Source organism: Corythoichthys intestinalis, chromosome 17 (genome assembly GCF_030265065.1).
Source record: "Corythoichthys intestinalis isolate RoL2023-P3 chromosome 17, ASM3026506v1, whole genome shotgun sequence".
Taxonomy (NCBI): Eukaryota; Metazoa; Chordata; class Actinopteri; order Syngnathiformes; family Syngnathidae; genus Corythoichthys; species Corythoichthys intestinalis.
Window position 1 is genome coordinate 45,688,474 of NC_080411.1, and position 72,089 is coordinate 45,760,562.

Here is a 72,089-nt window from a genome sequence, read left to right on the forward strand (position 1 = left end):
TGCATTGCCGCTTATGGGGGGTGATGCCATTGACGTCCATGGACGTCCAAACTTCCCAATCGTTTCCAAAGGCATTTCTTCATATTTGTTCATTCTATTGATGCCAATGTACTTGGATTCCATTGACGCTTATGTAAGTTGATACCATTGACGTCCATGGACGTCCAAAATTTTTCCCATTCATTTTCTATGGGAATTTTTTTTTTTTTCCCCAAATCAACAGAAAATGACTAGATATCATTAGGACGTGTCCCCCAAATGTCCCCGATTGCATTGCCGCTTATGGAGGGTGATGCCATTGACGTTCATGGACGTCCAAACTTCCCATTCATTTCCAATGGCATTTCTTCATGTTTTTTCATTTTATTGATGCCAATGTACTTGGATTCCATTGACGCTTATGTAAGTTGATACCATTGACGTCCATGGACGTCCAAAATTTTTCCCATTCATTTTCTATGGGAATTTTTTTTTTTTTTCCCAAATCAACAGAAAATGACTAGATATCATTAGGACGTGTCCCCCAAACTTCCCCGATTCCATTAACAATTATGAAAGGTGCCGCCATTGACGTCCATGGACGTCCAATTCTCCAATTCATTTCTAACGGCTTTTACTTTGTTTTTTGCCAATGACTGGCATTATCATCCATTCTATTGATACACCTGAGTGGGGCTAAGATCTGTATCTCCACAGAGGAAAGACCAAGGTGTGTAATTTCTCCCGAAATTGCAGTTTCTAGTTATTCATCTTATTCTCCGCGTTTTTTCGGCGCGCCGCACAGCCCGAACCGCTGCACCGATCGGCACCGTTCGGATATCGAAACGTCCGGAATTTTTGCGCGACGATGGCTTTTTTAAAAAGGGCCCCGAAAAATTTTCCGTTTTCCCGCAAACGGCAATTTTCCAGATTTTTTTTTTTTTTTCAAAATGTATCTAGTCCTACAATTTTTGACCAAATCACATAATTTGGGTATCAAAAATTCCGGGACGGTGAGGGGCATAAAAGTTGTATACAGAATTTGGAAAAAATTTACGGTTCCCCGGAAATTTGCCAAAAACTCTCCCATTCATTTCTAATGGGAAAAGTTCCCATTCACTTACAATGGGATTTCAATGGAATTTACATTGCATTGATGCCATTGACGGCCATGCATGTCGAATCTATTGATGCCAATGTACTTGGATTCAATTGACTATATGGATGTCGATGCCATTGACGGCCATGGACGTCCAAAAATTTTCCCATTCATTTTCAATGGGGAAAAAACTACATTTCCCCAAATCAACAGAAAATGACCAGATATCAATAGGACGTGTCCCCCAAACGTCCCCAACTCCATTGACGCTTATGGGGAGTGCTGCCATTGACGTCCATGGACGTCCAAAAATTTTCCCATTCATTTTCAATGGGAATTTTTTTTTTTTCCCCAAATCAACAGAAAAGGACTAGATATCATTAGGACGTGTCCCCCAAATGTCCCCGATTGCATTGCCGCTTATGAAGGGTGATTCCATTGACGTCCATGGACGTCCAAACTTCCCATTCATTTCCAATGGCATTTCTTCATGTTTGTTCATTCTATTGATGCCAATGTACTTGGATTCCATTGACGGTTATGTAAGATGATACCATTGACGTCCATGGATGTCCAAAATTTTTCCCATTCATTTTCAATGGGAACATTTTTTTTTTCCCCCAAATCAACAGAAAATGACTAGATATCAATAGGACGTGTCCCCCAAATGTCCCCGATTGCATTCCCGCTTATGGAGGGTGATGCCATTGACGTTCATGGACGTCCAAACTTCCCATTAAATCCCAATGGCATTTCTTCATGTTTGTTCATTCTATTGATGCCAATGTACTTGGATTCCATTGACGCTTATGTAAGTTGATACCATTGACGTCCATGGACGTCCAAAAATTTTCCCATTCATTTTCAATGGGAATTTTTTTCCCCCCCCAAATCAACAGAAAATGACTAGATATCAATAGGACGTGTCCCCCAAATGTCCCCGATTGCATTGCCTCTTATGGAGGGTGATGCCATTGACGTTCATGGACGTCCAAACTTCCCATTCATTTCCAATGGCATTTCTTCATGTTAGTTCATTCTATTGATGCCAATGTACTTGGATTCCATTGACGCTTATGTAAATTGATACCATTGACGTCCATGGACGTCCAAAAATTTTCCCATTCATTTTCAATGGGAATTTTTTTTTTTTCCCCAAATCAACAGAAAATGACTAGATATCATTAGGACGTGTCCCCCAAATGTCCCCGATTGCATTCCCGCTTATGGAGGGTGATGCCATTGACATTCATTGACGTCCAAACTTCCCATTAAATCCCAATGGCATTTCTTCATGTTTGTTCATTCTATTGATGCCAATGTACTTGGATTCCATTGACGCTTATGTAAGTTGATACCACTGACGTCCATGGACGTCCAAAAATTTTCCCATTCATTTTCAATGGGAATTTTTTTTTTTTCCCCAAATCAACAGAAAATGACTAGATATCATTAGGACGTGTCCCCCAAATGTCCCCGATTGCATTCCCGCTTATGGAGGGTGATGCCATTGACGTCCAGGGACGTCCAAACTTCCCATTAAATCCCAATGGCATTTCTTCATGTTTGTTCATTCTATTGATGCCAATGTACTTGGATTCCATTGACGCTTATGTAAGTTGATACCATTGACGTCCATGGACTTTCAAAAATTTTCCCATTCACTTTCAATGGGAATTTTTTTTTTCCCCCAAATCAACAGAAAATGACTAGATATCAATAGGACGTGTCCCCCAAATGTCCCCGATTGCTAGCCTCTTATGGCGGGTGATGCCATTGACGTCCACGGACGTCCAAACTTCCCATTCATTTCCAATGGCATTTCTTCATGTTTGTTCATTCTATTGATGCCAATGTACTTGGTATCCATTGACGCTTATGTAAGTTTATACCATTGACGTCCATGGACGTCCAAAATTTTTCCCATTCATTTTCAATGGGAATTTTTTTTTTTTCCCCAAATCAACAAAAAATGACCAGATATCAATAGGACCTGTCCCCCAAATGTCCCCGATTGCATTGCTGCTTATGGAGGGTGATGCCATTGACGTCCAGGGACGTCCAAACTTCCCATTCATTTTCAATGGCATTTCTTCATGTTTGTTCATTCTTTTGATGCCAATGTACTTGGATTCCATTGACGCTTATGTAAGTTGATACCATTGACGTCCATGGACGTCCAAAATTTTTCCCATTCATTTTCAATGGGAAATTTTTTTTTTCCCCATATCAACAGAAAATGACTAGATATCATTAGGACGTGTCCCCCAAATGTCCCCGATTGCATTGCCGCTTATGGGGGGGTGATGCCATTGACGTCCATGGACGTCCAAACTTCCCATTCATTTCCAAAGGCATTTCTTCATGTTTGTTCATTCTATTGATGCCAATGTACTTGGATTCCATTGACGCTTATGGGGGGTGCTGCCATTGACGTCCATGGACGTCCAAAATTTTACCCATTCATTTTCAATGGGAAATTTTTTTTTTTCCCCAAATCAACAGAAAATGACTAGATATCAATAGGACCTGTCCCCCAAATGTCCCCGATTGCATTGCTGCTTATGGAGGGTGATGCCATTGAAGTCCATGGACGTCCAAACTTCCCATTAATTTCCAATGGCATTTCTTCATGTTTGTTCATTCTTTTGATGCCAATGTACTTGGATTCCATTGACGCTTATGTAAGTTGATACCATTGACGTCCATGGACGTCCAAAATTTTTCCCATTCATTTTCAATGGGAATTTTTTTTTTTTTTCCCCCAATCAACAGAAAATGACTAGATATCAATAGGACGTTTCCCCCAAATGTGCCCGATTGCATTGCTGCTTATGGAGGGTGATGCCATTGACGTCCACGGACGTCCAAACTTCCCATTAATTTCCAATGGCATTTCTTCATGTTTGTTCATTCTATTGATGCCAATGTACTTGGATTCCATTGACGCTTATGTAAGTTGATACCATTGACGTCCATGGACGTCCAAAAATTTTCCCATTCATTTTCAATGGGAATTTTTTTTTTTTCCCCAAATCAACAGAAAAGGACTAGATATCATTAGGACGTGTCCCCCAAATGTCCCCGATTGCATTGCCGCTTATGAAGGGTGATTCCATTGACGTCCATGGACGTCCAAACTTCCCATTCATTTCCAATGGCATTTCTTCATGTTTGTTCATTCTATTGATGCCAATGTACTTGGATTCCATTGACGGTTATGTAAGATGATACCATTGACGTCCATGGATGTCCAAAATTTTTCCCATTCATTTTCAATGGGAACATTTTTTTTTTCCCCCAAATCAACAGAAAATGACTAGATATCAATAGGACGTGTCCCCCAAATGTCCCCGATTGCATTCCCGCTTATGGAGGGTGATGCCATTGACGTTCATGGACGTCCAAACTTCCCATTCATTTCCAATGGCATTTCTTCATGTTTGTTCATTTTATTGATGCCAATGTACTTGGATTCCATTGACGCTTATGTAAGTTGATACCATTGACGTCCATGGACGTCCAAAAATTTTCCCATTCATTTTCAATGGGAATTTTTTTTCCCCCCCAAATCAACAGAAAATGACTAGATATCAATAGGACGTGTCCCCCAAATGTCCCCGATTGCATTGCCTCTTATGGAGGGTGATGCCATTGACGTTCATGGACGTCCAAACTTCCCATTCATTTCCAATGGCATTTCTTCATGTTAGTTCATTCTATTGATGCCAATGTACTTGGATTCCATTGACGCTTATGTAAATTGATACCATTGACGTCCATGGACGTCCAAAAATTTTCCCATTCATTTTCAATGGGAATTTTTTTTTTTTCCCCAAATCAACAGAAAATGACTAGATATCATTAGGACGTGTCCCCCAAATGTCCCCGATTGCATTCCCGCTTATGGAGGGTGATGCCATTGACATTCATTGACGTCCAAACTTCCCATTAAATCTCAATGGCATTTCTTCATGTTTGTTCATTCTATTGATGCCAATGTACTTGGATTCCATTGACGCTTATGTAAGTTGATACCACTGACGTCCATGGACGTCCAAAAATTTTCCCATTCATTTTCAATGGGAATTTTTTTTTTTTCCCCAAATCAACAGAAAATGACTAGATATCATTAGGACGTGTCCCCCAAATGTGCCCGATTGCATTGCTGCTTATGGAGGGTGATGCCATTGACGTCCACGGACGTCCAAACTTCCCATTAATTTCCAATGGCATTTCTTCATGTTTGTTCATTCTATTGATGCCAATGTACTTGGATTCCATTGACGCTTATGTAAGTTGCTACCATTGACGTACATGGACGTCCAAAATTTTTCCCATTCATTTTCAATGGGAAATTTTTTTTTCCCCAAATCAACAGAAAATGACTAGATATAATTAGGACGTGTCCCCCAAATGTCCCCGATTGCATTGCCGCTTATGGGGGGTGATGCCATTGACGTCCATGGACGTCCAAACTTCCCATTCATTTCCAAAGGCATTTCTTCATGTTTGTTCATTCTATTGATGCCAATGTACTTGGATTCCATTGACGCTTATGTAAGTTGATACCATTGACGTCCATGGACGTCCAAAATTTTTCCCATTCATTTTCAATGGGATTTTTTTTTTTCTCCCAAATCAACAGAAAATGACTAGATATCATTAGGACGTGTCCCCCAAATGTCCCCGATTGCATTGCCGCTTATGGAGGGTGATGCCATTGACGTTCATGGACGTCCAATTCTCCCATTCATTTCTAACGGCTTTTACTTTGTTTTTTGCCAATGACTGGCATTATGATCCATTCTATTGATAGACCTGAGTGGGGCTAAGATCTGTATCTCCACAGAGGAAAGACCAAGGTGTGTAATTTCTCCCGAAATTGCAGTTTCTAGTTATTATTATTATTCAATAATTCTCCGCGTTTTTTTGAGCCAACGCACAGCCCAAACCGTAGCACCGATCGGCACCGTTGAAGTATCGGCACGACCGGATTTTTCGCGTGACGATGGGAATTTTTCAAACCGCCACGAAAAATTTTCCGTTCGCCCGTAAACGGCAATTTTCCGAAAAATAAAAAAAGTTTCAAAATGTATCTAGTCCTACAATTTTTGACCAAATCACATAATTTGGGCATCAAAAATTCCGGGACGGTGAGGGGCATAAAAGTTGTATACAGAATTTGGCAAAAATTTACGGTTCCCCGGAAATTTGCCAAAAACTTTCCTATTCATTTTGAATGGAAAAAAAACGCGCGCTTCACAGCCCGAACCGTTAGACCGATCGGCACCGTTCAAGTATCGGCACGACCGGAATTTTCGCGTGACACAGGAAACTTTACAAATGGCCCCGAAAATTTTTCCGTTCGTCCGTAAACGGCAATTTTCCGTGAAAAAAAAAAAAGTTTCAAAATGTATCTAGTCCTACAATTTTTGATCAAATCAAATAATTTGGGCATCAAAAATTCCGGGACGGTGAGGGGCATAAAAGTTGTATACAGAATTTGGAAAAAAATTACGCTTCCTCGGAAATTTGCCAAAAACTATCCCATTCATTTCGAATGGGAAAAGTCCCATTCACTTCCAATGGGATTTCCAATGGAATTTACATTGCATTGATGCCATTGACGGCCATGCATGTCGAATCTACTGATGCCAATGTACTTGGATTCAACTGACTATATAGATGTCGATGCCATTGACTGCCATGGACGTCCAAAATTTTTCCCATTCATTTTCAATGGGGAAAAAACTAAATTACCCCAAATCAACAGAAAATGACCAGATATCAATAGGACGTGTCCCCCAAACTTCCCCAATTCCATTGACGCTTATGAAGGGTGCCGCCATTGACTTACATGGACGTCCAAAATTTTTCCCATTCATTTTCAATGGGGAAAAAACTAAATTTCTCCAAATCAACAGAAAATGACCAGATATCAATAGGACGTATATCCCAAACGTCCCCAATTCCATTGACGCTTATGGGGGGTGCTGCCATTGACGTACATGGACGTCCAAAATTTTACCCATTCATTTTCAATGGGAAATTTTTTTTTTTCCCCAAATCAACAGAAAATGACTAGATATCAATAGGACCTGTCCCCCAAATGTCCCCGATTGCATTGCTACTTATGGAGGGTGATGCCATTGACGTCCAGGGACGTCCAAACTTCCCATTCATATCCAATGGCATTTCTTCATGTTTGTTCATTCTTTTGATGCCAATGTACTTGGATTCCATTGACGGTTATGTAAGTTGATACCATTGACGTCCATGGACGTCCAAAATTTTTCCCATTCATTTTCAATGGGAATTTTTTTTTTTTCCCCAAATCAACAGAAAATGACTAGATATCATTAGGACGTGTCCCCCAAATGTCCCCGATTGCATTACCGCTTATGGGGGCAGATGCCATTGACGTCCATGGACGTCCAAACTTCCCAATCATTTCCAAAGCCATTTCTTCATGTTTGTTCATTATATTGATGCCAATGTACTTGGATTCCATTGACGCTTATGTAAGTTGATACCATTGACGTCCATGGACGTCCAAAATTTTTCCCATTCATTTTCAATGGGATTTTTTTTTTTTTTTCCCAAATCAACAGAAAATGACTAGATATCATTAGGACGTTTCCCCCAAATGTCCCCGATTGCATTGCCGCTTATGGAGGGTGATGCCATTGACGTTCATGGACGTCTAAACTTCCCATTCATTTCCAATGGCATTTCTTCATGTTTGTTCATTTTATTGATGCCAATGTACTTGGATTCCATTGACGCTTATGTAAGTTGATACCATTGACGTCCATGGACGTCCAAAATTTTTCCCATTCATTTTCAATGGGAAATTTTTTTTTTTCCCCAAATCAACAGAAAATGACTAGATATCAATAGGACCTGTCCCCCAAATGTCCCCGATTGCATTGCTACTTATGGAGGGTGATGCCATTGACGTCCAGGGACGTCCAAACTTCCCATTCATTTCCAATGGCATTTCTTCATGTTTGTTCATTCTTTTGATGCCAATGTACTTGGATTCCATTGACGGTTATGTAAGTTGATACCATTGACGTCCATGGACGTCCAAAATTTTTCCCATTCATTTTCAATGGGAATTTTTTTTTTTTCCCCAAATCAACAGAAAATGACTAGATATCATTAGGACGTGTCCCCCAAATGTCCCCGATTGCATTACCGCTTATGGGGGGTGATGCCATTGACGTCCATGGACGTCCAAACTTCCCAATCATTTCCAAAGCCATTTCTTCATGTTTGTTCATTTTATTGATGCCAATGTACTTGGATTCCATTGACGCTTATGTAAGTTGATACCATTGACGTCCATGGACGTCCAAAATTTTTCCCATTCATTTTCAATGGGATTTTTTTTTTTTTTTCCCAAATCACCAGAAAATGACTAGATATCATTAGGACGTTTCCCCCAAATGTCCCCGATTGCATTGCCGCTTATGGAGGGTGATGCCATTGACGTTCATGGACGTCTAAACTTCCCATTCATTTCCAATGGCATTTCTTCATGTTTGTTCATTTTATTGATGCCAATGTACTTGGATTCCATTGACGCTTATGTAAGTTGATACCATTGACGTCCATGGACGTCCAAAATTTTTCCCATTCATTTTCAATGGGAATTTTTTTTTTTTCCCCAAATCAACAGAAAATGACTAGATATCATTAGGACGTGTCCCCCAAACTTCCCCGATTCCATTAACAATTATGAAAGGTGCCGCCATTGACGTCCATGGACGTCCAATTCTCCCATTCATATCTAACGGCTTTTACTTTGTTTTTTGCCAATGACTGGCATTATGATCCATTCTATTGATAGACCTGAGTGGGGCTAAGATCTGTGTCTCCACAGAGGAAAGACCAAGGTGTGTAATTTCTCCCGAAATTGCAGTTTCTAGTTTATTACCTTGGTCTTTCCAAGGGAAAGAACAAGGTTATGTTGTTGTACAACTTTATTGTACTTTTTATTATTATTATTATTACCTTGGTCTTTCTGAAGGAAAGAACAAGGTTATGTTGTTGTACAACTTTATTGTACTTTTTTTTATTATTATTATAGGTCAATAATTGTTGACGTTTTTTTCGGCGCGCCGCACAGCCCGAACCGTACCTCCGATCGGTACCGTTCAAGTATCGGCACGACCGGAATTTTCGCGCGACGATGGGAATTTTTCAAACGGCCCCGAAAAATTTTCCGTTCGCCCGTAAACGGCAATTTTCCGAAAAAAAAAAAAAGTTTCAAAATGTATCTAGTCCTACAATTTTTGACCAAATCACATAATTTGGGCATCAAAAATTCCGGGACGGTGAGGGGCATAAAAGTTGTATACAGAATTTGGCAAAAATTTACGGTTCCCCGGAAATTTGCCAAAAACTTTCCTATTCATTTTGAATGGAAAAAAAACGCGCGCTTCACAGCCCGAACCGTTAGACCGATCGGCACCGTTCAAGTATCGGCACGACCGGAATTTTCGCGTGACACAGTAAACTTTACAAATGGCCCCGAAAATTTTTCCGTTCGTCCGTAAACGGAAATTTTCCGTGAAAAAAAAAAAAGTTTCAAAATGTATCTAGTCCTACAATTTTTGACCAAATCACATAATTTGGGCATCAAAAATTCCGGGACGGTGAGGGGCATAAAAGTTGTATACAGAATTTGGAAAAAATTTACGGTTCCCCGGATATTTGCCAAAAACTATCCCATTCATTTCTAATGGGAAAAGTCCCATTCACTTTCAATGGGATTTCCAATGGAATTTACATTGCATTGATGCCATTGACGGCCATGCATGTCGAATCTACTGATGCCAATGTACTTGGATTCAATTGATTATATGGATGTCGATGCCATTGACTGCCATGGACGTCCAAAATTTTTCCCATTCATTTTCAATGGGGAAAAAACAAAATTACCCCAAATCAACAGAAAATGACCAGATATCAATAGGACGTGTCCTCCAAACTTCCCCAATTCCATTGACGCTTATGAAGGGTGCCGCCATTGACTTAAATGGACGTCCAAAATTTTTCCCATTCATTTTCAATGGGGAAAAAACTACATTTCTCCAAATCAACAGAAAATGACCAGATATCAATAGGACGTATACCCCAAACGTCCCCAACTCCATTGATGCTTATGGGGGGTGCTGCCATTGACGTCCATGGACGTCCAAAATTTTACCCATTCATTTTCAATGGGAAATTTTTTTTTTTCCCCAAATCAACAGAAAATGACTAGATATCAATAGGACGTGTCCCCCAAATGTCCCCAATTGCATTGCTGCTTCTGGAGGGTGATGCCATTGACGTCCAGGGACGTCCAAACTTCCCATTAATTTCCAAAGGCATTTCTTCATGTTTGTTCATTCTATTGATGCCTATGTACTTGGATTCCATTGACGCTTATGTAAGTTGATACCATTGACGTCCATGGACGTCCAAAATTTTTCCCATTCATTTTCAATGGGAATTTTTTTTTTTTTCCCCAAATCAACAGAAAATGACTAGATATCATTAGGACGTGTCCCCCAAATGTCCCCGATTGCATTGCCGCTTATGGAGGGTGATGCCATTGACGTTCATGGACGTCCAAACTTCCCATTAAATCCCAATGGCATTTCTTCATGTTTGTTCATTCTATTGATGCCAATGTACTTGGATTCCATTGACGCTTATGTAAGTTGATACCATTGACGTCCATGGACGTCCAAAATTTTTCCCATTCATTTTCAATGGGAATTTTTTTTTTTTCCCAAATCAACAGAAAATGACTAGATATCATTAGGACGTGTCCCCCAAATGTCCCCGATTGCATTGCCGCTTATGGAGGGTGATGCCATTGACGTTCATGGACGTCCAAACTTCCCATTCATTTCCAATGGCATTTCTTCATGTTTGTTCATTCTATTGATGCCAATGTACTTGGATTCCATTGACGCTTATGTAAATTGATACCATTGACGTCCATGGACGTCCAAAATTTTTCCCATTCATTTTCAATGGGAATTTTTTTTTTTCCCCAAATCAACAGAAAATGACTAGATATCATTAGGACTTGTCCCCCAAATGTCCCCGATTGCATTGCCGCTTATGGAGGGTGATGCCATTGACGTTCATGGACGTCCAAACTTCCCATTCATTTCCAATGGCATTTCTTCATGTTTGTTCATTTTATTGATGCCAATGTACTTGGATTCCATTGACGCTTATGTAAGTTGATACCATTGACGTCCATGGACGTCCAAAATTTTTCCCATTCATTTTCAATGGGAAATTTTTTTTTTCCCCAAATCAACAGAAAATGACTAGATATCAATAGGACGTGTCCCCCAAACTTCCCCAATTCCATTAACAATTATGGAGGGTGCTGCCATTGACGGACATGGACGTCCAATTCTCCCAATCTTTTCTAATGCCTTTAACTTTGTTTAGTGCCAATGACTGGCATTATGGTCCATTCTATTGATAGACCTGAGTGGGGCTAAGATTTGTATCTCCACAGAGGAAAGACCAAGGTGTGTAATTTCTCCCGAAATTGCAGTTTCTAGTTATTATTATTATTCAATAATTGTCGACGTTTTTTTCGGCGCGCCGTGCAGCCCGAACCGTACCTCCGATCGGTACCGTTCAAGTATCGGCACGACCGGAATTTTCGCGCGACGATGGGAATTTTTCAAACGGCCCCGAAAAATTTTCCGTTCGCCCGTAAACGGCAATTTTCCGGAAAAAAAAAAAAGTTTAAAAATGTATCTAGTCCTACAATTTTTGACCAAATCGCATAATTTGGGCATCAAAAATTCCGGGACATTGAGGGGCATAAAAGTTGTATACAGAATTTGGCAAAAATTTACGGTTCCCCGGAAATTTGCCAAAAACTTTCCTATTCATTTTGAATGGAAAAAAACCGCGCGCTTCACAGCCCGAACCGTGAGACCGATCGGCACCGTTCAAGTATCGGCACGACCGGAATTTTCGCGTGACACAGGAAACTTTACAAATGTCCCCGAAATTTTTTCCGTTCGTCCGTAAACGGCAATTTTCCGTAAAAAAAAAAAAAGTTTCAAAATGTATCTAGTCCTACAATTTTTGACCAAATCACATAATTTGGGCATCTAAAATTCCGGGACGGTGAGGGGCATAAAAGTTGTATACAGAATTTGGAAAAAAATTACGCTCCCTCGGAAATTTGCCAAAAACTATCCCATTCATTTCGAATGGGAAAAGTTCCCATTCACTTCCAATGGGATTTCCAATGGAATTTTTTACATTGCATTGATGCCATTGACGGCCATGCATGTCGAATCTACTGATGCCAATGTACTTGGATTCAATTGACTATATGGATGTCGATGCCATTGACGGCCATGGACGTCCAAAATTTTTCCCATTCATTTTCAATGGGGAAAAAACAAAATTTCCCCAAATCAACAGAAAATGACCAGATATCAATAGGACGTGTCCCCCAAACTTCCCCAATTCCATTGACGCTTATGAAGGGTGCCGCCATTGACTTCCATGGACGTCCAAAATTTTTCCCATTCATTTTCAATGGGGAAAAAACTAAATTTCTCCAAATCAACAGAAAATGACCAGATATCAATAGGACGTATATCCCAAACGTCCCCAATTCCATTGACGCTTATGGGGGGTGCTGCCATTGACGTCCATGGACGTCCAAAATTTTACCCATTCATTTTCAATGGGAAATTTTTTTTTTTCCCCAAATCAACAGAAAATGACTAGATATCAATAGGACCTGTCCCCCAAATGTCCCCGATTGCATTGCTGCTTATGGAGGGTGATGCCATTGACGTCCACGGACGTCCAAACTTCCCATTAATTTCCAATGGCATTTCTTCATGTTTGTTCATTCTTTTGATGCCAATGTACTTGGATTCCATTGACGCTTATGGGGGGTGCTGCCATTGACGTCCATGGACGTCCAAAATTTTACCCATTCATTTTCAATGGGAAATTTTTTTTTTCCCCAAATCAACAGAAAATGACTAGATATCAATAGGACGTGTCACCCAAATGTCCCCAATCGCATTGCTGCTTATGGAGGGTGATGCCATTGACGTCCAGGGACGTCCAAACTTCCCATTTATACCAATGGCATTTCTTCATGTTTGTTCATTCTATTGATGCCAATGTACTTAGATTCCATTGACGCTTATGTAAGTTGATACCATTGACGTCCATAGACGTCCAAAATTTTCCCCATTCATTTTCAATTGGAAATTTTTTTTTTTCCCCAAATCAACAGAAAATGACTAGATATCATTAGGACGTGTCCCCCAAATGTCCCCGATTGCATTGCCGCTTATGGGGGGTGATGCCATTGACGTCCATGGACGTCCAAACTTCCCATTCATTTCCAAAGGCATTTCTTCATGTTTGTTCATTCTATTGATGCCAATGTACTTGGATTCCATTGACGCTTATGTAAGTTGATACCATTGACGTCCATGGACGTCCAAAATTTTTCCCATTCATTTTCAATGGGATTTTTTTTTTTTTCCCCAAATCAACAGAAAATGACTAGATATCATTAGGACGTGTCCCCCAAATGTCCCCGATTGCATTGCCGCTTATGGAGGGTGATGCCATTGACGTTCATGGACGTCCAAACTTCCCATTCATTTCCAATGGCATTTCTTCATGTTTGTTCATTTTATTGATGCCAATGTACTTGGATTCCATTGACGCTTATGTAAGTTGATACCATTGACGTCCATGGACGTCCAAAAATTTTCTCATTCATTTTCAATGGGAAATTTTTTTTTTTTTCCCAAATCAACAGAAAATGACTAGATATCATTAGGACGTGTCCCCCAAACTTCCCCGATTCCATTAACAATTATGAAAGGTACCGCCATTGACGTCCATGGACGTCCAATTCTCCCATTCATTTCTAATGGCTTTTACTTTGTTTTGTGCCAATGACTGGCATTATGATCCATTCTATTGATAGACCTGAGTGGGGCTAAGATCTGTATCTCCACAGAGGAAAGACCAAGGTTTGTAATTTCTCCCGAAATTGCAGTTTCTAGTTACCTTGGTCTTTCCAAGGGAAAGAACAAGGTTATGTTGTTGTACAACTTTATTGTACTTCTTTATTTATTACCTTGGTCTTTCCAAGGGAAAGAACAAGGTTATGTTGTTGTACAACTTTATTGTACTTTTTATTATTACCTTGGTCTTTCTGAAAGAAAGAACAAGGTATTGTTATTGTGCAACTTTATTATTATTATTACCTGGGTCTTTCCTATGGAAAGTCCAGGTAGTGCTGTTCTGCAACTTTATTCGTCTTATTACCTTGGTCTTTCCAAGGGAAAGAACAAGGTTATGTTGTTGTACAACTTTATTGTACTTCTTTATTTTTTATTTATTACCTTGGTCTTTCTGAAAGAAAGAACAAGGTATTGTTATTGTGCAACTTTATTATTTATTATTATTATTATTATTCAATAATTCTCCGCGTTTTTTTGAGCCAACGCACAGCCCAAACCGTAGCACCGATCGGCACCGTTGAAGTATCGGCACGACCGGATTTTTCGCGTGACGATGGGAATTTTTCAAACCGCCACGAAAAATTTTCCGTTCGCCCGTAAACGGCAATTTTCCGAAAAATAAAAAAAGTTTCAAAATGTATCTAGTCCTACAATTTTTGACCAAATCACATAATTTGGGCATCAAAAATTCCGGGACGGTGAGGGGCATAAAAGTTGTATACAGAATTTGGCAAAAATTTACGGTTCCCCGGAAATTTGCCAAAAACTTTCCTATTCATTTTGAATGGAAAAAAAACGCGCGCTTCACAGCCCGAACCGTTAGACCGATCGGCACCGTTCAAGTATCGGCACGACCGGAATTTTTGCGTGACACAGGAAACTTTACAAATGGCCCCGAAAATTTTTCAATTCGTCCGTAAACGGCAATTTTCCGTGAAAAAAAAAAAAGTTTCAAAATGTATCTAGTCCTACAATTTTTGACCAAATCACATAATTTGGGCATCAAAAATTCCGGGACGGTGAGGGGCATAAAAGTTGTATACAGAATTTGGAAAAAAATTACGCTTCCTCGGAAATTTGCCAAAAACTATCCCATTCATTTCGAATGGGAAAAGTCCCATTCACTTCCAATGGGATTTCCAATGGAATTTACATTGCATTGATGCCATTGACGGCCATGCATGTCAAATCTACTGATGCCAATGTACTTGGATTCAATTGATTATATGGATGTCGATGCCATTGACTGCCATGGACGTCCAAAATTTTTCCCATTCATTTTCAATGGGGAAAAAACAAAATTACCCCAAATCAACAGAAAATGACCAGATATCAATAGGACGTGTCCCCCAAACTTCCCCAATTCCATTGACGCTTATGAACAGTGCCGCCATTGACTTACATGGACGTCCAAAATTTTTCCCATTCATTTTCAATGGGGAAAAAACTACATTTCTCCAAATCAACAGAAAATGACCAGATATCAATAGGACGTATACCCCAAACGTCCCCAACTCCATTGACGCTTATGGGGGGTGCTGCCATTGACGTCCATGGACGTCCAAAATTTTACCCATTCATTTTCAATGGGAAATTTTTTTTTTTCCCCAAATCAACAGAAAATGACTAGATATCAATAGGACGTGTCCCCCAAATGTCCCCAATTGCATTGCTGCTTATGGAGGGTGATGCCATTGACATCCAGGGACGTCCAAACTTCCCATTAAATCCCAATGCCATTTCTTCATGTTTGTTCATTCTATTGATGCCAATGTACTTGGATTCCATTGACGCTTATGTAAATTGATACCATTGACGTCCATGGACGTCCAAAATTTTTCCCATTCATTTTCAATGGGAATTTTTTTTTTTTCCCCAAATCAACAGAAAATGACTAGATATCATTAGGACGTGTCCCCCAAATGTCCCCGATTGCATTGCCGCTTATGGAGGGTGATGCCATTGACGTTCATGGACGTCCAAACTTCCCATTAAATTCCAATGGCATTTCTTCATGTTTGTTCATTCTATTGATGCCAATGTACTTGGATTCCATTGACGCTTATGTAAGTTGATACCATTGACGTCCATGGACGTCCAAAATTTTACCCATTCATTTTCAATGGGAATTTTTTTTTTTTTCCCCAAATCAACAGAAAATGACTAGATATCAATAGGACCTGTCCCCCAAATGTCCCCGATTGCATTGCTGCTTATGGAGGGTGATGCCATTGACGTCCACGGACGTCCAAACTTCCCATTAATTTCCAATGGCATTTCTTCATGTTTGTTCATTCTTTTGATGCCAATGTACTTGGATTCCATTGACGCTTATGTAAGTTGATACCATTGACGTCCATGGACGTCCAAAATTTTTCCCATTCATTTTCAATGGGAATTTTTTTTTTTTCCCAAATCAACAGAAAATGACTAGATATCAATAGGACGTGTCCCCCAAACTTCCCCGATTCCATTAACAATTATGGAGGGTGCTGCCATTGACGGACATGGACGTCCAATTCTCCCAATCTTTTCTAATGGCTTTAACTATGTTTAGTGCCAATGACTGGCATTATGATCCATTCTATTGATAGACCTGAGTGGGGCTAAGATCTGTATCTCCACAGAGGAAAGACCAAGGTGTGTAATTTCTCCCGAAATTGCAGTTTCTAGTTATTATTATTATTCAATAATTGTTGACGTTTTTTTCGGCGCGTCGCACAGCCCGAACCGTACCACCGATCGGCACCGTTCAAGTATCGGCACGACCGGAATTTTCGCGCGACGATGGGAATTTTTCAAACGGCCCCGAAAAATTTTCCGTTCGCCCGTAAACGGCAATTTTCCGAAAAAAAAAAAAACTTTAAAAATGTATCTAGTCCTACAATTTTTGACCAAATCACGTAATTTGGGTATCAAAAATTCCGGGACAGTGAGGGGCATAAAAGTTGTATACAGAATTTGGCAAAAATTTACGGTTCCCCGGAAATTTGCCAAAAAATTTCCTATTCATTTTGAATGGAAAAAAAACGCGCGCTTCACAGCCCGAACCGTTAGACCGATCGGCACCGTTCAAGTATCGGAACGACCGGAATTTTCGCGTGACACAGGAAACTTTACAAATGGCCCCGAAAATTTTTCCGTTCGTCCGTAAACGGCAATTTTCCGTGAAAAAAAAAAAAAGTTTCAAAATGTATCTAGTCCTACAATTTTTGACCAAATCACATAATTTGGGCATCAAAAATTCCAGGACGGTGAGGGGCATAAAAGTTGTATACAGAATTTTGAAAAAAATTACGCTTCCTCGGATATTTGCCAAAAACTATCCCATTCATTTCTAAGGGGAAAATTTCCCATTCATTTCAATGGGATTTCCAATGGAATTTACATTACATTGATGCCATTGACGGCCATGCATGTCGAATCTATTGATGCCAATGTACTTGGATTCAATTGACTTTATGGATGTCGATGCCATTGACGGCCATGGACGTCCAAATTTTTCCCATTCATTTTCAATGGGGAAAAAACTAAATTTCCCCAAATCAACAGAAAATGACCAGATATTAATAGGACGTATACCCCAAACGTCCCCAACTCCATTGACGCTTATGGGGGGTGCTGCCATTGACGTCCATGGACGTCCAAAATTTTTCCCATTCATTTTCAATGGGGAAAAAACTAAATTTCCCCAAATCAACAGAAAATGACCAGATATTAATAGGACGTATACCCCAAACGCCCCCAACTCCATTGACGCTTATGGGGGGTGCTGCCATTGACATCCATGGACGTCCAAAAATTTTCCCATTCATTTTCAATGGGAAAATTTTTTTTTTCCCCCAAATCAACAGAAAATGACTAGATATCAATAGGACGTGTCCCCCAAATGTCCCCGATTGCATTGCTGCTTATGGAGGGTGATGCCATTGACGTCCAGGGACGTCCAAACTTCCCATACATTTCCAATGGCATTTCTTCATGTTTGTTCATTCTATTGATGCCAATGTACTTGGATTCCATTGACGCTTATGTAAGTTGACACCATTGACGTCCATGGACGTCCAAAATTTTTCCCATTCATTTTCAATGGGAAATTTTTTTTCTTCTCCCAAATCAAAAGAAAATGACTAAATATCAATAGGACGTGTCCCCCAAATGTCCCCGATTGTATTGCTGCTTATGGAGGGTGATGCCATTGACGTCCATGGACGTCCAAACTTCCCATTAATTTCTAATGGCATTTCTTCATGTTTGTTCATTCTATTGATGCCAATGTACTTGGTATCCATTGACGCTTATGTAAGTTGATACCATTGACGTCCATGGACGTCCAAAATTTTTCCCATTCATTTTCAATGGGAAATTTTTTTTTTTTCCCCAAATCAACAGAAAATGACTAGATATCATTAGGACGTGTCCCCCAAATGTCCCCGATTGCATTACCGCTTATGGGGGGTGATGCCATTGACGTCCATGGACGTCCAAACTTCCCAATCATTTCCAAAGCCATTTCTTCATGTTTGTTCATTCTATTGATGCCAATGTACTTGGATTCCATTGACGCTTATGTAAGTTGATACCATTGACGTCCATGGACGTCCAAAATTTTTCCCATTCATTTTCAATGGGATTTTTTTTTTTTTTCCCAAATCAACAGAAAATGACTAGATATCATTAGGACGTTTCCCCCAAATGTCCCCGATTGCATTGCCGCTTATGGAGGGTGATGCCATTGACGTTCATGGACGTCCAAACTTCCCATTCATTTCCAATGGCATTTCTTCATTTTTGTTCATTTTATTGATGCCAATGTACTTGGATTCCATTGACGCTTATGTAAGTTGATACCATTGACGTCCATGGACGTCCAAAATTTTTCCCATTCATTTTCAATGGGAAATTTTTTTTTTTCCCCCAAATCAACAGAAAATGACTAGATATCATTAGGACGTGTCCCCCAAACTTCCCCGATTCCATTAACAATTATGAAAGGTGCCGCCATTGACGTCCATGGACGTCCAATTCTCCCATTCATTTCTAACGGCTTTTACTTTGTTTTTTGCCAATGACTGGCATTATGATCCATTCTATTGATACACCTGAGTGGGGCTAAGATCTGTATCTCCACAGAGGAAAGACCAAGGTGTGTAATTTCTCCCGAAATTGCAGTTTCTAGTTATTATTATTATTATTTATTATATCATCATCTTATTCTCCGCGTTTTTTCGGCGCGCCGCGCAGCCCGAACCATAGCACCGATCGGCACCGTTCAAGTATTGACACGACCGGATTTTTCGCGCGACGATGGGAATTTTTCAAAATCCCCCGAAAAATTTTCCGTTCGCCCGTAAACGGCAATTTTCCGGAAAAAAAAAAAAGTTTAAAAATGTATCTAGTCCTACAGTTTTTGACCAAATCACATAATTTGGGCATCAAAAATTCCGGGACGTTGAGGGGCATAAAAGTTGTATACAGAATTTGGCAAAAAATTACGGTTCCCCGGAAATTGGCCAAAAACTCTCCCATTCATTTGTAATGGGAAAAGTTCCCATTCACTTCCAATGGGATTTCCTATGGACTTTACATTGCATTGATGCCATTGACGGCCATGCATGTCGAATTTACTGATGCCAATGTACTTGGATTCTATTGACTATATGGATGTCGATGCCATTGACGGCCATGGACGTCCAAAATTTTTCCCATTCATTTTCTATGGGGAAAAGACAAAATGTCCCCAAATCAGTAGGAAATCAACAGATATCAATAGGACCTTTACCTCAAATGTCCCCGATAGCATTGATGCTTATGGAGGGTGATGCCATTGACGTCCATGGACGTCCAAATTTTTCCCATTCATTTTCAATGGGGAAAAAACAAAATGTCTCCAAATCAGTAGGAAATCACCAGATATCAATAGGACCTTTACCCCAAATGTCCCCAACTGCATTGACGCTTATTGAGGGCTCCGCCATTGACGGCCATGGACGTCCAAATTTCCCATTCATTTCTAATGGCATCTAATTATGTTTTTTCATTCTATTGATGCCAATGTACTTGGATTCCATTGACGCCTATGTAAGTTGATACCATTGACGTCCATGGACGTCCAAAATTTTTCCCATTCATTTTCAATGGGAATTTTTTTTTTTTCCCCAAATCAACAAAAAAAGACCAGATATCAATAGGACGTGTCCCCCAAACTTCTCCAATTCCATTGACGCTTATGAAGGGCGCCGCCATTGACGGCCATGGACGTCCAAATTTCCCATTCATTTCTAATGGCATTTAATTATGTTTTTTCATTCTATTGATGCCAATGTACTTGGATTCCATTGACGCCTATGTAAGTTGATACCATTGACGTCCATGGACGTCCAAAATTTTTCCCATTCATTTTCAATGGGAATTTTTTTTTTTTTTCCCAAATCTACAAAAAATGACCTGATATCAATAGGACGTCTCCCCCAAACGTCCCCAATTCCATTGACGCTTATGAAGGGCGCCGCCATTGACGGCCATGGACGTCCAAATTTCCCATTCATTTCTAATGGCATTTAATTATGTTTTTTCATTCTATTGATGCCAATGTACTTGGATTCCATTGACGCCTATGTAAGTTGATACCATTGACGTCCATGGACGTCCAAAATTTTTCCCATTCATTTTCAATGGGAATTTTTTTTTTTTCCCAAATCTACAAAAAATGACCTGATATCAATAGGACGTCTCCCCCAAACGTCCCCAATTCCATTGACGCTTATGAAGGGTGCCGCTATTGACGGCCATGGACGTCCAATTCTCCCAATCATTTCTAATGGCATTAATTTGTTTAATGCAAATGACTGGTATTATTGTTCATTCTATTGCTACACCTGAGTGGGGCTAAGATCTGTATCTCCACTGAGGAAAGACCCAGGTGTAATTTCTCCCGAAATTGCAGTTTCTAGTTATTATTATTATTCATCTTATTCTCCGCGTTTTTTTGAGCCAACGCACAGCCCAAACCGTAGCACCGATCGGCACCGTTCAAGTATCGGCACGACCGGATTTTTCGTGTGACGATGGGAATTTTTCAAACCGCCACGAAAAATTTTCCGTTCGCCCGTAAACGGCAATTTTCCGAAAAATAAAAAAAGTTTAAAAATGTATCTAGTCCTACAATTTTTGACCAAATCACATAATTTGGGCATCAAAAATTCCGGGACGGTGAGGGGCATAAAAGTTGTATACAGAATTTGGCAAAAATTTACGGTTCCCCGGAAATTTGCCAAAAACTTTCCTATTCATTTTGAATGGAAAAAAAACGCGCGCTTCACAGCCCGAACCGTTAGACCGATCGGCACCGTTCAAGTATCGGCACGACCGGAATTTTCGCGTGACACAGGAAACTTTACAAATGGCCCCGAAAATTTTTCCGTTCGTCCGTAAACGGCAATTTTCCGTGAAAAAAAAAAAAGTTTCAAAATGTATCTAGTCCTACAATTTTTGACCAAATCACATAATTTGGGCATCAAAAATTCCGGGACGGTGAGGGGCATAAAAGTTGTATACAGAATTTGGAAAAAAATTACGCTTCCTCGGAAATTTGCCAAAAACTATCCCATTCATTTCGAATGGGAAAAGTCCCATTCACTTCCAATGGGATTTCCAATGGAATTTACATTGCATTGATGCCATTGACAGCCATGCATGTCGAATCTACTGATGCCAATGTACTTGGATTCAACTGACTATATAGATGTCGATGCCATTGACTTACATGGACGTCCAAAATTTTTCCCATTCATTTTCAATGGGGAAAAAACTAAATTTCTCCAAATCAACAGAAAATGACCAGATATCAATAGGACGTATATCCCAAACGTCCCCAATTCCATTGACGCTTATGGGGGGTGCTGCCATTGACGTCCATGGACGTCCAAAATTTTTCCCATTCATTTTCAATGGGAATTTTTTTTTTTTTCCCAAATCAACAGAAAATGACTAGATATCAATAGGACCTGTCCCCCAAATGTCCCCGATTGCATTGCTGCTTATGGAGGGTGATGCCATTGACGTCCAGGGACGTCCAAACTTCCCATTCATTTCCAATGGCATTTCTTCATGTTTGTTCATTCTTTTGATGCCAATGTACTTGGATTCCATTGACGGTTATGTAAGTTGATACCATTGACGTCCATGGACGTCCAAAATTTTTCCCATTCATTTTCAATGGGAATTTTTTTTTTTTCCCCAAATCAACAGAAAATGACTAGATATCATTAGGACGTGTCCCCCAAATGTCCCCGATTGCATTGCCGCTTATGGGGGGTGATGCCATTGACGTCCATGGACGTACAAACTTCCCATTCATTTCCAAAGGCATTTCTTCATGTTTGTTCATTCTATTGATGCCAATGTACTTGGATTCCATTGACGCTTATGTAAGTTGATACCATTGACGTCCATGGACGTCCAAAATTTTTCCCATTCATTTTCAATGGGAATTTTTTTTTTTTCCCAAATCAACAGAAAATGACTAGATATCATTAGGACGTGTCCCCCAAATGTCCCCGATTGCATTGCCGCTTATGGAGGGTGATGCCATTGACGTTCATGGACGTCCAAACTTCCCATTCATTTCCAATGGGGAAAAAACTAAATTTCTCCAAATCAACAGAAAATGACCAGATATCAATAGGACGTATATCCCAAACGTCCCCAATTCCATTGACGCTTATGGGGGGTGCTGCCATTGACGTCCATGGACGTCCAAAATTTTACCCATTCATTTTCAATGGGAATTTTTTTTTTTTCCCCAAATCAACAGAAAATGACTACATATCAATAGGACCTGTCCCCCAAATGTCCCCGATTGCATTGCTGCTTTTGGAGGGTGATGCCATTGACGTCCAGGGACGTCCAAACTTCCCATTCATTTCCAATGGCATTTCTTCATGTTTGTTCATTCTTTTGATGCCAATGTACTTGGATTCCATTGACGCTTATGTAAGTTGATACCATTGACGTCCATGGACGTCCAAAATTTTTCCCATTCATTTTCAATGGGAAATTTTTTTTTTTCCCCAAATGAACAGAAAATGACTAGATATCATTAGGACGTGTCCCCCAAATGTCCCCGATTGCATTGCCGCTTATGGGGGGTGATGCCATTGACGTCCATGGACGTCCAAACTTCCCATTCATTTCCAATGGCATTTCTTCATGTTTGTTCATTCTATTGATGCCAATGTACTTGGATTCCATTGACGCTTATGTAAGTTGATACCATTGACGTCCATGGACGTCCAAAAATTTTCCCATTCATTTTCAATGGGATTTTTTTTTTTTCCCCAAAATCAACAGAAAATGACTAGATATCATTAGGACGTGTCCCCCAAACTTCCCCGATTCCATTAACAATTATGAAAGGTGCCGCCATTGACGTCCATGGACGTCCAAACTTCCCATTAAATCCCAATGGCATTTCTTCATGTTTGTTCATTCTATTGATGCCAATGTACTTGGATTCCATTGACGCTTATGTAAGTTGATACCATTGACGTCCATGGACGTCCAAAATTTTTCCCATTCATTTTCAATGGGAAATTTTTTTTTTCCCCAAAATCAACAGAAAATGACTAGATATCATTAGGACGTGTCCCCCAAATGTCCCCGATTGCATTGCCGCTTATGGAGGGTGATGCCATTGACGTTCATGGACGTCCAAACTTCCCATTAAATCCCAATGGCATTTCTTCATGTTTGTTCATTCTATTGATGCCAATGTACTTGGATTCCATTGACGCTTATGTAAGTTGATACCATTGACGTCCATGGACGTCCAAAATTTTTCCCATTCATTTTCAATGGGAAATTTTTTTTTTTCCCCAAATCAACAGAAAATGACTAGATATCAATAGGACGTGTCCCCCAAAAGTCCCCGATTGCACTGCCTCTTATGGAGGGTGATGCCATTGACGTCCACGGACGTCCAAACTTCCTTTTTATTTCCAATTGCATTTCTTCATGTTTGTTCATTCTATTGATGCCAATGTACTTGGATTCCATTGACGCTTATGTAAGTTGATACCATTGACGTCCATGGACGTCCAAAAAGTTTCCCATTCATTTTCAATGGGAATTTTTTTTTTCTCCCCCAAATCAACAGAAAATGACTAGATATCAATAGGACGTGTCCCCCAAATGTCCCCGATTGCATTGCCTCTTATGGAGGGTGATGCCATTGACGTCCACGGACGTCCAAACTTCCCATTCATTTCCAATGGCATTTCTTCATGTTTGTTCATTCTATTGATGCCAATGTACTTGGTATCCATTGACGCTTATGTAAGTTGATACCATTGACGTCCATGGACGTCCAAAATTTTTCCCATTCATTTTCAATGGGAATTTTTTTTTTCCCCCAAATCAACAAAAAATGACCAGATATCAATCGGACGTGTCCCCCAAACTTCTCCAAATCCATTGACGCTTATGAAGGGTGCCGCCATTGACGGCCATGGACGTCCAATTCTCCCAATCTTTTCTAATGGCTTTTACTTTGTTTAGTGCCATTGACTGGCATTATGGTCCATTCTATTGATAGACCTGAGTGGGGCTAAGATTTGTATCTCCACAGAGGAAAGACCAAGGTGTGTAATTTCTCCCGAAATTGCAGTTTCTAGTTATTATTATTATTCAATAATTCTCCGCGTTTTTTTGAGCCAACGCACAGCCCAAACCGTAGCACCGATCGGCACCGTTGAAGTATCGGCACGACCGGATTTTTCGCGTGACGATGGGAATTTTTCAAACCGCCACGAAAAATTTTCCGTTCGCCCGTAAACGGCAATTTTCCGAAAAATAAAAAAAGTTTCAAAATGTATCTAGTCCTACAATTTTTGACCAAATCACATAATTTGGGCATCAAAAATTCCGGGACGGTGAGGGGCATAAAAGTTGTATACAGAATTTGGCAAAAATTTACGGTTCCCCGGAAATTTGCCAAAAACTTTCCTATTCATTTTGAATGGAAAAAAAACGCGCGCTTCACAGCCCGAACCGTTAGACCGATCGGCACCGTTCAAGTATCGGCACGACCGGAATTTTCGCGTGACACAGGAAACTTTACAAATGGCCCCGAAAATTTTTCCGTTCGTCCGTAAACGGCAATTTTCCGTGAAAAAAAAAAAAGTTTCAAAATGTATCTAGTCCTACAATTTTTGATCAAATCAAATAATTTGGGCATCAAAAATTCCGGGACGGTGAGGGGCATAAAAGTTGTATACAGAATTTGGAAAAAAATTACGCTTCCTCGGAAATTTGCCAAAAACTATCCCATTCATTTCGAATGGGAAAAGTCCCATTCACTTCCAATGGGATTTCCAATGGAATTTACATTGCATTGATGCCATTGACGGCCATGCATGTCGAATCTACTGATGCCAATGTACTTGGATTCAACTGACTATATAGATGTCGATGCCATTGACTGCCATGGACGTCCAAAATTTTTCCCATTCATTTTCAATGGGGAAAAAACAAAATTACCCCAAATCAACAGAAAATGACCAGATATCAATAGGACGTGTCCCCCAAACTTCCCCAATTCCATTGACGCTTATGAAGGGTGCCGCCATTGACTTACATGGACGTCCAAAATTTTTCCCATTCATTTTCAATGGGGAAAAAACTAAATTTCTCCAAATCAACAGAAAATGACCAGATATCAATAGGACGTATATCCCAAACGTCCCCAATTCCATTGACGCTTATGGGGGGTGCTGCCATTGACGTCCATGGACGTCCAAAATTTTACCCATTCATTTTCAATGGGAAATTTTTTTTTTTCCCCAAATCAACAGAAAATGACTAGATATCAATAGGACCTGTCCCCCAAATGTCCCCGATTGCATTGCCGCTTATGGAGGGTGATGCCATTGACGTTCATGGACGTCTAAACTTCCCATTCATTTCCAATGGCATTTCTTCATGTTTGTTCATTTTATTGATGCCAATGTACTTGGATTCCATTGACGCTTATGTAAGTTGATACCATTGACGTCCATGGACGTCCAAAATTTTTCCCATTCATTTTCAATGGGAATTTTTTTTTTTTCCCCAAATCAACAGAAAATGACTAGATATCAATAGGACCTGTCCCCCAAATGTCCCCGATTGCATTGCTACTTATGGAGGGTGATGCCATTGACGTCCAGGGACGTCCAAACTTCCCATTCATTTCAAATGGCATTTCTTCATGTTTGTTCATTCTTTTGATGCCAATGTACTTGGATTCCATTGACGGTTATGTAAGTTGATACCATTGACGTCCATGGACGTCCAAAATTTTTCCCATTCATTTTCAATGGGAATTTTTTTTTTTTCCCCAAATCAACAGAAAATGACTAGATATCATTAGGACGTTTCCCCCAAATGTCCCCGATTGCATTACCGCTTATGGGGGGTGATGCCATTGACGTCCATGGACGTCCAAACTTCCCAATCATTTCCAAAGCCATTTCTTCATGTTTGTTCATTTTATTGATGCCAATGTACTTGGATTCCATTGACGCTTATGTAAGTTGATACCATTGACGTCCATGGACGTCCAAAATTTTTCCCATTCATTTCCAATGGGATTTTTTTTTTTTTTTCCCAAATCAACAGAAAATGACTAGATATCATTAGGACGTGTCCCCCAAATGTCCCCGATTGCATTACCGCTTATGGGGGGTGATGCCATTGACGTCCATGGACGTCCAAACTTCCCAATCATTTCCAAAGCCATTTCTTCATGTTTGTTCATTTTATTGATGCCAATGTACTTGGATTCCATTGACGCTTATGTAAGTTGATACCATTGACGTCCATGGACGTCCAAAATTTTTCCCATTCATTTTCAATGGGATTTTTTTTTTTTTTTTCCCAAATCAACAGAAAATGACTAGATATCATTAGGACGTTTCCCCCAAATGTCCCCGATTGCATTGCCGCTTATGGAGGGTGATGCCATTGACGTTCATGGACGTCTAAACTTCCCATTCATTTCCAATGGCATTTCTTCATGTTTGTTCATTTTATTGATGCCAATGTACTTGGATTCCATTGACGCTTATGTAAGTTGATACCATTGACTTCCATGGACGTCCAAAATTTTTCCCATTCATTTTCAATGGGAATTTTTTTTTTTTCCCCAAATCAACAGAAAATGACTAGATATCATTAGGACGTGTCCCCCAAACTTCCCCGATTCCATTAACAATTATGAAAGGTGCCGCCATTGACGTCCATGGACGTCCAATTCTCCCATTCATTTCTAACGGCTTTTACTTTGTTTTTTGCCAATGACTGGCATTATGATCCATTCTATTGATAGACCTGAGTGGGGCTAAGATCTGTGTCTCCACAGAGGAAAGACCAAGGTGTGTAATTTCTCCCGAAATTGCAGTTTCTAGTTCTTATTATTATTATTCATCTTATTCTCCGCGTTTTTTTGAGCCAACGCACAGCCCAAACCGTAGCACCGATCGGCACCGTTCAAGTATCGGCACGACCGGATTTTTCGCGTGACGATGGGAATTTTTCAAACCGCCACGAAAAATTTTCCGTTCGCCCGTAAACGGCAATTTTCCGGAAAAAAAAAAAAGTTTCAAAATGTATCTAGTCCTACAATTTTTGACCAAATCACATAATTTGGGTATCAAAAATTCCGGGACGGTGAGGGGCATAAAAGTTATATACAGAATTTGGGAAAAAATTACGGTTCCCCAGAAATTTGCCAAAAACTGTCCCATTCATTTCTAATGGGAGAATTTCCCATTCATTTCAATGGGATTTCCAATGGAATTTACATTGCATTGATGCCATTGACGGCCATGCATGTCGAATCTATTGATGCCAATGTACTTGGATTCAATTGACTATATGGATGTCGATGCCATTGACGGCCATGGACGTCCAAAATTTTTCCCATTCATTTTCAATGGGGAAAAAACTACATTTCCCCAAATCAACAGAAAATGACCAGATATCAATAGGACCTGTCCCCCAAACTTCCCCAATTCCATTGACGATTATGAAGGGCGCCGCCATTGACTTACATGGACGTCCAAAATTTTTCCCATTCATTTTCAATGGGGAAAAAACTAAATTTCTCCAAATCAACAGAAAATGACCAGATATCAATAGGACGTATACCCCAAACGTCCCCAACTCCATTGACGCTTATGGGGGGTGCTGCCATTGACTTCCATGGACGTCCAAAATTTTTCCCATTCATTTTCAATGGGGAAAAAACTAAATTTCTCCAAATCAACAGAAAATGACCAGATATCAATAGGACGTATACCTCAAACGTCCCCAACTCCATTGACGCTTATGGGGGGTGCTGCCATTGACGTCCATGGACGTCCAAAATTTTACCCATTCATTTTCAATGGGAATTTTTTTTTTTCCCCAAATCAACAGAAAATGACTAGATATCAATAGGACCTGTCCCCCAAATGTCCCCGATTGCATTGCTGCTTATGGAGGGTGATTCCATTGACGTCCAGGGACGTCCAAACTTCCCATTCATTTCCAATGGCATTTCTTCATGTTTGTTCATTCTTTTGATGCCAATGTACTTGGATTCCATTGACGCTTATGTAAGTTGATACCATTGACGTCCATGGACGTCCAAAATTTTTCCCATTCATTTTCAATGGGAATTTTTTTTTTTCCCCCAAATCAACAGAAAATGACTAGATATCATTAGGACGTGTCCCCCAAATGTCCCCGATTGCATTGCCGCTTATGGAGGGTGATGCCATTGACGTCCAGGGACGTCCAAACTTCCCATTAAATCCCAATGGCATTTCTTCATGTTTGTTCATTCTATTGATGCCAATGTACTTGGATTCCATTGACGCTTATGTAAGTTGATACCATTGACGTCCATGGACGTCCAAAATTTTTCCCATTCATTTTCAATGGGAATTTTTTTTTTTTCCCCCAAATAACAGAAAATGACTAGATATCAATAGGACGTGTCGCCCAAATGTCCCCGATTGCATTGCCTCTTATGGAGGGTGATGCCATTGACGTTCATGGACGTCCAAACTTCCCATTAAATCCCAATGGCATTTCTTCATGTTTGTTCATTCTATTGATGCCAATGTCATGTAAGTTGATACCATTGACGTCCATGGACGTCCAAAAATTTTCCCATTCATTTTCAATGGGAATTTTTTTTTTTTCCCCAAATCAACAGAAAATGACTAGATATCAATAGGACGTGTCCCCCAAATGTCCCCGATTGCATTGCCGCTTATGGAGGGTGATGCCATTGACGTCCACGGACGTCCAAACTTCCCATTCATTTCCAATGGCATTTCTTCATGTTTGTTCATTCTTTTGATGCCAATGTCATGTAAGTTGATACCATTGACGTCCATGGACGTCAAAAATTTTTCCCATTCATTTTCAATGGGAATTTTTTTTTTTCCCCAAATCAACAAAAAATGACCAGATATCAATAGGACGTGTCCCCCAAATGTCCCCGATTGCATTGCCGCTTATGGAGGGTGATGCCATTGACGTCCATGGACGTCCAAAATTTCCATTCATTCCAATGGCATTTCTTCATGTTTGTTCATTCTATTGATGCCAATGTACTTGGATTCCATTGACGCTTATGTAAGTTGATACCATTGACGTCCATGGACGTCCAAAATTTTTCCCATTCATTTTCAATGGGATTTTTTTTTTTTTCCCCAAATCAACAGAAAATGACTGGATATCATTAGGACGTGTCCCCCAAATGTCCCCGATTGCATTTCCGCTTACGGAGGGTGATGCCATTGACGTTCATGGACGTCCAAACTTCCCATTTATTTCCAATGGCATTTCTTCATGTTTGTTCATTCTATTGATGCCAATGTACTTGGATTCCATTGACGCTTATGTAAGTTGATACCATTGACGTCCATGGACGTCCAAAATTTTTCCCATTCATTTTCAATGGGAATTTTTTTTTTTTTCCCCAAATCAACAGAAAATGACTAGATATCAATAGGACGTTTCCCCCAAATGTGCCCGATTGCATTGCTGCTTATGGAGGGTGATGCCATTGACGTCCACGGACGTCCAAACTTCCCATTAATTTCCAATGGCATTTCTTCATGTTTGTTCATTCTATTGATGCCAATGTACTTGGATTCCATTGACGCTTATGTAAGTTGATACCATTGACGTCCATGGACGTCCAAAATTTTTCCCATTCATTTTCAATGGGAATTTTTTTTTTTTCCTCAAATCAACAGAAAATGACTAGATATCATTAGGACGTGTCCCCCAAATGTCCCCGATTGCATTGCCGCTTATGGGGGGTGATGCCATTGACGTCCATGGACGTCCAAACTTCCCATTCATTTCCAAAGGCATTTCTTCATGTTTGTTCATTCTATTGATGCCAATGTACTTGGATTCCATTGACGCTTATGTAAGTTGATACCATTGACGTCCATGGACGTCCAAAATTTTTCCCATTCATTTTCAATGGGATTTTTTTTTTTTCCCCAAATCAACAGAAAATGACTAGATATCATTAGGACGTGTCCCCCAAATGTCCCCGATTGCATTGCCGCTTATGGAGGGTGATGCCATTGACGTCCATGGACGTCCAAACTTCCCATTCATTTCCAAAGGCATTTCTTCATGTTTGTTCATTCTATTGATGCCAATATACTTGGATTCCATTGACGCTTATGTAAGTTGATACCATTGACGTCCATGGACGTCCAAAATTTTTCCCATTCATTTTTAATGGGATTTTTTTTTTTTCCCAAATCAACAGAAAATGACTAGATATCATTAGGACGTGTCCCCCAAATGTCCCCGATTGCATTGCCGCTTATGGAGGGTGATGCCATTGACGTTCATGGACGTCCAAACTTCCCATTCATTTCCAATGGCATTTCTTCATGTTTGTTCATTTTATTGATGCCAATGTACTTGGATTCCATTGACGCTTATGTAAGTTGATACCATTGACGTCCATGGACGTCCAAAATTTTTCCCATTCATTTTCAATGGGAAATTTTTTTTTTTCCCAAATCAACAGAAAATGACCAGATATCAATAGGACGTGTCCCCCAAACTTCCCCGATTCCATTAACAATTATGGAGGGTGCTGCCATTGACGGACATGGACGTCCAATTCTCCCAATCTTTTCTAATGGCTTTAACTTTGTTTAGTGCCAATGACTGGTATTATGGTCCATTCTATTGATAGACCTGAGTGGGGCTAAGATTTGTATCTCCACAGAGGAAAGACCAAGGTGTGTAATTTCTCCCGAAATTGCAGTTTCTAGTTCTTCTTATTATTATAGTCGTTTTTTTCGGCGCACCGCGCAGCCCAAACCGTAGCACCGATCGGCACCGTTGAAGTATCGGCACGACCGGATTTTTCGCGTGACGATGGGAATTTTTCAAACCGCCACGAAAAATTTTCCGTTCGCCCGTAAACGGCAATTTTCCGAAAAAATAAAAAAGTTTCAAAATGTATCTAGTCCTACAATTTTTGACCAAATCACATAATTTGGGTATCAAAAATTCCGGGACGATGAGGGGCATAAAAGTTGTATACAGAATTTGGCAAAAATTTACGGTTCCCCGGAAATTTGCCAAAAACTTTCCTATTCATTTTGAATGAAAAAAAAACGCACGCTGCACAGCCCGAACCGTTTGACCGATCGGCACCGTTCAAATATCGGCACGACCGGAATTTTCGCGCAACGATGGGAATTTTTCAAACGGACCCGAAAAATTTTCCCTTCGCCCGTAAACGGCAATTTTCCGGAAAAAAAAAAAAGTTTCAAAATGTATCTAGTCCTACAATTTTTGACCAAATCACACAATTTGGGCATCAAAAATTCCGGGACGGTGAGGGGCATAAAAGTTGTATACAGAATTTGGAAAAAAATTACGCTTCCTTGGAAATTTGCCAAAAACTATCCCATTCATTTCGAATGGGAAAAGTCCCATTCACTTCCAATGGGATTTCCAATGGAATTTACATTGCATTGATGCCACTGACGGCCATGCATGTCGAATCTACTGATGCCAATGTACTTGGATTCAATTGACTATATGGATGTCGATGCCATTGACTGCCATGGACGTCCAAAATTTTTCCCATTCATTTTCAATGGGGAAAAAACAAAATTACCCCAAATCAACAGAAAATGACCAGATATCAATAGGATGTGTCCCCCAAACTTCCCCAATTCCATTGACGCTTATGAAGGGTGCCGCCATTGACTTACATGGACGTCCAAAATTTTTCCCATTCATTTTCAATGGGGAAAAAACTACATTTCTCCAAATCAACAGAAAATGACCAGATATCAATAGGACGTATATCCCAAACGTCCCCAATTCCATTGACGCTTATGGGGGGTGCTGCCATTGACGTCCATGGACGTCCAAAATTTTACCCATTCATTTTCAATGGGAAATTTTTTTTTTCCCCAAATCAACAGAAAATGACTAGATATCAATAGGACCTGTCCCCCAAATGTCCCCGATTGCATTGCTGCTTATGGAGGGTGATGCCATTGACGTCCAGGGACGTCCAAACTTCCCATTCATTTCCAATGGCATTTCTCCATGTTTGTTCATTCTTTTGATGCCAATGTACTTGGATTCCATTGACGCTTATGTAAGTTGATACCATTGACGTCCATGGACGTCCAAAATTTTTCCCATTCATTTTCAATGGGAATTTTTTTTTTTTTCCCCAAATCAACAGAAAATGACTAGATATCATTAGGACGTGTCCCCCAAATGTCCCCGATTGCATTGCCGCTTATGGGGGGTGATGCCATTGACGTCCATGGACGTCCAAACTTCCCATTCATTTCCAAAGGCATTTCTTCATGTTTGTTCATTCTATTGATGCCAATGTACTTGGATTCCATTGACGCTTATGTAAGTTGATACCATTGACGTCCATGGACGTCCAAAATTTTTCCCATTCATTTTCAATAGGATTTTTTTTTTTTTCCCCCAAATCAACAGAAAATGACTAGATATCATTAGGACGTGTCCCCCAAATGTCCCCGATTGCATTGCCGCTTATGGAGGGTGATGCCATTGACGTTCATGGACGTCCAAACTTCCCATTCATTTCCAATGGCATTTCTTCATGTTTGTTCATTTTATTGATGCCAATGTACTTGGATTCCATTGACGCTTATGTAAGTTGATACCATTGACGTCCATGGACGTCCAAAATTTTTCCCATTCATTTTCAATGGGAAATTTTTTTTTTTTCCCAAATCATCAGAAAATGACTAGATATCAATAGGACGTGTCCCCCAAACTTCCCCGATTCCATTAACAATTATGGAGGGTGCTGCCATTGACGGACATGGACGTCCAATTCTCCCAATCTTTTCTAATGGCTTTAACTTTGTTTAGTGCCAATGACTGGCATTATGGTCCATTCTATTGATAGACCTGAGTGGGGCTAAGATTTGTATCTCCACAGAGGAAAGACCAAGGTGTGTAATTTCTCCCGAAATTGCAGTTTCTAGTTATTATTATTATTCAATAATTGTTGACGTTTTTTTCGGCGCGCCGCACAGGCCGAACCGTACCACCGATCGGCACCGTTCAAGTATCGGCACGACCGGAATTTTCGCGCGACGATGGGAATTTTTCAAACCGCCACGAAAAATTTTCCGTTCGCCCGTAAACGGCAATTTTCCGAAAAATAAAAAAAGTTTCAAAATGTATCTAGTCCTACAATTTTTGACCAAATCACATAATTTGGGCATCAAAAATTCCGGGACGGTGAGGGGCATAAAAGTTGTATACAGAATTTGGCAAAAATTTACGGTTCCCCGGAAATTTGCCAAAAACTTTCCTATTCATTTTGAATGGAAAAAAAACGCGCGCTTCACAGCCCGAACCGTTAGACCGATCGGCACCGTTCAAGTATCGGCACGACCGGAATTTTCGCGTGACACAGGAAACTGTACAAATGGCCCCGAAAATTTTTCCGTTCGTCCGTAAACGGCAATTTTCCGTGAAAAAAAAAAAAGTTTCAAAATGTATCTAGTCCTACAATTTTTGACCAAATCACATAATTTGGGCATCAAAAATTCCGGGACGGTGAGGGGCATAAAAGTTGTATACAGAATTTGGAAAAAAATTACGCTTCCTTGGAAATTTGCCAAAAACTATCCCATTCATTTCAAATGGGAAAAGTCCCATTCACTTCCAATGGGATTTCCAATGGAATTTACATTGCACTGATGCCATTGACGGCCATGCATGTCGAATCTACTGATGCCAATGTACTTGGATTCTATTGACTATATGGATGTCGATGCCATTGACGGCCATGGACGTCCAAAATTTTTCCCATTCATTTTCAATGGGGAAAAAACTACATTTCCCCAAATCAACAGAAAATGACCAGATATCAATAGGGCGTGTCCCCCAAACGTCCCCAACTCCATTGACGCTTATAGGGGATGCTGCCATTGACGTCCATGGACGTCCAAAAATTTTCCCATTCATTTTCAATGGGGAAAAAACTAAATTTCCCCAAATCAACAGAAAATGACCAGATATCAATAGGACGTATACCCCAAACGTCCCCAACTCCCTTGACGCTTATGGGGGGTGCTGCCATTGACGTCCCTGGAAGTCCAAAATTTTTCCCATTCATTTTCAATGGGGAAAAAACTAAATTTCCCCAAATCATCAGAAAATGACCAGTTATCAATAGTACGTCTCCCCCAAACGTTCCGAACTCCATTGATGCTTATAGGGGGTGCTGCCATTGACGTCCATGGACGTCCAAAAATTTTCCCATTCATTTTCAATGGGGAAAAAACTAAATTTCCCCAAATCAACAGAAAATGACAGATATTAATAGGACGTATACCCCAAACGTCCCCAATTCCATTTACGCTTATGGAGGGTGATGCCATTGACGTTCATGGACGTCCAATTCTCCCAATCTTTTCTAATGGCTTTTACTTTGTTTAGTGCCATTGACTGGCATTATGGTCCATTCTATTGATAGACCTGAGTGGGGCTAAGATCTGTATCTCCACAGAGGAAAGACCAAGGTGTGTAATTTCTCCCGAAATTGCAGTTTCTAGTTATTATTATTATTTATTATATCATCATCTTATTCTCCGCGTTTTTTCGGCGCGCCGCGCAGCCCAAACCGTACCACCGATCGGCACCATTCAAGTATTGACACGACCGGATTTTTCGCGCGACGCGGGGACTTTTTCAAAATCCCCCGAAAAATTTTCCTTTCGCCCGTAAACGGCAATTTTCCGGAAAAAAAAAAAAGTTTAAAAATGTATCTAGTCCTACAATTTTTGACCAAATCACATAATTTGGGTATCAAAAATTCCGGGACGGTGAGGGGCATAAAAGTTGTATACAGAATTTGGCAAAACTTTACGGTTCCCCGGAAATTTGCCAAAAACTCTCCCATTCATTTCTAATGGGAAAAGTTCCCATTCACTTACAATGGGATTTCAATGGAATTTACATTGCATTGATGCCATTGTCAAATCTATTGATGCCAATGTACTTGGATTCTATTGACTATATGGATGTCGATGCCATTGACGGCCACGGACGTCCAAAATTTTTCCCATTCATTTTCAATGGGGACAAAATACAATTTCCCCTAATCAACAGAAAATGACCAGATATCAATAGGACGTAAACCCCAAACGTCCCCAACTCCATTGACGCTTATGAAGGGTGCCGCCATTGACGTCCATGGACGTCCAAAAATTTTCCCATTCATTTTCAATGGGGAAAAAACTAAATTTCCCCAAATCAACAGAAAATGACCAGATATTAATAGGACGTAAACCCCAAACGTCCCCAACTCCATTGACGCTTATGGGGGTTGCTGCCATTGACGTCCATGGACGTCCAAATTTTTTCCCATTCATTTCCAATAGGAATTTTTTTTTCCCCAAAATCAAAAGAAAATGACTAGATGTCAATAGGACGTGTCCCCCAAATGTCCCCAATTGCATTGCCGCTAAAGGAGGGTGATGCCATTGACGTCCATGGACGTCCAAACTTCCCATTCATTTCCAATGGCATTTCTTCATGTTTGTTCATTCTATTGATGCCAATGTACTTGGATTCCATTGACGCTTATGTAAGTTGATACCATTGACGTCCATGGACGTCCAAAATTTTTCCCATTCATTTTCAATGGGAATTTCTTCTTTTTTCCCCAAATCAACAATAAATGACCAGATATCAATAGGACGTGTCCCCCAAACTTCCCCAATTCCTTTGACGCTTGTGAAGAGTGATGCCATTGACGTCCATGGACGTCCAAATTTCCCATTCATTTCTAATGGCATTTAATTATGTTTTTTCATTTTATTGATGCCAATGTACTTGGATTCCATTGACGCCTATGTAAGTTGATACCATTGACGTCCATGGACGTCCAAAATTTTTCCCATTCATTTTCAATGGGAATTTATGGGACGTCGGCGTCATCCGCACGTTGGACTTCGTCGACTGGACGTCGGCGTCATCCGCATGTTGGACGTCGGCGACGTTTGCTAGTTGGACGTCGTCACCGTCCGCTCATTGGACGTCGGCGCCGTCCGCTCGTTGGAAGTCGGCGCCGTCTTTATGTTGGATGTCGGCAGCGTCAGCACTTTGGACGTCGGCAGCGACAGCAATTAGGACGTCGGTGACGTCCGCTCGTTGGACGTTGCCAAACTTTGGACGTCGGCGTCGTCCACTCTTTTGACATCATCACCATCCGCTCGTTGGACGTAAGACGGCGCATTCTGCACTTTTGACGTTTGCTTGTTGAACGTCGTCATTGTCCCACGTTGGACGTCGGCACCGTCCGCTCGATGGACGTCGGCAGCGTCAGCACTTCGGACGTCGGTGACGTCCGCTCGTTGGACGTCGGCACCGTCCGCTCGATGGACGTCGGCAGCGTCAGCACTTCGGACGTCGGTGACGTCCGCTCGTTGGACGTCGGCGCCGTCAGCACTTTGGACGTCGGTGACGTCCGCTCGTTGGACGGCGCATTCTGCACTTTGGACGTCGGTGACGTCCGCTCGTTGGACGGCGCATTCTGCACTTTTGACGTTTGCTTGTTGAACGTCGTCATTGTCCCACGTTGGACGTCGGCACCGTCCGCTTGATGGACGTCGGCGCCGTCAGCAGTTTGGAAGTCGGTGATGTCCGCTCGTTGGACGGCGCATTCTGCACTTTGGACGTCGGTGACGTCCGCTCGTTAGACGGCGCATTCTGCACTTTTGACGTTTGCTTGTTGAACGTCGTCACTGTTCCACGTGAGATGTCGGCACCGTGCGCTCGATGGACGTCGGCGTCATCTGCTCTTTTGAGGTCTTGGACGTCGGTGACGTCCACTCGTTGGACATCGTATTCTGCACTTTTGACTTTTGCTTGTTGAACGTTGTCACTGTCCCACATGGGATGTCGGCGTCATCTACTCTTTTGACGTCGATGACGTCGGCCTCTCACGCTAACTTTTGACGTCGGCGCGCCGTTTGCTCGTTGGACGTCGTCACCATCCGTTTGTTGATCGTCGGGGACGTCGGCGTCATCTGCTCTTTTGACGTCTTGGACGTCGGCTCGTTGGACATCGCATTCTGCACTTTTGACGTTTGCTTGTTGAATGTTGTCACTGTCCCACGTGGGATGTCGGCATCATCTGCTCTTTTGACGTCGGTGACGTCAGCCTCTCGCGCTAACTTTTGACGTCGGCGCCGTTTGCTCGTTGGACGTCGTCACCATCCGTTCGTTGATCGTCGGCGCCGTCCTCTCGATGGACGTTGGCGTCATCCGCTCTTTTGACGTCGGCGACGTCCAATCCACTCTGAGGTATACGCATAAAGTAGGAAACTGACCGGGGATCGAACCACCATCCTCTCGTACCAAGGTCAGCGATATTAACACTGAGCTATCCATCTGCTAAATGCAGTGTTGTGTGATATATATATAAAGTTATCATGTATGTGATACAGGCATTGACAAAAGCTAACTTGGTATTGACAGAGATTCGATCCTACGACTTCCCGCATCAAAGTCATTTTCAATTGGAATTTTTTTTTTTTCAAAAATCAAAAGAAAATGACTAGATATCAATAGGACATGTCCCCCAAACTTCCCCAATTCCATTTACACTTATGGAGGGTGATGCCATTGACGTCCATGGACGTCCAAATTTCCCATTTATTTTTAATTATGTTTTTTCATTCTATTGATGCCAATGTACTTGGATTCCATTGTAAGTTGAGACGCTTGTGAAGAGTGATGCCATTGACGTCCATGGACGTCCAAAATTTTTCCCATTCATTTTCAATGGGAATTTTTTTTTTTTCCCCAAATCAACAGAAAATGACTAGATATCAATAGGACATGTCCCCCAAATGTCCCCGATTGCATTGCCGCTTATGGAGGGTGATGCCATTGACGTCCATGGACGTCCAAACTTCCCATTAATTACCAATGGCATTTCTTCATGTTTGTTCATTCTATTGATGCCAATGTACTTGGATTCCATTGACGCTTATGTAAGTTGATACCATTGACGTCCATGGACGTCCAAAATTTTTCCCATTCATTTTCAATGGGAATTTTTTTTTTTTCCACAAATCAACAGAAAATGACTAGATATCAATAGGACGTGTCCCCCAAATGTCTCCGATTGCAATAACAATTATGAAGGGTGCCGCCATTGACGTCCATGGACGTCCAATTCTCCAGTTCATTTCTAATGGCTTTTTGTTTTGTGCCAATGACTGGCATTATCATCCATTCTATTGATAGACCTGAGTGGGGCTAAGATCTGTATCTCCACAGAGGAAAGACCAAGGTGTGTAATTTCTCCCGAAATTGCAGTTTCTAGTTACCTTGGTCTTTCCAAGGGAAAGAACAAGGTTATGTTGTTGTACAACTTTATTGTACTTTTTATTATTACCTTGGTCTTTCCAAGGGAAAGAACAAGGTTATGTTGTTGTACAACTTTATTGTACTTTTTATTATTCTTCTTATTACCTTGGTCTTTCTGAAAGAAAGAACAAGGTTATGTTATTCTACAACTTTATTATTATTATTATGCAATGGTTTCTCCGCGTTTTTTCGGCGCGCCGCGCAGCCCGAACCATACCACCGATCGGCACCGTTCAAGTATCGACACGACCGGAATTTTCGCGCGACGATGGGAATTTTTCAAACGACCCCGAAAAATTTTTCGTTCGCCCGCAAACGGCGATTTTCCGATTTTTTACAACTTTTTCAAAACGCTACTTGTCCTACAATTTTTGACCAAATCACATAATTTGGACATCAAAAATTCCGGGACGGTGGGGGGCATAAAGATTGTATACAGAATTTGGAAAAAATTTACGGTTCTCCGGATATTTGCCAAAAACTATCCCATTCATTTCCAATGGGAAAAGTTCCCATTCACTTTCAATAGTATTTCCAATGGACTTTACATTGCATTGATGCCATTGACGGCCATGCATGTCGAATCTATTGATGCCAATGTACTTGGATTCATTTGACTATATGGATGTCGATGCCATTGACGGCCATGGACGTCCAAAATTTTTCCCATTCATTTTCAATGGGGAAAAAACTAAATTTCCCCAAATCAACAGAAAATGACCAGATATTAATAGGACGTATACCCCAAACGTCCCCAACTCCATTGACGCTTATGGGGGGTGCTGCCATTGACGTCCATGGACGTCCAAAATTTTTCCCATTCATTTTCAATGGGGAAAAAACTAAATTTCCCCAAATCATCAGAAAATGACCAGTTATCAATAGTACGTCTCCCCCAAACGTTCCGAACTCCATTGACGCTTATAGGGGGTGCTGCCATTGACGTCCATGGACGTCCAAAAATTTTCCCATTCATTTTCAATGGGGAAAAAACTAAATTTCCCCAAATCAACAGAAAATGACCAGATATTAATAGGACGTATACCCCAAACGTCCCCAACTCCATTGACGCTTATGGGGGGTGCTGCCATTGACGTCCATGGACGTCCAAAAATTTTCCCATTCATTTTCAATGGGAATTTTTTTTTTTCCCCCAAATCAACAGAAAATGACTAGATATCATTAGGACGTGTCCCCCAAATGTCCCCGATTGCATTGCCGCTTATGGAGGGTGATGCCATTGACGTTCATGGACGTCCAAACTTCCCATTAAATCCCAATGGCATTTCTTCATGTTTGTTCATTCTATTGATGCCAATGTACTTGGATTCCATTGACGCTTATGTAAGTTTATACCATTGACGTCCATGGACGTCCAAAATTTTTCCCATTCATTTTCAATGGGAATTTTTTTTTTTTCCCCAAATCAACAGAAAATGACTAGATATCAATAGGACGTTTCCCCCAAATGTGCCCGATCGCATTGCTGCTTATGGAGGGTGATGCCATTGACGTCCACGGACGTCCAAACTTCCCATTCATTTCCAATGGCATTTCTTCATGTTTGTTCATTCTATTGATGCCAATGTACTTGGATTCCATTGACGCTTATGTAAGTTGATACCATTGACGTCCATGGACGTCCAAAATTTTTCCCATTCATTTTCAATGGGAATTTTTTTTTTTTTCCCCAAATCAACAGAAAATGACTAGATATCATTAGGACGTGTCCCCCAAATGTCCCCGATTGCATTGCCGCTTATGGGGGGTGATGCCATTGACGTCCATGGACGTCCAAACTTCCCATTCATTTCCAAAGGCATTTCTTCATGTTTGTTCATTCTATTGATGCCAATGTACTTGGATTCCATTCACGCTTATGTAAGTTGATACCATTGACGTCCATGGACGTCCAAAATTTTTCCCATTCATTTTCAATGGGATTTTTTTTTTTTTCCCCAAATCAACAGAAAATGACTAGATATCATTAGGACGTGTCCCCCAAATGTCCCCGATTGCATTGCCGCTTATGGAGGGTGATGCCATTGACGTTCATGGACGTCCAAACTTCCCATTCATTTCCAATGGCATTTCTTCATGTTTGTTCATTTTATTGATGCCAATGTACTTGGATTCCATTGACGCTTATGTAAGTTGATACCATTGACGTCCATGGACGTCCAAAATTTTTCCCATTCATTTTCAATGGGAATTTTTTTTTTTTCCCAAATCAACAGAAAATGACTAGATATCAATAGGACGTGTCCCCCAAACTTTCCCGATTCCATTAACAATTATGGAGGGTGCTGCCATTGACGGACATGGACGTCCAATTCTCCCAATCTTTTCTAATGGCTTTAACTATGTTTAGTGCCAATGACTGGCATTATGATCCATTCTATTGATAGACCTGAGTGGGGCTAAGATCTGTATCTCCACAGAGGAAAGACCAAGGTGTGTAATTTCTCCCGAAATTGCAGTTTCTAGTTATTTTTTATTATTATTCAATAATTCTCCGCGTTTTTTTGAGCCAACGCACAGCCCAAACCGTAGCACCGATCGGCACCGTTGAAGTATCGGCACGACCGGATTTTTCGCGTGACGATGGGAATTTTTCAAACCGCCACGAAAAATTTTCCGTTCGCCCGTAAACGGCAATTTTCCGAAAAATAAAAAAAGTTTAAAAATGTATCTAGTCCTACAATTTTTGACCAAATCACATAATTTGGGCATCAAAAATTCCGGGACGGTGAGGGGCATAAAAGTTGTATACAGAATTTGGCAAAAATTTACGGTTCCCCGGAAATTTGCCAAAAACTTTCCTATTCATTTTGAATGGAAAAAAAACGCGCGCTTCACAGCCCGAACCGTTAGACCGATCGGCACCGTTCAAGTATCGGCACGACCGGAATTTTCGCGTGACACAGGAAACTTTACAAATGGCCCCGAAAATTTTTCCGTTCGTCCGTAAACGGCAATTTTCCGTGAAAAAAAAAAAAGTTTCAAAATGTATCTAGTCCTACAATTTTTGACCAAATCACATAATTTGGGCATCAAAAATTCCGGGACGGTGAGGGGCATAAAAGTTGTATACAGAATTTGGAAAAAAATTACGCTTCCTCGGAAATTTGCCAAAAACTATCCCATTCATTTCGAATGGGAAAAGTCCCATTCACTTCCAATGGGATTTCCAATGGAATTTACATTGCATTGATGCCATTGACGGCCATGCATGTCGAATCTACTGATGCCAATGTACTTGGATTCAACTGACTATATAGATGTCGATGCCATTGACTGCCATGGACGTCCAAAATTTTTCCCATTCATTTTCAATGGGGAAAAAACAAAATTACCCCAAATCAACAGAAAATGACCAGATATCAATAGGACGTGTCCCCCAAACTTCCCCAATTCCATTGACGCTTATGAAGGGTGCCGCCATTGACTTACATGGACGTCCAAAATTTTTCCCATTCATTTTCAATGGGGAAAAAACTAAATTTCTCCAAATCAACAGAAAATGACCAGATATCAATAGGACGTATATCCCAAACGTCCCCAATTCCATTGACGCTTATGTAAGTTGATACCATTGACGTCCATGGAAGTCCAAAATTTTACCCATTCATTTTCAATGGGAAATTTTTTTTTTTTCCCAAATCAACAGAAAATGACTAGATATCAATAGGACCTGTCCCCCAAATGTCCCCGATTGCATTGCAGCTTATGGAGGGTGATGCCATTGACGTCCAGGGACGTCCAAACTTCCCATTCATATCCAATGGCATTTCTTCATGTTTGTTCATTCTTTTGATGCCAATGTACTTGGATTCCATTGACGCTTATTTAAGTTGATACCATTGACGTCCATGGACGTCCAAAATTTTTCCCATTCATTTTCAATGGGAATTTTTTTTTTTTCCCCCCAAATCAACAGAAAATGACTAGATATCAATAGGACGTTTCCCCCAAATGTGCCCGATTGCATTGCTGCTTATGGAGGGTGATGCCATTGACGTCCACGGACGTCCAAACTTCCCATTCATTTCCAAAGGCATTTCTTCATGTTTGTTCATTCTATTGATGCCAATGTACTTGGATTCCATTGACGCTTATGTAAGTTGATACCATTGACGTCCATGGACGTCCAAAATTTTTCCCATTCATTTTCAATGGGATTTTTTTTTTTTTTTCCCAAATCAACAGAAAATGACTAGATATCATTAGGACGTGTCCCCCAAACTTCCCCGATTCCATTAACAATTATGGAGGGTGCTGCCATTGACGGACATGGACGTCCAATTCTCCCAATCTTTTCTAATGGCTTTAACTTTGTTTAGTGCCAATGACTGGCATTATGGTCCATTCTATTGATAGACCTGAGTGGGGCTAAGATTTGTATCTCCACAGAGGAAAGACCAAGGTGTGTAATTTCTCCCGAAATTGCAGTTTCTAGTTATTATAGTCGTTTTTTTCGGCGCGCCGCGCAGCCCAAACCATAGCACCGATCGGCACCGTTGAAGTATCGGCACGACCGGATTTTTCGCGTGACGATGGGAATTTTTCAAACCGCCACGAAAAATTTTCCGTTCGCCCGTAAACGGCAATTTTCCGAAAAAATAAAAAAGTTTCAAAATGTATCTAGTCCTACAATTTTTGACCAAATCACATAATTTGGATATCAAAAATTCCGGGACGGTGAGGGGCATAAAAGTTATATACAGAATTTGGCAAAAATTTACGGTTCCCCGGAAATTTGCCAAAAACTTTCCTATTCATTTTGAATGAAAAAAAAACGCACGCTGCACAGCCCGAACCGTTTGACCGATCGGCACCGTTCAAATATCGGCACGACCGGAATTTTCGCGCGACGATGGGAATTTTTCAAACGGACCCGAAAAATTTTCCCTTCGCCCGTAAACGGCAATTTTCCGGAAAAAAAAAAAAAGTTTCAAAATGTATCTAGTCCTACAATTTTTGACCAAATCACACAATTTGGGCATCAAAAATTCCGGGACGGTGAGGGGCATAAAAGTTGTATACAGAATTTGGAAAAAAATTACGCTTCCTTGGAAATTTGCCAAAAACTATCCCATTCATTTCGAATGGGAAAAGTCCCATTCACTTCCAATGGGATTTCCAATGGAATTTACATTGCATTGATGCCATTGACGGCCATGCATGTCGAATCTACTGATGCCAATGTACTTGGATTCAATTGACTATATGGATGTCGATGCCATTGACTGCCATGGACGTCCAAAATTTTTCCCATTCATTTTCAATGGGGAAAAAACAAAATTACCCCAAATCAACAGAAAATGACCAGATATCAATAGGACGTGTCCCCCAAACTTCCCCAATTCCATTGACGCTTATGAAGGGTGCCGCCATTGACTTAAATGGACGTCCAAAATTTTTCCCATTCATTTTCAATGGGGAAAAAACTAAATTTCTCCAAATCAACAGAAAATGACCAGATATCAATAGGACGTATATCCCAAACGTCCCCAATTCCATTGACGCTTATGGGGGGTGCTGCCATTGACGTCCATAGACGTCCAAAATTTTACCCATTCATTTTCAATGGGAATTTTTTTTTTTTTCCCCAAATCAACAGAAAATGACTAGATATCAATAGGACCTGTCCCCCAAATGTCCCCGATTGCATTGCTGCTTATGGAGGGTGATGCCATTGACGTCCAGGGACGTCCAAACTTCCCATTCATTTCCAATGGCATTTCTTCATGTTTGTTCATTCTTTTGATGCCAATGTACTTGGATTCCATTGACGCTTATGTACGTTGATACCGTTGACGTCCATGGACGTCCAAAATTTTTCCCATTCATTTTCAAAGGGAAATTTTTTTTTTTTCCCCAAATCAACAGAAAATGACTAGATATCAACAGGACGTTTCCCCCAAATGTCCCCGATTGCATTGCCGCTTATGGAGGGTGATGCCATTGACGTTCATGGACGTCCAAACTTCCCATTCATTTCCAATGGCATTTCTTCATGTTTGTTCATTTTATTGATGCCAATGTACTTGGATTCCATTGACGCTTATGTAAGTTGATACCATTGACGTCCATGGACGTCCAAAATTTTTCCCATTCATTTTCAATGGGATTTTTTTTTTTTTCCCAAATCAACAGAAAATGACTAGATATCATTAGGACGTGTCCCCCAAATGTCCCCGATTGCATTGCCGCTTATGGAGGGTGATGCCATTGACGTTCATGGACGTCCAAACTTCCCATTCATTTCCAATGGCATTTCTTCATGTTTGTTCATTTTATTGATGCCAATGTACTTGGATTCCATTGACGCTTATGTAAGTTGATACCATTGACGTCCATGGACGTCCAAAATATTTCCCATTCATTTTCAATGGGAATTTTTTTTTTTTCCCAAATCAACAGAAAATGACTAGATATCAATAGGACGTGTCCCCCAAACTTCCCCGATTCCATTAACAATTATGGAGGGTGCTGCCATTGACGGACATGGACGTCCAATTCTCCCAATCTTTTCTAATGGCTTTAACTTTGTTTAGTGCCAATGACTGGCATTATGGTCCATTCTATTGATAGACCTGAGTGGGGCTAAGATTTGTATCTCCACAGAGGAAAGACCAAGGTGTGTAATTTCTCCCGAAATTGCAGTTTCTAGTTACCTTGGTCTTTCTGAAGGAAAGAACAAGGTTATGTTGTTGTGCAACTTTATTACCTTGGTCTTTCTGAAAGAAAGAACAAGGTATTGTTATTGTGCAACTTTATTGTACTTATTATTTATTCATCTTATTCTCCGCGTTTTTTTGAGCCAACGCACAGCCCAAACCGTAGCACCGATCGGCACAGTTCAAGTATCGGCACGACCGGAATTTTCGCGTGACGATGGGAATTTTTCAAACCGCCACGAAAAATTTTCCGTTCGCCCGTAAACGGCAATTTTCCGAAAAACAAAAAAAGTTTCAAAATGTATCTAGTCCTACAATTTTTGACCAAATCACATAATTTGGGCATCAAAAATTCCGGGACGGTGAGGGGCATAAAAGTTGTATACAGAATTTGGCAAAAATTTACGGTTCCCCGGAAATTTGCCAAAAACTTTCCTATTCATTTTGAATGGAAAAAAAACGCGCGCTTCACAGCCCGAACCGTTAGACCGATCGGCACCGTTCAAGTATCGGCACGACCGGAATTTTCGCGTGACACAGGAAACTTTACAAATGGCCCCGAAAATTTTTCCGTTCGTCCGTAAACGGCAATTTTCCGTGAAAAAAAAAAAAGTTTCAAAATGTATCTAGTCCTACAATTTTTGACCAAATCACATAATTTGGGCATCAAAAATTCCGGGACGGTGAGGGGCATAAAAGTTGTATACAGAATTTGGAAAAAAATTACGCTTCCTCGGAAATTTGCCAAAAACTATCCCATTCATTTCGAATGGGAAAAGTCCCATTCACTTCCAATGGGATTTCCAATGGAATTTACATTGCATTGATGCCATTGACGGCCATGCATGTCGAATCTACTGATGCCAATGTACTTGGATTCAATTGACTATATGAATGTCGATGCCATTGACGGCCATGGACGTCCAAAATTTTTCCCATTCATTTTCAATGGGGAAAAAACAAAATTTCCCCAAATCAACAGAAAATGACCAGATATCAATAGGACGTGTCCCCCAAACTTCCCCAATTCCATTGACGCTTATGAAGGGTGCCGCCATTGACTTCCATGGACGTCCAAAATTTTTCCCATTCATTTTCAATGGGGAAAAAACTACATTTCTCCAAATCAACAGAAAATGACCAGATATCAATAGGACGTATATCCCAAACGTCCCCAATTCCATTGACGCTTATGGGGGGTGCTGCCATTGACGTCCATGGACGTCCAAAATTTTACCCATTCATTTTCAATGGGAAATTTTTTTTTTTCCCCAAATCAACAGAAAATGACTAGATATCAATAGGACCTGTCCCCCAAATGTCCCCGATTGCATTGCTGCTTATGGAGGGTGATGCCATTGACGTCCAGGGACGTCCAAACTTCCCATTCATTTCCAATGGCATTTCTTCATGTTTGTTCATTCTATTGATGCCAATGTACTTGGATTCCATTGACGCTTATGTAAGTTGATACCATTGACGTCCATGGACGTCCAAAATTTTTCCCATTCATTTTCAATGGGAAATTTTTTTTTTTCCCCAAATCAACAGAAAATGACTAGATATCATTAGGACGTGTCCCCCAAATGTCCCCGATTGCATTGCCGCTTATGGGGGGTGATGCCATTGACGTCCATGGACGTCCAAACTTCCCATTCATTTCCAAAGGCATTTCTTCATGTTTGTTCATTCTATTGATGCCAATGTACTTGGATTCCATTGACGCTTATGTAAGTTGATACCATTGACGTCCATGGACGTCCAAAATTTTTCCCATTCATTTTCAATGGGATTTTTTTTTTTTTCCCAAATCAACAGAAAATGACTAGATATCATTAGGACGTGTCCCCCAAATGTCCCCGATTGCATTGCCGCTTATGGAGGGTGATGCCATTGACGTTCATGGACGTCCAAACTTCCCATTCATTTCCAATGGCATTTCTTCATGTTTGTTCATTTTATTGATGCCAATGTACTTGGATTCCATTGACGCTTATGTAAGTTGATACCATTGACGTCCATGGACGTCCAAAATTTTTCCCATTCATTTTCAATGGGAAATTTTTTTTTTTTTCCCAAATCAACAGAAAATGACTAGATATCAATAGAACGTGTCCCCCAAACTTCCCCGATTCCATTAACAATTATGGAGGGTGCTGCCATTGACGGACATGGACGTCCAATTCTCCCAATCTTTTCTCATGGCTTTTACTTTGTTTAGTGCCATTGACTGGCATTATGGTCCATTCTATTGATAGACCTGAGTGGGGCTAAGATCTGTATCTCCACAGAGGAAAGACCAAGGTGTGTAATTTCTCCCGAAATTGCAGTTTCTAGTTGTACTTATTATTTATTCATCTTATTCTCCGCGTTTTTTTGAGCCAACGCACAGCCCAAACCGTAGCACCGATCGGCACAGTTCAAGTATCGGCACGACCGGAATTTTCGCGTGACGATGGGAATTTTTCAAACCGCCACGAAAAATTTTCCGTTCGCCCGTAAACGGCAATTTTCCGAAAAACAAAAAAAGTTTCAAAATGTATCTAGTCCTACAATTTTTGACCAAATCACATAATTTGGGCATCAAAAATTCCGGGACGGTGAGGGGCATAAAAGTTGTATACAGAATTTGGCAAAAATTTACGGTTCCCCGGAAATTTGCCAAAAACTTTCCTATTCATTTTGAATGGAAAAAAAACGCGCGCTTCACAGCCCGAACCGTTAGACCGATCGGCACCGTTCAAGTATCGGCACGACCGGAATTTTAGCGTGACACAGGAAACTTTACAAATGGCCCCGAAAATTTTTCCGTTCGTCCGTAAACGGCAATTTTCCGTGAAAAAAAAAAAACTTTCAAAATGTATCTAGTCCTACAATTTTTGACCAAATCACATAATTTGGCCATCAAAAATTCCGGGACGGTGAGGGGCATAAAAGTTGTATACAGAATTTGGAAAAAAATTACGCTTCCTCGGAAATTTGCCAAAAACTATCCCATTCATTTCGAATGGGAAAAGTTCCCATTCACTTCCAATGGGATTTCCAATGGAATTTACATTGCATTGATGCCATTGACGGCCATGCATGTCGAATCTACTGATGCCAATGTACTTGGATTCAATTGACTATATGGATGTCGATGCCATTGACGGCCATGGACGTCCAAAATTTTTCCCATTCATTTTCAATGGGGAAAAAACAAAATTTCCCCAAATCAACAGAAAATGACCAGATATCAATAGGACGTGTCCCCCAAACTTCCCCAATTCCATTGACGCTTATGAAGGGTGCCACCATTGACTTCCATGGACGTCCAAAAATTTTCCCATTCATTTTCAATGGGGAAAAAACTAAATTTCTCCAAATCAACAGAAAATGACCAGATATCAATAGGACGTATATCCCAAACGTCCCCAACTCCATTGACGCTTATGGAGGGTGCTGCCATTGACGTCCATGGACGTCCAAAATTTTTCCCATTCATTTTCAATGGGAAATTTTTTTTTTTCCCCATATCAACAGAAAATGACTAGATATCAATAGGACGTGTCCCCCAAATGTCCCCGATTGCATTGCTGCTTATGGAGGGTGATGCCATTGACGTCCAGGGACGTCCAAACTTCCCATTCATTTCCAATGGCATTTCTTCATGTTTGTTCATTCTTTTGATGCCAATGTACTTGGATTCCATTGACGCTTAAGTAAGTTGACACCATTGACGTCCATGGACGTCCAAAATTTTTCCCATTCATTTTCAATGGGAAATTTTTTTTTTCCCCCAAATCAACAGAAAATGACTAGATATCAATAGGACGTTTCCCCCAAAATGTGCCCGATTGCATTGCTGCTTATGGAGGGTGATGCCATTGACGTCCACGGACGTCCAAACTTCCCATTAATTTCCAATGGCATTTCTTCATGTTTGTTCATTCTATTGATGCCAATGTACTTGGATTCCATTGACGCTTATGTAAGTTGATACCATTGACGTCCATGGACGTCCAAAATTTTTCCCATTCATTTTCAATGGGAAATTTTTTTTTTCCCCAAATCAACAGAAAATGACTAGATATCATTAGGACGTGTCCCCCAAATGTCCCCGATTGCATTGCCGCTTATGGGGGGTGATGCCATTGACGTCCATGGACGTCCAAACTTCCCATTCATTTCCAAAGGCATTTCTTCATGTTTGTTCATTCTATTGATGCCAATGTACTTGGATTCCATTGACGCTTATGTAAGTTGATACCATTGACGTCCATGGACGTCAAAAATTTTTCCCATTCATTTTCAATGGGATTTTTTTTTTTTTTCCCAAATCAACAGAAAATGACTAGATATCATTAGGACGTGTCCCCCAAATGTCCCCGATTGCATTGCCGCTTATGGAGGGTGATGCCATTGACGTTCATGGACGTCCAAACTTCCCATTCATTTCCAATGGCATTTCTTCATGTTTGTTCATTTTATTGATGCCAATGTACTTGGATTCCATTGACGCTTATGTCAGTTGATACCATTGACGTCCATGGACGTCCAAAATTTTTCCCATTCATATTCAATGGGAATTTTTTTTTTTTCCCCAAATCAACAGAAAATGACTAGATATCATTAGGACGTGTCCCCCAAATGTCCCCGATTGCATTGCCGCTTATGGAGGGTGATGCCATTGACGTTCATGGACGTCCAAACTTCCCATTAATTCCAATGGCATTTCTTCATGTTTGTTCATTCTATTGATGCCAATGTACTTGGATTCCATTGACGCTTATGTAAGTTGATACCATTGACGTCCATGGACGTCCAAAATTTTTCCCATTCATTTTCAATGGGAATTTTTTTTTTTTTTCCCAAATCAACAGAAAATGACTAAATATCATTAGGACGTGTCCCCCAAATGTCCCTGATTGGATTGCCGCTTATGGAGGGTGATGCCATTGACGGCCATGGACGTCCAATTCTCCCAATCTTTTCTAATGGCTTTTACTTTGTTTAGTGCCATTGACTGGCATTATGGTCCATTCTATTGATAGACCTGAGTGGGGCTAAGATTTGTATCTCCACAGAGGAAAGACCAAGGTGTGTAATTTCTCCCGAAATTGCAGTTTCTAGTTATTATTATTTATTCATCTTATTCTCCGCGTTTTTTTGAGCCAACGCACAGCCTAAACCGTAGCCCCGATCGGCACCGTTCAAGTATCGGCATGACCGGAATTTTCGCGTGACGATGGGAATTTTTCAAAACGCCACGAAAAATTTTCCGTTCGCCCGTAAACGGCAATTTTCCGAAAAAAAAAAAAAGTTTAAAAATGTATCTAGTCCTACAATTTTTGACCAAATCACATAATTTGGGTATCAAAAATTCCGGGACGGTGAGGGGCATAAAAGTTGTATACAGAATTTGGAAAAAACTTACGGTTCCCCAGAAATTTGCCAAAAACTCTCCCATTCATTTCTAATGGGAAAAGTTCCCATTCACTTTCAATGGAATTTACGTTGCATTGATGCCATTGACGGCCATGCATGTCGAATCTACTGATGCCAATGTACTTGGATCCTATTGACTATATGGATGTCGATGCCATTGACGGCCATGGACGTCCAAAAATTTTCCCATTCATTTTCAATGGGGAAAAAACAAAATTTCACCAAATCAACAGAAAATGACCAGATATCAATAGGACATGTCCCCCAAACTTCCCTGCTTCCATTGACGCTTATGGGGGGTGCTGCCATTGACGTCTATGGACGTCCAAATTTTTTCCCATTCATTTTCAATGGGATTTTTTTTTTTTTCCCAAAATCAAAAGAAAATGACTACATATCAATAGGACGTGTCCCCCAAACTTCCCCAATTACATTGACGCTTATGGAGGGTGCTGCCATTAACGGACATGGACGTCCAATTCTCCCAATCTTTTCTAATGGCTTTTACTTTGTTTAGTGCCATTGACTGGCATTATGGTCCATTCTATTGATAGACCTGAGTGGGGCTAAGATTTGTATCTCCACAGAGGAAAGACCAAGGTGTAATTTCTCCCGAAATTGCAGTTTCTAGTTATTTATTATATCTTCATCTTATTCTCCGCGTTTTTTCGGCGCGCCGCGCAGCCCGAACCATACCACCGATCGGCACCGTTGAAGTATCGGCACGACCGGATTTTTCGCGCGACGCAGGGACTTTTTCAAAATCCCCCGAAAAATTTTCCGTTCGCCCGTAAACGGCAATTTTCCGAAAAAAAAAAAAAGTTAAAAAATGTATCTAGTCCTACAATTTTTGACCAAATCACATAATTTGGGTATCAAAAATTCCGGGACGATGAGGGGCATAAAAGTTGTATACAGAATTTGGCAAAAATTTACGGTTCCCCGGAAATTTGCCAAAAACTTTCCTATTCATTTTGAATGAAAAAAAAACGCACGCTGCACAGCCCGAACCGTTTGACCGATCGGCACCGTTCAAATATCGGCACGACCGGAATTTTCGCGCAACGATGCGAATTTTTCAAACGGACCCGAAAAATTTTCCCTTCGCCCGTAAACGGCAATTTTCCGGAAAAAAAAAAAAGTTTCAAAATGTATCTAGTCCTACAATTTTTGACCAAATCACACAATTTGGGCATCAAAAATTCCGGGACGGTGAGGGGCATAAAAGTTGTATACAGAATTTGGAAAAAAATTACGCTTCCTCGGAAATTTGCCAAAAACTATCCCATTCATTTCGAATGGGAAAAGTCCCATTCACTTCCAATGGGATTTCCAATGGAATTTACATTGCATTGATGCCATTGACGGCCATGCATGTCGAATCTACTGATGCCAATGTACTTGGATTCAATTGACTATATGGATGTCGATGCCATTGACGGCCATGGACGTCCAAAATTTTTCCCATTCATTTTCAATGGGGAAAAAACTAAATTTCCCCAAATCAACAGAAAATGACCAGATATCAATAGGACGTGTCCCCCAAACTTCCCCAATTCCATTGACGCTTATGAAGGGTGCCGCCATTGACTTCCATGGACGTCCAAAATTTTTCCCATTCATTTTCAATGGGGAAAAAACTAAATTTCTCCAAATCAACAGAAAATGACCAGATATCAATAGGACGTATACCCCAAACGTCCCCAACTCCATTGACGCTTATGAAGGGTGCTGCCATTGACGTCCATGGACGTCCAAAATTTTTCCCATTCATTTTCAATGGGAAATTTTTTTTTTCCCCAAATCAACAGAAAATGACTAGATATCAATAGGACGTGTCCCCCAAATGTCCCCGATTGCATTGCTGCTTATGGAGGGTGATGCCATTGGCGTCCACGGACGTCCAAACTTCCCATTAATTTCCAATGGCGTTTCTTCATGTTTGTTCATTCTATTGATGCCAATGTATTTGGATTCCATTGACGCTTATGTAAGTTGATACCATTGACGTCCATGGACGTCCAAAATTTTTCCCATTCATTTTCAATGGGAATTTTTTTTTTTTCCCCAAATCAACAGAAAATGACTAGATATCAATAGGACGTGTCCCCCAAATGTCCCCGATTGCATTGCCTCTTATGGAGGGTGATGCCATTGACGTCCACGGACGTCCAAACTTCCCATTCATTTCCAATGGCATTTCTTCATGTTTGTTCATTCTATTGATGCCAATGTACTTGGTATCCATTGACGCTTATTTAAGTTGATACCATTGACGTCCATGGACGTCCAAATTTCCCATTCATTTCTAATGGCATTTAATTATGTTTTTTCATTTTATTGATGCCAATGTACTTGGATTCCATTGACGCCTATGTAAGTTGATACCATTGACGTCCATGGACGTCCAAAATTTTTCCCATTCATTTTCAATGGGAATTTATGGGACGTCGGCGTCATCCGCACGTTGGACTTCGTCGACTGGACGTCGGCGTCATCCGCATGTTGGACGTCGGCGACGTTTGCTAGTTGGACGTCATCACCGTCCGCTCATTGGACGTCGGCGCCGTCCGCTCGTTGGAAGTCGGCGCCGTCTTTATGTTGGATGTCGGCAGCGTCAGCACTTTGGACGTCGGCAGCGACAGCAATTAGGACGTCGGTGACGTCCGCTCGTTGGACGTCGCCAAACTTTGGACGTCGGCGTCGTCCACTCTTTTGACATCGTCACCATCCGCTCGTTGGACGTAAGACGGCGCATTCTGCACTTTTGACGTTTGCTTGTTGAACGTCGTCATTGTCCCACGTTGGACGTCGGCACCGTCCGCTCGATGGACGTCGGCAGCGTCAGCACTTTGGACGTCGGTGACGTCCGCTCGTTGGACGGCGCATTCTGCACTTTTGACGTTTGCTTGTTGAACGTCGTCACTGTTCCACGTGAGATGTCGGCACCGTCCTCTCGATGGACGTCGGCGTCATCTGCTCTTTTGACGTCTTGGACGTTGGTGACGTCCGCTCGTTGGACGTCGCCAAACTTTGGACGTCGGCGTCGTCCACTCTTTTGACATCGTCACCATCCGCTCGTTGGACGTAAGATGGCGCATTCTGCACTTTTGACGTTTGCTTGTTGAACGTCGTCATTGTCCCACGTTGGACGTCGGCAGCGTCAGCACTTTGGACGTCGGTGACGTCCGCTCGTTGGACGTCGGCGCCGTCAGCAGTTTGGAAGTCGGTGATGTCCGCTCGTTGGACGGCGCATTCTGCACTTTGGACGTCGGTGACGTCCGCTCGTTAGACGGCGCATTCTGCACTTTTGACGTTTGCTTGTTGAACGTCGTCACTGTTCCACGTGAGATGTCGGCACCGTGCGCTCGATGGACGTCGGCGTCATCTGCTCTTTTGAGGTCTTGGACGTCGGTGACGTCCGCTCGTTGGACATCGTATTCTGCACTTTTGACTTTTGCTTGTTGAACGTTGTCACTGTCCCACATGGGATGTCGGCGTCATCTGCTCTTTTGACGTCGGCCTCTCACGCTAACTTTTGACGTCGGCGCCGTTTGCTCGTTGGACGTCGTCACCATCCGTTTGTTGATCGTCGGGGACGTCGGCGTCATCTGCTCTTTTGACATCGCATTCTGCACTTTTGACGTTTGCTTGTTGAACGTTGTCACTGTCCCACGTGGGATGTCGGCATCATCTGCTCTTTTGACGTCGGTGACGTCAGCCTCTCGCGCTAACTTTTGACGTCGCCGCCGTTTGCTCGTTGGACGTCGTCACCATCCGTTCGTTGATCGTCGGCGCCGTCCTCTCGATGGACGTTGGCGTCATCCGCTCTTTTGACGTCGGCGACGTCCAATCCACTCTGAGGTATACGCATAAAGTAGGAAACTGACCGGGGATCGAACCACCATCCTCTCGTACCAAGGTCAGCGATATTAACACTGAGCTATCCATCTGCTAAATGCAGTGTTGTGTGATATGTATATAAAGTTATCATGTATGTGATACAGGCATTGACAAAAGCTAACTTGGTATTGACAGAGGTTCGATCCTACGACCTCCCGCATCAAAGTCATTTTCAATTGGAATTTTTTTTTTTTCCAAAAATCAAAAGAAAATGACTAGATATCAATAGGACGTGTCCCCCAAACTTCCCCAATTCCATTTACACTTATGGAGGGTGATGCCATTGACGTCCATGGACGTCCAAATTTCCCATTTATTTTTAATTATGTTTTTTCATTCTATTGATGCCAATGTACTTGGATTCCATTGTAAGTTGATACCATTGACGTCAATGGACGTCCAAAATTTTTCCCATTCATTTTCAATGGGAATTTTTTTTCCCCCCAAATCAACAAAAAAACGACCTGATATCAAAAGGACGTGTCCCCCAAACTAGTCCAATTCCATTGACGCTTATGAAGGGCGCCGCCATTGACGGCCATGTACGTCCAAATTTCCCATTCATTTCTAATGCCATTTAATTATGTTTTTTCATTCTATTGATGCAAATGTACTTGGATTCTATTGACGCTTATGTAAGTTGATACCATTGACGTCCATGGACGTCCAAAATTTTTCCCATTCATTTTCAATGGGAATTTTTTTTTTTTCCCCAAATCAACAGAAAATGACTAGATATCAATAGGACGTGTCCCCCAAATGTCCCCGATTGCATTGCTGCTTATGGAGGGTGATGCCATTGACGTTCATGGACGTCCAAACTTCCCATTCATTTCCAATGGCATTTCTTCATGTTTGTTCATTCTATTGATGCCAATGTACTTGGATTCCATTGACACTTATGTAAGTTGATACCATTGACGTCCATGGACGTCCAAAATTTTTCCCATTCATTTTCAATGGGAATTTTTTTTCCCCCCCAAATCAACAAAAAATGACTACATATCATTAGGACGTGTCCCCCAAATGTCCCCGATTGCATTGACGCTTATGGAGGGTGCTGCCATTGACGGACATGGACGTCCAATTCTCCCAATCTTTTCTCATGGCTTTTACTTTGTTTAGTGCCATTGACTGGCATTATGGTCCATTCTATTGATAGACCTGAGTGGGGCTAAGATCTGTATCTCCACAGAGGAAAGACCAAGGTGTGTAATTTCTCCCGAAATTGCAGTTTCTAGTTATTATTATTATTATTATTCAATAATTCTCCGCGTTTTTTTGAGCCAACGCACAGCCCAAACCGTAGCACCGATCGGCACCGTTGAAGTATCGGCACGACCGGATTTTTCGCGTGACGATGGGAATTTTTCAAACCGCCACGAAAAATTTTCCGTTCGCCCGTAAACGGCAATTTTCCGAAAAATAAAAAAAGTTTCAAAATGTATCTAGTCCTACAATTTTTGACCAAATCACATAATTTGGGCATCAAAAATTCCGGGACGGTGAGGGGCATAAAAGTTGTATACAGAATTTGGCAAAAATTTACGGTTCCCCGGAAATTTGCCAAAAACTTTCCTATTCATTTTGAATGGAAAAAAAACGCGCGCTTCACAGCCCGAACCGTTAGACCGATCGGCACCGTTCAAGTATCGGCACGACCGGAATTTTCGCGTGACACAGGAAACTTTACAAATGGCCCCGAAAATTTTTCCGTTCGTCCGTAAACGGCAATTTTACGTGAAAAAAAAAAAAGTTTCAAAATGTATCTAGTCCTACAATTTTTGACCAAATCAAATAATTTGGGCATCAAAAATTCCGGGACGGTGAGGGGCATAAAAGTTGTATACAGAATTTGGAAAAAAATTACGCTTCCTCGGAAATTTGCCAAAAACTATCCCATTCATTTCGAATGGGAAAAGTCCCATTCACTTCCAATGGGATTTCCAATGGAATTTACATTGCATTGATGCCATTGACGGCCATGCATGTCGAATCTACTGATGCCAATGTACTTGGATTCAATTGACTATATAGATGTCGATGCCATTGACTGCCATGGACGTCCAAAATTTTTCCCATTCATTTTCAATGGGGAAAAAACAAAATTACCCCAAATCAACAGAAAATGACCAGATATCAATAGGACGTGTCCCCCAAACTTCCCCAATTCCATTGACGCTTATGAGGGGTGCCGCCATTGACTTACATGGACGTCCAAAATTTTTCCCATTCATTTTCAATGGGGAAAAAACTAAATTTCTCCAAATCAACAGAAAATGACCAGATATCAATAGGACGTATATCCCAAACGTCCCCAATTCCATTGACGCTTATGGGGGGTGCTGCCATTGACGTCCATGGACGTCCAAAATTTTACCCATTCATTTTCAGTGGGAAATTTTTTTTTTTTCCCAAATCAACAGAAAATGACTAGATATCAATAGGACCTGTCCCCCAAATGTCCCCGATTGCATTGCTGCTTATGGAGGGTGATGCCATTGACGTCCAGGGACGTCCAAACTTCCCATTCATTTCCAATGGCATTTCTTCATGTTTGTTCATTCTTTTGATGCCAATGTACTTGGATTCCATTGACGGTTATGTAAGTTGATACCATTGACGTCCATGGACGTCCAAAATTTTTCCCATTCATTTTCAATGGGAAATTTTTTTTTTTCCCCAAATCAACAGAAAATGACTAGATATCATTAGGACGTGTCCCCCAAATGTCCCCGATTGCATTGCCGCTTATGGGGGGTGATGCCATTGACGTCCATGGACGTCCAAACTTCCCATTCATTTCCAAAGGCATTTCTTCATGTTTGTTCATTCTATTGATGCCAATGTACTTGGATTCCATTGACCCTTATGTAAGTTGATACCATTGACGTCCATGGACGTCCAAAATTTTTCCCATTCATTTTCAATGGGAATTTTTTTTTTTTCCCAAATCAACAGAAAATGACTAGATATCATTAGGACGTGTCCCCCAAATGTCCCCGATTGCATTGCCGCTTATGGAGGGTGATGCCATTGACGTTCATGGACGTCCAAACTTCCCATTCATTTCCAATGGCATTTCTTCATGTTTGTTCATTTTATTGATGCCAATGTACTTGGATTCCATTGACGCTTATGTAAGTTGATACCATTGACGTCCATGGACGTCCAAAATTTTTCCCATTCATTTTCAATGGGAATTTTTTTTTTTTCCCAAATCAACAGAAAATGACTAGATATCAATAGGACGTGTCCCCCAAACTTTCCCGATTCCATTAACAATTATGGAGGGTGCTGCCATTGACGGACATGGACGTCCAATTCTCCCAATCTTTTCTAATGGCTTTAACTATGTTTAGTGCCAATGACTGGCATTATGATCCATTCTATTGATAGACCTGAGTGGGGCTAAGATCTGTATCTCCACAGAGGAAAGACCAAGGTGTGTAATTTCTCCCGAAATTGCAGTTTCTAGTTATTTTTTATTATTATTCAATAATTCTCCGCGTTTTTTTGAGCCAACGCACAGCCCAAACCGTAGCACCGATCGGCACCGTTGAAGTATCGGCACGACCGGATTTTTCGCGTGACGATGGGAATTTTTCAAACCGCCACGAAAAATTTTCCGTTCGCCCGTAAACGGCAATTTTCCGAAAAATAAAAAAAGTTTAAAAATGTATCTAGTCCTACAATTTTTGACCAAATCACATAATTTGGGCATCAAAAATTCCGGGACGGTGAGGGGCATAAAAGTTGTATACAGAATTTGGCAAAAATTTACGGTTCCCCGGAAATTTGCCAAAAACTTTCCTATTCATTTTGAATGGAAAAAAAACGCGCGCTTCACAGCCCGAACCGTTAGACCGATCGGCACCGTTCAAGTATCGGCACGACCGGAATTTTCGCGTGACACAGGAAACTTTACAAATGGCCCCGAAAATTTTTCCGTTCGTCCGTAAACGGCAATTTTCCGTGAAAAAAAAAAAAGTTTCAAAATGTATCTAGTCCTACAATTTTTGACCAAATCACATAATTTGGGCATCAAAAATTCCGGGACGGTGAGGGGCATAAAAGTTGTATACAGAATTTGGAAAAAAATTACGCTTCCTCGGAAATTTGCCAAAAACTATCCCATTCATTTCGAATGGGAAAAGTCCCCTTCACTTCCAATGGGATTTCCAATGGAATTTACATTGCATTGATGCCATTGACGGCCATGCATGTCGAATCTACTGATGCCAATGTACTTGGATTCAACTGACTATATAGATGTCGATGCCATTGACTGCCATGGACGTCCAAAATTTTTCCCATTCATTTTCAATGGGGAAAAAACAAAATTACCCCAAATCAACAGAAAATGACCAGATATCAATAGGACGTGTCCCCCAAACTTCCCCAATTCCATTGACGCTTATGAAGGGTGCCGCCATTGACTTACATGGACGTCCAAAATTTTTCCCATTCATTTTCAATGGGGAAAAAACTAAATTTCTCCAAATCAACAGAAAATGACCAGATATCAATAGGACGTATATCCCAAACGTCCCCAATTCCATTGACGCTTATGTAAGTTGATACCATTGACGTCCATGGAAGTCCAAAATTTTACCCATTCATTTTCAATGGGAAATTTTTTTTTTTTCCCAAATCAACAGAAAATGACTAGATATCAATAGGACCTGTCCCCCAAATGTCCCCGATTGCATTGCAGCTTATGGAGGGTGATGCCATTGACGTCCAGGGACGTCCAAACTTCCCATTCATATCCAATGGCATTTCTTCATGTTTGTTCATTCTATTGATGCCAATGTACTTGGATTCCATTGACGCTTATGTAAGTTGATACCATTGACGTCCATGGACGTCCAAAATTTTTCCCATTCATTTTCAATGGGATTTTTTTTTTTTTTTCCCAAATCAACAGAAAATGACTAGATATCATTAGGACGTGTCCCCCAAATGTCCCCGATTGCATTGCCGCTTATGGAGGGTGATGCCATTGACGTTCATGGACGTCCAATTCTCCCAATCTTTTCTAATGGCTTTAACTTTGTTTAGTGCCAATGACTGGCATTATGGTCCATTCTATTGATAGACCTGAGTGGGGCTAAGATTTGTATCTCCACAGAGGAAAGACCAAGGTGTGTAATTTCTCCCGAAATTGCAGTTTCTAGTTATTATAGTCGTTTTTTTCGGCGCGCCGCGCAGCCCAAACCGTAGCACCGATCGGCACCGTTGAAGTATCGGCACGACCGGATTTTTCGCGTGACGATGGGAATTTTTCAAACCGCCACGAAAAATTTTCCGTTCGCCCGTAAACGGCAATTTTCCGAAAAAATAAAAAAGTTTCAAAATGTATCTAGTCCTACAATTTTTGACCAAATCACATAATTTGGATATCAAAAATTCCGGGACGGTGAGGGGCATAAAAGTTATGTACAGAATTTGGCAAAAATTTACGGTTCCCCGGAAATTTGCCAAAAACTTTCCTATTCATTTTGAATGAAAAAAAAACGCACGCTGCACAGCCCGAACCGTTTGACCGATCGGCACCGTTCAAATATCGGCACGACCGGAATTTTCGCGCGACGATGGGAATTTTTCAAACGGACCCGAAAAATTTTCCCTTCGCCCGTAAACGGCAATTTTCCGGAAAAAAAAAAAAGTTTCAAAATGTATCTAGTCCTACAATTTTTGACCAAATCACACAATTTGGGCATCAAAAATTCCGGGACGGTGAGGGGCATAAAAGTTGTATACAGAATTTGGAAAAAAATTACGCTTCCTTGGAAATTTGCCAAAAACTATCCCATTCATTTCGAATGGGAAAAGTCCCATTCACTTCCAATGGGATTTCCAATGGAATTTACATTGCATTGATGCCATTGACGGCCATGCATGTCGAATCTACTGATGCCAATGTACTTGGATTCAATTGACTATATGGATGTCGATGCCATTGACTGCCATGGACGTCCAAAATTTTTCCCATTCATTTTCAATGGGGAAAAAACAAAATTACCCCAAATCAACAGAAAATGACCAGATATCAATAGGACGTGTCCCCCAAACTTCCCCAATTCCATTGACGCTTATGAAGGGTGCCGCCATTGACTTACATGGACGTCCAAAATTTTTCCCATTCATTTTCAATGGGGAAAAAACTAAATTTCTCCAAATCAACAGAAAATGACCAGATATCAATAGGACGTATATCCCAAACGTCCCCAATTCCATTGACGCTTATGGGGGGTGCTGCCATTGACGTCCATAGACGTCCAAAATTTTACCCATTCATTTTCAATGGGAATTTTTTTTTTTTTCCCCAAATCAACAGAAAATGACTAGATATCAATAGGACCTGTCCCCCAAATGTCCCCGATTGCATTGCTGCTTATGGAGGGTGATGCCATTGACGTCCAGGGACGTCCAAACTTCCCATTCATTTCCAATGGCATTTCTTCATGTTTGTTCATTCTTTTGATGCCAATGTACTTGGATTCCATTGACGCTTATGTACGTTGATACCGTTGACGTCCATGGACGTCCAAAATTTTTCCCATTCATTTTCAATGGGAAATTTTTTTTTTTTCCCCAAATCAACAGAAAATGACTAGATATCAACAGGACGTTTCCCCCAAATGTCCCCGATTGCATTGCCGCTTATGGAGGGTGATGCCATTGACGTTCATGGACGTCCAAACTTCCCATTCATTTCCAATGGCATTTCTTCATGTTTGTTCATTTTATTGATGCCAATGTACTTGGATTCCATTGACGCTTATGTAAGTTGATACCATTGACGTCCATGGACGTCCAAAATTTTTCCCATTCATTTTCAATGGGATTTTTTTTTTTTTCCCAAATCAACAGAAAATGACTAGATATCATTAGGACGTGTCCCCCAAATGTCCCCGATTGCATTGCCGCTTATGGAGGGTGATGCCATTGACGTTCATGGACGTCCAAACTTCCCATTCATTTCCAATGGCATTTCTTCATGTTTGTTCATTTTATTGATGCCAATGTACTTGGATTCCATTGACGCTTATGTAAGTTGATACCATTGACGTCCATGGACGTCCAAAATATTTCCCATTCATTTTCAATGGGAATTTTTTTTTTTTCCCAAATCAACAGAAAATGACTAGATATCAATAGGACGTGTCCCCCAAACTTCCCCGATTCCATTAACAATTATGGAGGGTGCTGCCATTGACGGACATGGACGTCCAATTCTCCCAATCTTTTCTAATGGCTTTAACTTTGTTTAGTGCCAATGACTGGCATTATGGTCCATTCTATTGATAGACCTGAGTGGGGCTAAGATTTGTATCTCCACAGAGGAAAGACCAAGGTGTGTAATTTCTCCCGAAATTGCAGTTTCTAGTTATTATTATTATTATTATTCAATAATTCTCCGCGTTTTTTTGAGCCAACGCACAGCCCAAACCGTAGCACCGATCGGCACCGTTGAAGTATCGGCACGACCGGATTTTTCGCGTGACGATGGGAATTTTTCAAACCGCCACGAAAAATTTTCCGTTCGCCCGTAAACGGCAATTTTCCGAAAAATAAAAAAAGTTTCAAAATGTATCTAGTCCTACAATTTTTGACCAAATCACATAATTTGGGCATCAAAAATTCCGGGACGGTGAGGGGCATAAAAGTTGTATACAGAATTTGGCAAAAATTTACGGTTCCCCGGAAATTTGCCAAAAACTTTCCTATTCATTTTGAATGGAAAAAAAACGCGCGCTTCACAGCCCGAACCGTTAGACCGATCGGCACCGTTCAAGTATCGGCACGACCGGAATTTTCGCGTGACACAGGAAACTTTACAAATGGCCCCGAAAATTTTTCCGTTCGTCCGTAAACGGCAATTTTACGTGAAAAAAAAAAAAGTTTCAAAATGTATCTAGTCCTACAATTTTTGACCAAATCAAATAATTTGGGCATCAAAAATTCCGGGACGGTGAGGGGCATAAAAGTTGTATACAGAATTTGGAAAAAAATTACGCTTCCTCGGAAATTTGCCAAAAACTATCCCATTCATTTCGAATGGGAAAAGTCCCATTCACTTCCAATGGGATTTCCAATGGAATTTACATTGCATTGATGCCATTGACAGCCATGCATGTCGAATCTACTGATGCCAATGTACTTGGATTCAATTGACTATATAGATGTCGATGCCATTGACTGCCATGGACGTCCAAAATTTTTCCCATTCATTTTCAATGGGGAAAAAACAAAATTACCCCAAATCAACAGAAAATGACCAGATATCAATAGGACGTGTCCCCCAAACTTCCCCAATTCCATTGACGCTTATGAGGGGTGCCGCCATTGACTTACATGGACGTCCAAAATTTTTCCCATTCATTTTCAATGGGGAAAAAACTAAATTTCTCCAAATCAACAGAAAATGACCAGATATCAATAGGACGTATATCCCAAACGTCCCCAATTCCATTGACGCTTATGGGGGGTGCTGCCATTGACGTCCATGGACGTCCAAAATTTTACCCATTCATTTTCAGTGGGAAATTTTTTTTTTTTCCCAAATCAACAGAAAATGACTAGATATCAATAGGACCTGTCCCCCAAATGTCCCCGATTGCATTGCTGCTTATGGAGGGTGATGCCATTGACGTCCAGGGACGTCCAAACTTCCCATTCATTTCCAATGGCATTTCTTCATGTTTGTTCATTCTTTTGATGCCAATGTACTTGGATTCCATTGACGGTTATGTAAGTTGATACCATTGACGTCCATGGACGTCCAAAATTTTTCCCATTCATTTTCAATGGGAAATTTTTTTTTTTCCCCAAATCAACAGAAAATGACTAGATATCATTAGGACGTGTCCCCCAAATGTCCCCGATTGCATTGCCGCTTATGGGGGGTGATGCCATTGACGTCCATGGACGTCCAAACTTCCCATTCATTTCCAAAGGCATTTCTTCATGTTTGTTCATTCTATTGATGCCAATGTACTTGGATTCCATTGACCCTTATGTAAGTTGATACCATTGACGTCCATGGACGTCCAAAATTTTTCCCATTCATTTTCAATGGGAATTTTTTTTTTTTCCCAAATCAACAGAAAATGACTAGATATCATTAGGACGTGTCCCCCAAATGTCCCCGATTGCATTGCCGCTTATGGAGGGTGATGCCATTGACGTTCATGGACGTCCAAACTTCCCATTCATTTCCAATGGCATTTCTTCATGTTTGTTCATTTTATTGATGCCAATGTACTTGGATTCCATTGACGCTTATGTAAGTTGATACCATTGACGTCCATGGACGTCCAAAATTTTTCCCATTCATTTTCAATGGGAATTTTTTTTTTTTCCCAAATCAACAGAAAATGACTAGATATCATTAGGACGTGTCCCCCAAACTTCCCCGATTCCATTAACAATTATGAAAGGTGCCGCCATTGACGTCCATGGACGTCCAATTCTCCCATTCATTTCTAACGGCTTTTACTTTGTTTTTTGCCAATGACTGGCATTATGATCCATTCTATTGATAGACCTGAGTGGGGCTAAGATCTGTGTCTCCACAGAGGAAAGACCAAGGTGTGTAATTTCTCCCGAAATTGCAGTTTCTAGTTACCTTGGTCTTTCTGAAGGAAAGAACAAGGTTATGTTGTTGTGCAACTTTATTATTATTATTATTCAATAATTCTCCGCGTTTTTTTGAGCCAACGCACAGCCCAAACCGTAGCACCGATCGGCACCGTTGAAGTATCGGCACGACCGGATTTTTCGCGTGACGATGGGAATTTTTCAAACCGCCACGAAAAATTTTCCGTTCGCCCGTAAACGGCAATTTTCCGAAAAATAAAAAAAGTTTCAAAATGTATCTAGTCCTACAATTTTTGACCAAATCACATAATTTGGGCATCAAAAATTCCGGGACGGTGAGGGGCATAAAAGTTGTATACAGAATTTGGCAAAAATTTACGGTTCCCCGGAAATTTGCCAAAAACTTTCCTATTCATTTTGAATGGAAAAAAAACGCGCGCTTCACAGCCCGAACCGTTAGACCGATCGGCACCGTTCAAGTATCGGCACGACCGGAATTTTCGCGTGACACAGGAAACTTTACAAATGGCCCCGAAAATTTTTCCGTTCGTCCGTAAACGGCAATTTTCCGTGAAAAACAAAAAAGTTTCAAAATGTATCTAGTCCTACAATTTTTGACCAAATCACATAATTTGGGCATCAAAAATTCCGGGACGGTGAGGGGCATAAAAGTTGTATACAGAATTTGGAAAAAACTTACGCTTCCTCGGAAATTTGCCAAAAACTATCCCATTCATTTCGAATGGGAAAAGTTCCCATTCACTTCCAATGGGATTTCCAATGGAATTTACATTGCATTGATGCCATTGACGACCATGCATGTCGAATCTACTGATGCCAATGTACTTGGATTCAATTGACTATATGGATGTCGATGCCATTGACTGCCATGGACGTCCAAAATTTTTCCCATTCATTTTCAATGGGGAAAAAACAAAATTACCCCAAATCAACAGAAAATGACCAGATATCAATAGGACGTGTCCCCCAAACTTCCCCAATTCCATTGACGCTTATGAAGGGTGCCGCCATTGACTTACATGGACGTCCAAAATTTTTCCCATTCATTTTCAATGGGGAAAAAACTACATTTCTCCAAATCAACAGAAAATGACCAGATATCAATAGGACGCATACCCCAAACGTCCCCAACTCCATTGACGCTTATGGGGGGTGCTGCCATTGACGTCCATGGACGTCCAAAATTTTACCCATTCATTTTCAATGGGAATTTTTTTTTTTCCCCAAATCAACAGAAAATGACTAGATATCAATAGGACGTGTCCCCCAAATGTCCCCAATTGCATTGCTGCTTATGGAGGGTGATGCCATTGACGTCCAGGGACGTCCAAACTTCCCATTTATTCCAATGGCATTTCTTCATGTTTGTTCATTCTATTGATGCCAATGTACTTAGATTCCATTGACGCTTATGTAAGTTGATACCATTGACGTCCATAGACGTCCAAAATTTTTCCCATTCATTTTCAATGGGAAATTTTTTTTTTTCCCCAAATCAACAGAAAATGACTAGATATCATTAGGAAGTGTCCCCCAAATGTCCCCGATTGCATTGCCGCTTATGGGGGGTGATGCCATTGACGTCCAGGGACGTCCAAACTTCCCATTCATTTCCAAAGACATTTCTTCATGTTTGTTCATTCTATTGATGCCAATGTACTTGGATTCCATTGACGCTTATGTAAGTTGATACCATTGACGTCCATGGACGTCCAAAAATTTTCCCATTCATTTTCAATGGGAATTTTTTTTTTTTCCCCAAATCAACAGAAAATGACTAGATATCATTAGGACGTGTCCCCCAAATGTCCCCGATTGCATTGCCGCTTATGGAGGGTGATGCCATTGACGTTCATGGACGTCCAAACTTCCCATTAAATCCCAATGGCATTTCTTCATGTTTGTTCATTCTATTGATGCCAATGTACTTGGATTCCATTGACGCTTATGTAAGTTGATACCATTGACGTCCATGGACGTCCAAAATTTTTCCCATTCATTTTCAATGGGAATTTTTTTTTTCCCCCCAAATCAACAGAAAATGACTAGATATCAATAGGACGTGTCCCCCAAATGTCCCCGATTGCATTGACGTTTATGGAGGGTGCTGCCATTGACGGACATGGACGTCCAATTCTCCCAATCTTTTCTAATGGCTTTTACTTTGTTTAGTGCCATTGACTGGCATTATGGTCCATTCTATTGATAGACCTGAGTGGGGCTAAGATCTGTATCTCCACAGAGGAAAGACCAAGGTGTGTAATTTCTCCCGAAATTGCAGTTTCTAGTTACCTTGGTCTTTCCTATGGAAAGAACAAGGTATTGTTATTCTGCAACTTTATTCGCCTTATTATTATTATTATTATATCATCAAATTATTCTCCGCGTTTTTTCGGCGCGCCGCGCAGCCCGAACCGTACCACCGATCGGCACCATTCAAGTATTGACACGACCGGATTTTTCGCGCGACGCAGGGACTTTTTCAAAATTCCCCGAAAAATTTTCCGTTCGCCCGTAAATGGCAATTTTCCGAAAAAAATAAAAAGTTAAAAAATGTATCTAGTCCTACAATTTTTGACCAAATCACATAATTTGGGTATCAAAAATTCCGGGACGATGAGGGGCATAAAAGTTGTATACAGAATTTGGCAAAAATTTACGGTTCCCCGGAAATTTGCCAAAAACTTTCCTATTCATTTTGAATGAAAAAAAAAACGCACGCTGCACAGCCCGAACCGTTTGACCGATCGGCACCGTTCAAATATCAGCACGACCGGAATTTTCGCGCAACGATGGGAATTTTTCAAACGGACCCGAAAATGTTTCCCTTCGCCCGTAAACGGCAATTTTCCGGGAAAAAAAAAAAGTTTCAAAATGTATCTAGTCCTACAATTTTTGACCAAATCACACAATTTGGGCATCAAAAATTCCGGGACGGTGAGGGGCATAAAAGTTGTATACAGAATTTGGAAAAAAATTACGCTTCCTCGGAAATTTGCCAAAAACTATCCCATTCATTTCGAATGGGAAAAGTCCCATTCACTTCCAATGGGATTTCCAATGGAATTTACATTGCATTGATGCCATTGACGGCCATGCATGTCGAATCTACTGATGCCAATGTACTTGGATTCAATTGACTATATGGATGTCGATGCCATTGACTGCCATGGACGTCCAAAATTTTTCCCATTCATTTTCAATGGGGGAAAAAACAAAATTACCCCAAATCAACAGAAAATGACCAGATATCAATAGGACGTGTCCCCCAAACTTCCCCAATTCCATTGACGCTTATGAAGGGTGCTGCCATTGACTTACATGGACGTCCAAAATTTTTCCCATTCATTTTCAATGGGGAAAAAACTAAATTTCTCCAAATCAACAGAAAATGACCAGATATCAATAGGACGTATATCCCAAACGTCCCCAATTCCATTGACGCTTATGGGGGGTGCTGCCATTGACATCCATGGACGTCCAAAATTTTACCCATTCATTTTCAATGGGAATTTTTTTTTTTTCCTCAAATCAACAGAAAATGACTAGATATCAATAGGACCTGTCCCCCAAATGTCCCCGATTGCATTGCTGCTTATGGAGGGTGATGCCATTGACGTCCACGGACGTCCAAACTTCCCATTAATTTCCAATGGCATTTCTTCATGTTTGTTCATTCTATTGATGCCAATGTACTTGGATTCCATTGACGCTTATGTAAATTGATACCATTGACGTCCATGGACGTCCAAAATTTTTCCCATTCATTTTCAATGGGAATTTTTTTTTTTTTCCCAAAATCAACAGAAAATGACTAGATATCAATAGGACGTTTCCCCCAAATGTGCCCGATTGCATTGCTGCTTATGGAGGGTGATGCCATTGACGTCCACGGACGTCCAAACTTCCCATTAATTTCCAATGGCATTTCTTCATGTTTGTTCATTCTATTGATGCCAATGTACTTGGATTCCATTGACGCTTATGTAAGTTGATACCATTGACGTCCATGGACGTCCAAAATTTTTCCCATTCATTTTCAATGGGAATTTTTTTTTTTTCCCCAAATCAACAGAAAATGACTAGATATCATTAGGACGTGTCCCCCAAATGTCCCCGATTGCATTGCCGCTTATGGGGGGTGATGCCATTGACGTCCATGGACGTCCAAACTTCCCATTCATTTCCAAAGGCATTTCTTCATGTTTGTTCATTCTATTGATGCCAATGTACTTGGATTCCATTGACGCTTATGTAAGTTGATACCATTGACGTCCATGGACGTCCAAAATTTTTCCCATTCATTTTCAATGGGATTTTTTTTTTTTTCCCAAATCAACAGAAAATGACTAGATATCATTAGGACGTGTCCCCCAAATGTCCCCGATTGCATTGCCGCTTATGGAGGGTGATGCCATTGACGTTCATGGACGTCCAAACTTCCCATTCATTTCCAATGGCATTTCTTCATGTTTGTTCATTTTATTGATGCCAATGTACTTGGATTCCATTGACGCTTATGTAAGTTGATACCATTGACGTCCATGGACGTCCAAAATTTTTCCCATTCATTTTCAATGGGAATTTTTTTTTTTTCCCCAAATCAACAGAAAATGACTAGATATCAATAGGACGTGTCCCCCAAACTTCCCCGATTCCATTAACAATTATGGAGGGTGCTGCCATTGACGGACATGGACGTCCAATTCTCCCAATCTTTTCTAATGGCTTTAACTTTGTTTAGTGCCAATGACTGGCATTATGGTCCATTCTATTGATAGACCTGAGTGGGGCTAAGATTTGTATCTCCACAGAGGAAAGACCAAGGTGTGTAATTTCTCCCGAAATTGCAGTTTCTAGTTCTTCTTATTATTATAGTCGTTTTTTTCGGCGCGCCGCGCAGCCCAAACCGTACCACCGATCGGCACCGTTGAAGTATCGGCACGACCGGATTTTTCGCGTGACGATGGGAATTTTTCAAACCGCCACGAAAAATTTTCCGTTCGCCCGTAAACGGCAATTTTCCGAAAAAATAAAAAAGTTTCAAAATGTATCTAGTCCTACAATTTTTGACCAAATCACATAATTTGGGTATCAAAAATTCCGGGACGATGAGGGGCATAAAAGTTGTATACAGAATTTGGCAAAAATTTACGGTTCCCCGGAAATTTGCCAAAAACTTTCCTATTCATTTTGAATGAAAAAAAAACGCACGCTGCACAGCCCGAACCGTTTGACCGATCGGCACCGTTCAAATATCGGCACGACCGGAATTTTCGCGCAACGATGGGAATTTTTCAAACGGACCCGAAAAATTTTCCCTTCGCCCGTAAACGGCAATTTTCCTGAAAAAAAAAAAAGTTTCAAAATGTATCTAGTCCTACAATTTTTGACCAAATCACACAATTTGGGCATCAAAAATTCCGGGACGGTGAGGGGCATAAAAGTTGTATACAGAATTTGGAAAAAAATTACGCTTCCTTGGAAATTTGCCAAAAACTATCCCATTCATTTCGAATGGGAAAAGTCCCATTCACTTCCAATGGGATTTCCAATGGAATTTACATTGCATTGATGCCATTGACGGCCATGCATGTCGAATCTACTGATGCCAATGTACTTGGATTCAATTGACTATATGGATGTCGATGCCATTGACTGCCATGGACGTCCAAAATTTTTCCCATTCATTTTCAATGGGGGAAAAAACAAAATTACCCCAAATCAACAGAAAATGACCAGATATCAATAGGACGTGTCCCCAAAACTTCCCCAATTCCATTGACGCTTATGAAGGGTGCTGCCATTGACTTACATGGACGTCCAAAATTTTTCCCATTCATTTTCAATGGGGAAAAAACTAAATTTCTCCAAATCAACAGAAAATGACCAGATATCAATAGGACGTATATCCCAAACGTCCCCAATTCCATTGACGCTTATGGGGGGTGCTGCCATTGACATCCATGGACGTCCAAAATTTTACCCATTCATTTTCAATGGGAATTTTTTTTTTTTCCTCAAATCAACAGAAAATGACTAGATATCAATAGGACCTGTCCCCCAAATGTCCCCGATTGCATTGCTGCTTATGGAGGGTGATGCCATTGACGTCCACGGACGTCCAAACTTCCCATTAATTTCCAATGGCATTTCTTCATGTTTGTTCATTCTATTGATGCCAATGTACTTGGATTCCATTGACGCTTATGTAAATTGATACCATTGACGTCCATGGACGTCCAAAATTTTTCCCATTCATTTTCAATGGGAATTTTTTTTTTTTTCCCAAAATCAACAGAAAATGACTAGATATCAATAGGACGTTTCCCCCAAATGTGCCCGATTGCATTGCTGCTTATGGAGGGTGATGCCATTGACGTCCACGGACGTCCAAACTTCCCATTAATTTCCAATGGCATTTCTTCATGTTTGTTCATTCTATTGATGCCAATGTACTTGGATTCCATTGACGCTTATGTAAGTTGATACCATTGACGTCCATGGACGTCCAAAATTTTTCCCATTCATTTTCAATGGGAATTTTTTTTTTTTCCCCAAATCAACAGAAAATGACTAGATATCAATAGGACGTGTCCCCCAAACTTCCCCGATTCCATTAACAATTATGGAGGGTGCTGCCATTGACGGACATGGACGTCCAATTCTCCCAATCTTTTCTAATGGCTTTAACTTTGTTTAGTGCCAATGACTGGCATTATGGTCCATTCTATTGATAGACCTGAGTGGGGCTAAGATTTGTATCTCCACAGAGGAAAGACCAAGGTGTGTAATTTCTCCCGAAATTGCAGTTTCTAGTTCTTCTTATTATTATAGTCGTTTTTTTCGGCGCGCCGCGCAGCCCAAACCGTACCACCGATCGGCACCGTTGAAGTATCGGCACGACCGGATTTTTCGCGTGACGATGGGAATTTTTCAAACCGCCACGAAAAATTTTCCGTTCGCCCGTAAACGGCAATTTTCCGAAAAAATAAAAAAGTTTCAAAATGTATCTAGTCCTACAATTTTTGACCAAATCACATAATTTGGGTATCAAAAATTCCGGGACGATGAGGGGCATAAAAGTTGTATACAGAATTTGGAAAAAATTTACGGTTCCCCGGAAATTTGCCAAAAACTTTCCTATTCATTTTGAATGAAAAAAAAACGCACGCTGCACAGCCCGAACCGTTTGACCGATCGGCACCGTTCAAATATCGGCACGACCGGAATTTTCGCGCAACGATGGGAATTTTTCAAACGGACCCGAAAAATTTTCCCTTCGCCCGTAAACGGCAATTTTCCTGAAAAAAAAAAAAGTTTCAAAATGTATCTAGTCCT